Genomic DNA, 72,089 nt, shown 5'->3' with positions numbered 1-72,089 from the left:
CTGCCTTCCAGTCCTTGCTGGACAACAGTGTTAATCTGCTTGAGCTCTAGCTTGGTGCTTTGCTTAGTGTTCTGTGTATGTTATTTGTGCAGTACTGGTACCTCTGGTTCTGCTAGCCTTAGTTTCTGTTTTCTATTGGTTTCTGCAGCCGTCTCTGTGTTTTCTACTATGAAGTGACTTGTTTTTGTACCCAGTCCTTAGTTCTTTTAGGGTACCCATTCCCCTTATCTATAGGTCTTTGCTTGAGATTAACCTAGGATCGTCAGTGGGTCTATTCGCAAGGAACGGGTCGCCAACTCCATCGTTGGGTTTCAGCCTAGTCATAGTGCAGGGTCAGTTTTCCCCCCTCTACCTTAGTCCTGTGTTGCAGATCCATAACACTCCAGGCCAGAACTTATAGGGAAGCTCCCCTGAAAACGGGTGTTAGAGCTCCCCCTTTCTGGACTGGAGTTAGGAAGATGTTGGATGCTGGTATTACCTGGTAAGGGGACCCCTCCTTTCTTCCAGGCATGACATCACCCTCTGTGAGGGAGGCAATGCCACTGTAGCATCCGGACTCCTGGGTGTCACAATTACAACACAGGCCCCCAGGACTGAAAAAGGGCCTCCGCTGAAGGGGTCTCAGGTGCCCAGGTACCAGAAGTTGGAGGACTGCACATCCCGGCTACTATGGACGTTGTGGGTATGGCCCATGTATAGTGTCAGGGAAAGAACAGGAATCCGGTGTTGTGCCTTGTTTCTACTACACTTACTTGTTCCATCACCTTTTTATGAAAAGGTACACTTTGGGAAAAAACTGCACCAATTATATCTTCATGTACAAGGGACTGGGGGTGCTCGCTGACTGTGTGCTTAGTGCACTCTGTTGCAGAACTGTGCCTTTAAGTGACCTGGCCACAACTACCCCCTGGTACCTTTGTTACAGCTACGTAGAAGGTGATCACTGACAGATAAAGGTGGAACCCTGAAAAGAAAGCAGTAAATGTTTTGTAATTTCTGGATATTGTGCACTGGGTCTTAACGTGATATGTCATTCGCATATCATATATCTTCTTGCTGTAATAATCTTGCTTTATTTCCTCAGCAATCCCTTTTATAACATTATTGGACTAGACGTCCTGGATCAGCACCATCTTGCTTTCCTTCCTGCCGACACTGGTTGCGTTACCGGTTGTTTGTGAGAGTCACACAACTCGTTTAGACATGTGGGTAAAGCCTAAATGACGGATGCGGCTGGTTCATCAAATGGAATTATTTTTAATGAACAATCAGCCATATCTTTTGCTGAAAGCAAGCTGGCATTTGCAAAAGGTCATCTTCTGACGGTGGAGGAAAGACAAACACTCCTGCTCAATATCCTACCGCCAGGCGCGAGGGGATACTCTTAGTTAAGCTACTCATTCTTCTATACAAACCATCATCCCATATCTTATCTCTATCTATTTTTTCTACGTAACTATCCTTGCTGGATAGTCATGGCTATTGGCTCCTGGTACCCGAACATTTAACCCTTTGTAATATAGATGCCTTCAAATAATATTGAGATACAAACAGCTGTGTGTGAATAACTGTGCGCTGCTGGACAAATCCTGCATGTCTGACATGAAAAGATTAGTACTTCAAACTTTCATAATGGGTTAAATGGAATCTGACAGCAGGCTTTTGATATGTAATCTGAGGACAGCATGAGTTAGGGGTTAAAATACTGAATTCAACAATGTGTCACTTATCAGGTCGTGTGCTGTTGTTTACTTACAGTAAAGGTTTTATCAACAGGACATGATCATTGCTGTGACTAGCTGCCAAGGCATTCGACCACACCCCCTCCTGAACTTTGTTTCATACTGCATCTAAGAATTCTGATTGTGTCACAACTGCTGCACCCAGTAAACTAAGTGATACATCTTTGGAATCAGGGTCTCTTTTCCTACATAATGCTGCTCTTAGATGAGGTAGCAAAAACCTAGTGACAGATTCCCTTTAAGAACCCACACTGTACAACTGTTTTTTGCTAGTGACTGACATAGCCTACAGTATGTTCTATTTGTATGATTTATGCTATATGTTTTACTTGTTTGCAACGTTCTGTAGAAGACTACACACTGCCATTCATTTCCTAAATTTGGAGGTTTTTCCAGGGATCTGTTTGAAAGGAAAACGTCCTTAGGGTACATACAACGGTTTGAAGGCCCTATCAAAAAATAATCAATAAGAGATACATATTAAGCAATTCTATAGAAAAATGACGTCTTTTAAACACTTCAGGCCTCTAAAAGTTGTGTAAAGTGGTTAAAAGAAATGACCCGTCCATTATTCTGACGTTTTCTGCTCAGAAGATGATCTATAATTTACAATACAACCGCTTTTGGTTGATATTGATAGTTGAAGTGCCATCTGTAGCCAATCTATAGACTTTTGTGGCTATATAACTTTACAATACAAGTCAATGAGAAAGGTTGATTCTCTTGAGTTTAAAAGATGTACTTTAGATGTAATTTATTTTTCAGAGGTTTTCGAGCAGAGATTGAGAGGAATCTCTCCAAATCAAAAAATTTTTCCGAAACTTGGCGTTTCCAATCAGTTTTTTCTCATGGAATTGGAAACTCTCCAGACTCTTCTCCAAATCTCTAAATTCCTCAACAATGTTGAGTTTCTGGTCAGTTTCTGCTCCAGAAACTCAGCAAAAAGACTCAGTGTGCATGTATCTTTCGAATAGGTGCACACAATGATTTTTGAAGTAAATTCCACCCAGATTTTCCCTGGAAAAGCACCACAAAAAATGGACATAATGCATATGAACATCAAAACAACATTGCTGTGCACATTTTTCGGTTTATATCACTTCTTTTAAATGCTTCAGAGTTCGGCAACCTTGGAACAGTTAAAATAAGTAGCATGCTCATTCTCCTGGTGGCTTCCGCTGGAAAGCTGCCCGCACTCAATAATTATCAGTATAGAGTGAAAGCTGCTTATGGTGGAACTGCTGCAAACACAACAGTAAAGCCACTGCTGAAGCCACCTCTGGGAAACAACCACCGGCATTCCATAAAGAAACTGGAGCAAAAGTCCCAGGCTGACAGTTGCTACAGTGGCTATTCCGTGTGTAGATACCCACCATGGTTTCTGGACAAAATAATTTTATTAAGTGACATATAACTTATTGTAGTGGTTTTAAAGACCACTCACTGTATAGAGTATTCAAATCACTCTGTATTTGTGAGTGCATGGGAGAGGAACCACCCCGTATTAAACAAAAGAAAAGGATCTGCCACTCCGGTGGGATCTGATGTTGAAGAGAACAATGTTTAATGGTGCAATTCAGAAAAATAATGTTTTGGTCTATTTTAGACCATCATCAGATGGATTGCCATGTAGAATAATGTGGTATACCCACCCATGAGTGAAGCGCTATGTGACACGCCGGTCTGGAGAGCCTGATCCTTTTCTCTTGGTTTTAAAAACCACACTAGAAAATCTGTGGTTTTATGAACAGCAAATAGTATTTCCCATTGAAAGCAACAGGAGATAATTTGTAGGCACTTTATACACAGATTTCAATATTAAATATGAACCAAATCTATGTGACATATCCAATGTGTGAATATATCACTACTGTGCTGGACATGCAAAAAACATTTTTCTAACTAATATTCCAAAGTGTAATTAAATTTGGCACATCCTTTAATTATTATTATTATACATTTTATAGCGCCATTTATTCAGTGGCGCTTTACATGTGAAAAGGGAAATATAGACAAATACAATTAAACATGAGACAAAAAAACCAGGCATACAGGCAGGTATATAAGTAGGAAGGACCCTGCCCACGAGGGCTCACAGTCTGCAGGGGATGGGTGAGGATACAGTAGGAGAGGGTAGAGCTGGTTGTGCGGCGGTTCAGTAGGTTGAGGATCACTGCAGGCTGTAGGCTTCTCGGATAAGGTGAGTCTTCAGCTGCTTTTTGAAGGTTTCTATGGTAGGCAAGACTCTGATGTATTGTGGTAGAGAGTTCCAGAGTATGGGGGAAGCACGGGAGAAGTCCTGGATGCGGTTGTGGGAAGAAGAGATGAGAGGGGGATAGAGGAGGAGATCTTGAGAGGATCGGAGGTTGCGTGTATGTAAGTACCCGGAGACCATGTCACAGATGTATGGAGGAGATAGGTTGTGGATGGCTTTGTATGTCATTGTAAGGGTTTGAACTGGAGTCTCTAGGCGATAGGAAGCCAGTGAAGGGCTTGACATAGGGGAGAGGTTGAGGAATAGCAGGGAGACAGGTAGATTAGTCAGGCAGCAGAGTGTAGGATGGATTGGAGTGGTGCCAGAGTGCTAGGAGGAGGCCACAGAGAAGGAGGTTGGAGTAGTCAAGGCGGGAGATGATAAGGGCATGAACTAGAGTTTTTGTGGTGTTGCGGTCAAGGAATGCTTGGATCCGGGAGATATTTTTGAGTTTGAGATGGCAGGAGGAGGCAAGGGATTGGATATGTGGCTTGAAAAAGAGGGCAGAGTCGAGGATCAGCCCAAGGCACCGGGAAAGAGGCACTGGGGAAAGTGAGCAGCCATTGACATTGATAGATAGGTCTGGTGGAGTGGTATAGTGAGATGGGGGAAAGATGATGAATTCTGTTTTGTCCATGTTCAGTTTTATAAAGCGAGCAGAAAAGAAGGCCAAGATAGCAGACAGACAGTGTGGGATTTTGGTGAGTAAGGAGGTGAAGTCAGGTCCGGATAGGTAGATCTGCATGTCATCGGGGTAGAGATGATAGTGCATACCGTGGGATTCTATGAACTGTCCCAGGCCGAATGTGTATTAGGAGAAGAGTAGGGGTCCTAGAACAGAGCCTTGAGGAACACCGTCAGACAAGGGGCGGAGTGAGGAGGTGGTGTAGGGGAGGGAGACACTGAATGCTCGATCTGTCAGATATGATGAGATCCAGGATAGCACCAAGTCTGTGATGCCGACAGATGAGAGGATCTGCAGCAGAAGGGAATGGTCCACAGTGTCAAAGTCAGAAGATACAGTTAGGGCCAGAAATATTTGGACAGTGACACAAGTTTTGTTATTTTAGCTGTTTACAAAAACATGTTCGGAAATACAATTATATATATAATATGGACTGAAAGTGCACACTCCCAGCTGCAATATGATAGTTTCCACATCCAAATCGGAGAAAGGGTTTAGGAATCATAGCTCTGTAATGCATAGCGTCCTCTTTTTCAAGGGACCAAAAGTAATTGGACAATGGACTCTAAGGGCTGCAATTAACTCTGAAGGCGTCTCCCTCGTTAACCTGTAATCAATGAAGTAGTTAAAAGGTCAGGGGTGGATTCCAGGTGTGTGGTTTTGCATTTGGAAGCTGTTGCTGTGAGCAGACAACATGCGGTCAAAGGAACTCTCAATTGAGGTGAAGCAGAACATCCTGAGGCTGAAAAAAAAGAAAAAATCCATCAGAGAGATAGCAGACATGCTTGGAGTAGCAAAATCAACAGTTGGGTACATTCTGAGAAAAAAAGAATTGACTGGTGAGCTTGGGAACTCAAAAAGGCCTGGGCGTCCACGGATGACAACAGTGGTGGATGATCGCCGCATACTTAATTTGGTGAAGAAGAACCCGTTCACAACATCAACTGAAGTCCAGAACACTCTCAGTGAAGTAGGTGTATCTGTCTCTAAGTCAACAGTAAAAAGAAGACTCCATGACAGTAAATACAAAGGGTTCACATCTAGATGCAAACCATTCATCAATACCAAAAATAGACAGGCCAGAGTTAAATTTGCAGAAAAACACCTCAAGAAGCCAGCTCAGTTCTGGAAAAGTATTCTATGGACAGATGAGACAAAGATCAACCTGTACCAGAATGATGGGAAGAAAAAAGTTTGGAGAAGAAAGGGAACGGCACATGATCCAAGGCACACCACATCCTCTGTAAAACATGGTGGAGGCAACGTGATGGCATGGGCATGCATGGCTTTCAATGGCACTGGGTCACTTGTGTTTATTGATGACATAAGAACAGACAAGAGTAGCCGGATGAATTCTGAAGTGTACCGGGATATACTTTCAGCCCAGATTCAGCCAAATGCTGCAAAGTTGATTGGACGGCGCTTCATAGTACAGATGGACAATGACCCCAAGCATACAGCCAAAGCTACCCAGGAGTTCATGAGTGCCAAAAAGTGGAACATTCTGCAATGGCCAAGTCAATCTCCAGATCTAAACCCAATTGAGCATGCATTTCACTTGCTCAAATCCAGACTTAAGACGGAAAGACCCACAAACAAGCAAGACCTGAAGGCTGCGGCTGTAAAGGCCTGGCAAAGCATTAAGAAGGAGGAAACCCAGCGTTTGGTGATGTCCATGGGTTCCAGACTTAAGGCAGTGATTGCCTCCAAAGGATTTGCAACACAATATTGAAAATAAAAATATTTTGTTTGGGTTATGTTTATTTGTCCAATTACTTTTGACCTCCTAAAATGTGGAGTGTTTGTAAAGAAATGTGTACAATTCCTACATTTTCTATCAGATATTTTTGTTCAACCCTTCAAATTAAACGTTACAATCTGCACTTGAATTCTGTTGTAGAGGTTTCATTTCAAATCCAATGTGGTGGCATGCAGAGCCCAACTCGCGAAAATTGTGTCACTGTCCAAATATTTCTGGCCCTAACTGTAGGTCCAGGAGAAGAAGGACAGAGTCGTGTCGCTTGCTCTTGGCAGTTAGTACGTCATTGGTGACTTTAGTTAGGGCAGTTTCAGTTGAGTGATGGGGTCGGAAGCCAGATTATAAATGGTCAAAGAGGGAGCAGGAGGAGAGGTGAGAGGACAGTTCAAGATGGACATGTTGTTCCAATAATTTTGAGGCATAAGAGAGAAGAGATATCGGGCGATAGCTAGACACAGAGGATGGGTCGAGGGAGGGTTTTTTGAGGATGTGTGTGATCTTGGCAAGATTGAAGGATGATAGGAAGACACCTGTTGTGAGTGATAGGTTGAAGAGATATGTTAGGGTTGGGATGAAGACTGTGATGAGGTTAGGGATGAGGTGGGACGGGAGCGGGTCAAGCGTGCAAGTGAGGTGTGATCTTGACAGGAAGGTGAAATTTGATCTTTTACCATGGTGTAGAAGCTGGTTTTGGAGGAAAAGGGTGGAGCAGCTAAGAGGGGCATTGGGCGCTGTGGGCCAAAGCTTTCTCTGATCGTATCGATCTTCTGTTTAAAGAAGGAGGCAAAGTCTTCCACAGAAATGAGAGGGGAGGGTTGCACACTGGGAGAGGGAAGAGAATGTCAGTAGGTAGTGGTCAGACAGGGGGAGGGGTGAGTTAGTGAGATTAATAAGGGAGCAGAGGAGGGTGAAGATGAGGTCCAGTGTGTGGCCATCTTTGTGAGTGGCCTCAAAGGACCATTGACTAAGGCCAAAGGAGGCAGTCAGTGATAAAAGTTTAGAGGCAGCTGAGGTGGAAGTGTCAATGGGGTTATAGTAGTCACCCATGATGATAGTGGGGATGTCAGCAGAGAGGAAATTAAGTAGCCAGGTGGCGAGGTGGTCAAGAAAGGTGGAAATGGCTAGTTCTGGGGGGCAGTAGATGACAGCAAGCTGGAGGTTGGAGGGGGAATAGATGCGGACAGAGTGCACCTCAAATGAGGGAAGAGTAGCGGAGGGTGGTAGCGGGATTGGAGTAAAGGAGCAGGTATCAGACAGGAGCACGCCAACTCCTCCACTATGTTTGTTGCTGGAGCGAGGGGTGTGAGAGAGGTGGAATCGCCATAGGAACGTGCAGCTGGAGAAGCTGAGTCAGATGAGGTGAGCCCGGTTTCAGTAATGCCAAGGAAGGAGAGTTTGTTGGTGATGAAGAGGTCATGGATAAATGGCAGTTTGTTGCAGACGGAGCGTGCGTTCCATAGTGCACCTGGTAGGGAAGTTGGGGGAGAGGGGGCTGGATGAATGGGTATGAGGTTATCATAGTCGGGAAAATGTGCAGAGGATCGTGGCAGGAGATTAAAAATGAATGTGGGGATGTGTTGAGGAGGGCCGGGATTTTGGGATGCGTTAGAAGGTGGCAGCAGGATAGGACATGATGCGGCCGTGTGTGTCTGGAGAAAAAGGATTGTGTGTGGAGGAACAGTTCTGGGGAGAAGGTGAGATGGATGGGGAGGATGGGGGAAGAAATTACTAGTTTTTTACTAGGTGGAGGGATTGCAGGAGATTGGAAGAAGGAAAGTAGTATGGGGGTGAAAGAGAAAGGAAACCGAAACATTGTAGTGGTTTGGTATTCTGTTACCTTCCAGTCAATTCCAGGCCAATTCAGTCATAGAAAATCAATGCAATATACAGAGACATTCAGGACCAGGGAGAGCTGGGGAAAGTCAGTGAATACCTGTGGCAAGAGGAGAACAGCTCGATTAGATGGTACAGATGATGATGATTCTAGAATTCATTCTAATTCAAAGTAATTAAAAAGATGGAATATAAAAGATGGAAGTTAAAAGATGTATGGATCAGACTACGTCATGGCTCAGACTATATCCTCTAGGTAATGGCATTTCCAATGAGATGCCCCATGTTTTTGGTAGATCTATAGACACAAGGTCACATTGCCATGCCATGAAGAGCTGCCTAACAAAGAGGCAATCCCTGCATGTGTTGCTGCTGTCAAACAGCCACGAGACATGCAGCCGCGGTGACTTGTACATAGTTTTTGAGCACACCGAAGACACTCTAGTAGCCCGTGAGCATGCTCAGATAACACCTTATCTGAGCATGTGTGGTGCCCCTGATGGTGCAGTCACCACAGAGGTACTGCATCTCAGCCAGAGGTGTGGTACCCCACTCTCAGGTAAGGAGGGCCACTACCCGGTACCCGCACACTAGCATCCAACACCACACCACTCCAGGCCAGGGGATCTGGGAAGACCCTATCTAGGGAGGGCCCCATCTCAGGCTGGAGGGGAAACTAGGTAGAGGGTGTGAGTGGAGGAATTAGATAAATGTAGAGTAACAGTTGGTAGTGGAGAGTTGTCATGGAAATGGGAGTGAGGCGAAGTTAGTGAGAGGAGTGTGAGGAAGGAGATAAGGAGTAACGGAGGAAGTCAGAGAGGAGCTGGAGAGAGAAGGGGTCCTAGGGGCCAGGGAAGTGAAGAATCTACCAGTGGCACCCGAATCCACGCCGACCGTAGTCGGGTGGAGGGACCAGGTCGCAGTGGGGACCGGCCCCAGACTAGTGGAGAGACTGTAGGACTCAGCTAGCAAACCAGAGGCTGTAGTATCTGTATGTGTGACAGCCAAATCTACACACAATCACTGAAAAGGCAGCCACAAAGGGTTAAGGGGACAAAGAGGTCGTCGCCTGACAGGACCTAAGGCTGCTGGCTTGGGAGGGCTGCGTGTAACACACAGGGCAGAAGGGTGTGAGCCAGCGCAGAGAGACGACCTGGGAAGGTACACAAGAAGGTGGTCCCAGAAAAGTGCACCCAAACTACCTGAGAGCTGTCAGGACCACCAACTCGGAGGACACAGCACCCGGCTGTACAAAAAAAGGTTGCACTCTATAATGCCACTGAATGTCTAATATGAAATACATGAAATATGAATAGCAAAATGGCTTTTGAACATTAGGAAAAATATTTGAGAGATGCTTTGCACAGAATTTGGCCAAATAGTGTGAGCCCATCAACCATTGTCAAGGTGGTCTCATTAATCTGATGGGTCCCTGACCTCCCTGTCCAAATGTGAACACTTACCGAAGGCTAATGTCTGTATGCTTGGGTGAATGTGGACACCTCTGTCAGTAAAGCCTACATATGGGTTGGCCAGGACCAAGTGTGATTAGATGTAATTAAAAACCACATGGTGAAGGGAGGAGTGCTCAGTCAGTAAGCTAACATAGAAATTACAGAAAAGCAACTGGCACAAACAAACTAGTGTGAATAGGTGCATACCAGGAGCAGCTACCTCCATATAGAATGTACAAAAAAAGGTTGCACTCTATCGTGCCAAAGCATGTCTAATATGAAATACATGAAATATGAATAGCAAAAAGGCTTTTGAACATTAGGAAAAATATTTAAGAGACACTTTGCCCAGAATTTGGCCAAATAGTGTGAGCCCATCAACCATCGTCAAGGTGGTCTCATTAATCTGATGGGTCCCTGACCTCCCTGTCCAAATGTGAACACTTACCGAAGGCTAATGTCTGTATGCTTGGGTGAATGTGGACACCTCTGTCAGTAAAGCCTACATATGGGTTGGCCTGTTATGATCTGGTGGCCTAGGAGCAGCATGTGACGTACTCTGGAGAAGGTGGTACCTGTACTGACCGCAGACCCTGAACTTAGCAGCGCAACTAGAAATAGCCGTGGGATGTACCTAACACTCCCTAGACACCTCGACACAGCCTAAGGACTAACTTCCCCTAAAGATACAAACGGAAAATTATCTTGCCTCAGAGAAAATCCCCAAAGGATAGACAGCCCCCCACAAATATTGACTGTGATAGGAGAGGGAAATGATAAACGCAGACTAAAATCAGGATTAGCAAAGGAGGCCTTACTAGGTAAAAAGAAAGAATAGGACAGAGAACTATGCGGTCAGTATTAAAACACTAGAAAATATCCACCACAGAAAATACAAAACTCCACATTTGACTAAAGACATGGAGGGTATATCTGCATCTCCAGAGATACCGCTTGGCTGCAAAAAATCCTTATACAGACAAGCTGGACAAGACAAAACATGAAAATGCACTGAACTATAAGGCCCACAGCATGTGGACAACAAAAACAAAGCCAGGACTTATCTTTGTTGAAAAGCACAGCAAACAGGAGAGACCAGAAAGGGATGTGAATCCTCCAAAAACAATGGACAACTGGCACTGACTAAAGGATCAAGCAGGACTAAATAGCTGAGTCCAAATTGCAAAAAGTGAACACACCTGATAAATGCTGCGATCCAAAGACAGCAGCACTACCACTCATAACCACCGGAGGGAGCCCAAGAGCAGAATTCACAACATTGGCCAGAACCAAGTGTGATTAGATGTAATTAAAAACCTCATGGTGAAGGGAGGAGTGCTCAGTCAGTAAGTTAACATAGAAATGACAGAAAAGCAACTGGCACATACAATCTAGTGTGAATAGGTGCATACCAGGAGCAGCTACCTCCATATAGAATGTACAAAAAAGGTTGCACTCTATCATGCCAAAGCATGTCTAATATGAAATACATGAAATACGAATAGCAAAAAGGCTTTTGAACATTTGGAAAAATATTTAAGAGACACTTTGCCCAGACTTTGGCCAAATAGTGTGAGCCCATCAACCATCGTCAACGTGGTCTCATTAATCTGATGGGTCCCTGACCTCCCTGTCCAAATGTGAACACTTACCGAAGGCTAATGTCTGTATGCTTGGCTGAATGTGGACACCTCTGTCAGTAAAGCCTACATATGGGTTGGCCTGTTATGATCTGGTGGCCTAGGAGCAGCATGTGACGTACTCTGGAGAAGGTGGTACCTGTACTGACCGCAGACCCTGAACTTAGCAGCGCAACTAGAAATAGCCGTGGGATGTACCTAACACTCCCTAGACACCTCGACACAGCCTAAGGACTAACTTCCCCTAAAGATAGAAACAGAAAACTATCTTGCCTCAGAGAAAATCCCCAAAGGATAGACAGCCCCCCACAAATATTGACTGTGATAGGAGAGGGAAATGACAAACGCAGACTAAAATCAGGATTGGCAAAGGAGGCCTTACTAGCTAAAAAGAAAGAATAGGACAGAGAACTATGCGGTCAGTATTAAAACACTAGAAAATATCCACCACAGAAAATACAAAACTCCACATCTGACTAAAGACATGGAGGGTATATCTGCATCTCCAGAGATACCGCTTGGCTGCAAAAAATCCTTATACAGACAAGCTGGACAAGACAAAATATGAAAATACACTGAACTATGAGGCCCACAGCATGTGGACAACAAAAACAAAGCCAGGACTTATCTTTGTTGAAAAGCACAGCAAACAGGAGAGACCAGAAAGGGATGTGAATCTTCCAAAAACAATGGACAACACTTTGCCCAGACTTTGGACAAATAGTGTGAGCTCATCAACCATTGAACATTTGGAAAAATATTTAAGAGACACTTTGCCCAGACTTTGGCCAAATAGTGTGAGCCCATCAACCATCGTCAAGGTGGTCTCATTAATCTGATGGGTCCCTGACCTCCCTGTCCAAATGTGAACACTTACCGAAGGCTAATGTCTGTATGCTTGGCTGAATGTGGACACCTCTGTCAGTAAAGCCTACATATGGGTTGGCCTGTTATGATCTGGTGGCCTAGGAGCAGCATGTGACGTACTCTGGAGAAGGTGGTACCTGTACTGACCGCAGATCCTGAACTTAGCAGCGCAACTAGAAATAGCCGTGGGATGTACCTAACACTCCCTAGACACCTCGACACAGCCTAAGGACTAACTTCCCCTAAAGATAGAAACAGAAAACTATCTTGCCTCAGAGAAAATCCCCAAAGGATAGACAGCCCCCCACAAATATTGACTGTGATAGGAGAGGGAAATGACACACGCAGACTAATATCAGGATTAGCAAAGGAGGCCTTACTAGCTAAAAAGAAAGAATAGGACAGAGAACTATGCGGTCAGTATTAAAACACTAGAAAATATCCACCACAGAAAATACAAAACTCCACATCTGACTAAAGACATGGAGGGTATATCTGCATCTCCAGAGATACCGCTTGGCTGCAAAAAATCCTTATACAGACAAGCTGGACAAGACAAAATATGAAAATGCACTGAACTATAAGGCCCACAGCATGTGGACAACAAAAACAAAGCCAGGACTTATCTTTGTTGAAAAGCACAGCAAACAGGAGAGACCAGAAAGGGATGTGAATCTTCCAAAAACAATGGACAACTGGCACTGACTAAAGAATCAAGCAGGACTAAATAGCTGAGTCCAAATTGCAAAAAGTGAACACACCTGATAAATGCTGCGATCCAAAGACAGCAGCACTACCACTCATAACCACCAGAGGGAGCCCAAGAGCAGAATTCACAACATTGGCCAGAACCAAGTGTGATTAGATGTAATTAAAAACCACATGGTGAAGGGAGGAGTGCTCAGTCAGTAAGCTAACATAGAAATGACAGAAAAGCAACTGGCACATACAAACTAGTGTGAATAGGTGCATACCAGGAGCAGCTACCTCCATATAGAATGTACAAAAAAGGTTGCACTCTATCATGCCAAAGCATGTCTAATATGAAATACATGAAATATGAATAGCAAAAAGGCTTTTGAACATTTGGAAAAATATTTAAGAGACACTTTGCCCAGACTTTGGCCAAATAGTGTGAGCCCATCAACCATCGTCAAGGTGGTCTCATTAATCTGATGGGTCCCTGACCTCCCTGTCCAAATGTGAACACTTACCGAAGGCTAATGTCTGTATGCTTGGGTGAATGTGGACACCTCTGTCAGTAAAGCCTACATATGGGTTTGCCGGAACCAAGTGTGATTAGATGTAATTAAAAACCACATGGTGAAGGGAGGAGTGCTCAGTCAGTAAGCTAATATAGAAATGACAGAAAAGCAACTGGCACATACAAACTAGTGTGAATAGGTGCATACCAGGAGCAGCTACCTCCATATAGAATGTACAAAAAAAGGTTGCACTCTATTGTGCCAAAGCAAGTCTAATATGAAATACATGAAATATGAATAGCAAAAAGGCTTTTGAACATTAGGAAAAATATTTAAGAGACACTTTGCCCAGAATTTGGCTAAATAGTGTGAGCCCATCAACCATCGTCATCATCGTAATTAAAAACCACATGGTGAAGGGAGGAGTGCTCAGTCAGTAAGCTAATATAGAAATGACAGAAAAGCCACTGGCACATCCAAACTAGTGTGAATAATCACTGGCTGGTGATTTTAACCTAAAGACTGTGAATAAAGTGTGAAGACTGCACCCTGCTGTGTCCTCAGAATTATTTACTGCGTCACCTGCCCTGTACTACAACAGTTACCATCATCGAATTTGCCCTATATCTGCCCTGGGGTCCCGCTCTACCCGTGTATCATCGTTGCTGCGTCACCATTGGCCCCAGTGGACCTGAACGGCAGCGTCGGCCATCCCTAGCCGAACACCACGGGTGGCGTCACAATTAATCCCATATAAATTTTCCCCTTGCATTTTGATTGCACACCCAGGGCTACGGAGTCGGGTCACGGCCCTGTGACTTCCCAAAGAACTGTCCGACCCGGTTCTGAGTACCCCATGGCCCTGAAGGGCATCGCACACGCTCATTCATAACTAATCACTACTGCTGAAGCAGCAGCAGGGTAAACAGCTTTTCAGGATTAAGTATCTTTTTTTTCTCCAACATCCAGCTCAATAATATAGGTTTCCAATATTTTCTCAGATTTCTGAAAATACCTTTACAACATTTTTCTTTATTATTCTCTAGGGAGAACTGTGGGCATATTGGATATAAATGGCTCATTTTTAACATTAGAAGACTTGGATTTGTTTCTCACTTTACTTTGATTGTAGTTCGGTGGTTGAAATTATATTGTGTTTTCTTGGTGGTTAATTTACTTGTTTCCTTGAGGCTGTGGCTTGTGAATTTTTCTTCTCATGGGTCCCGTTTCCTCTCTGAGCAATAATTCTGGTATTTATCAATTAATAGTAATAAGTTTTCGTGTTGTTCTCTGCTACCAGCGTAAGAGCAGAAACTGATCAGAGCAGAAGGCCGTTCCATACTTCATGCAGTGGTTCCGATTACCTTTTTCTCTGAACACTAATCGATATAAGGAGGGAGGATTTGCAGGAAAGTGGAGGTAAATTGAACCAGCTGGATCCTGAACATTTTGCACGCTGAGAGCTAATTTCCAGCTCTTTAGCTGTGATAGATCCGCTGCCTCCCCCCCCCCCCTCCCCCTTGCTGGTCCCCAGGAATTGAATTTATAAGGGAGGGCTGTTGGGCCAAATTGCGAGATAAGAATTTCTGGAGCGGTCCGTGCCAACAATAGAATCTGGCGCTCTACAGGGCCAAGCTGCATTATTATTAAATTATTTCCCTTCAATCTATCAGACAGAATACAGGGTACATGCTGGAACTTTTTCAGACTTCACACTGTAATAGATACTGATATATATTGAAAACAAAATATTGCTGCCTCATGTGATGCACAATGTGGTTTTACTGCTATTGTATAATTAAACACATGCATAAGAGGTAACGTTCTCCGTGTGGAGAGTGACAAGCCTGACATGACAGGAGTCTTATTGGCCATGCAATTTTCCACTGGGAAATTAAATAGGCAACATGTCTGTGAATTCAGATTCTGTTTTGGCTTTTGTCCTAAGTTATATGGCTTGTTAAAGGATCGGTAGTGAATTTCAGGCCTCATTCACACATCAGTATTTTTGCATAAGTATTTAATCAGTATTTGCATGCCAAAACTAGGAGTGTCTCCAAAACACAGAATGTGTGTCAATTTTTCAATTATAGTTTTCTAAGTTCTAAGTTCCGCTCATGGGCTTTGGCATACAAACACTGATCCAAAAATACTGACATGTGAATAAGGCCCTAGGATTGCTACTACCATTAGGTGGCAATAAAGTTCAAGTCCTCTTCATCTCTGAAGAGTAGTGTTGAGCATTCCGATACCGCAAGTATCGGGTATCGGCCGATATTTGCGGTATCGGAATTCCGATACTGAATTCCGATACTTCCCGCGTATCGGATACCGGAATCGGAAGTTCCCAGAATTCAAATTGAACGCAGCAGCCAATGAGGAATGAATGAAAGTGTGGGCACATCCTGTTTAGCATGGTGGGCATGTAAGTACTGGCAAGGCTGGGATTGGCTGCTGAAATGATGTCACTCTGCACTATAAAAAAGCGCTGCCGCCATTTTGCGCTCACTCTGCTGTGATTTCAGTTAGGGACAGGACGCTGTGTTCTAACTGAGGGCCAGTCGAGCTAGCTAATTGCTTTATTTTCCTTTCCAAAGGCTAATTTAGCAAAACGCTGTGTGTTCTTCACTGTTCACCTTGCTCTTGCCTTGCAGCGCTGTTTTAACAGCGTTCTGCAAGGTCTCTGTGTGTGTGTGTGTGTGTGCAGCTCACTCTGTAGTCTGTGTGCAGCCATATACCCGGTTGTATTCAGCTCAGGGGGGGTTCACACTGCCTCACACAGTTGTTCTTTTTTGCTCTTAGTGCAGCCTGCTGCACATTTTTTCTCAAATTTCCTATTAGTGTTTTTCCACCAGTCTCCAGCTCTATTGTGGAAAAACACTACATAGGATAACCTAGAGGGGGGTTTTTGGGCCTTGCAGCGCCGTTTACGGCTGTCTGCACGGTCTCCGTGTGAGCCCAGCTCGCCCTGTAGTCTGTGTGCAGCCATAGCCGGTTGGATTCAGCTCAGGGTTCGTTACTGGCTCATACCTTGAGAAAAATTTTCCTTTTTTTCAAATAGTGCAGCCTGTTTAAAATTTGAAAAAAAAAATTCCTATTAGTGTCTTTCCACTCGTATCCAGCTAAATAGTGGAAAAACACTATATAGGATAACCTAGAGGAGGGTTTTTTGGCCTTGCAGCGCCGTTTACGGCTGTCTGCACGGTCTCCGTGTGAGCCCAGCTCGCCCTGTAGTCTGTGTGCAGCCATAGCCGGTTGGATTCAGCTCAGGGTTCGTTACTGGCTCATACCTTGAGAAAAATTTTCCTTTTTTTCAAATAGTGCAGCCTGTTTAAAATTTGAAAAAAAAAAAAATTCCTATTAGTGTCTTTCCACCAGTCTCCAGCTCAATTGTGGAAAAACACTACATAGGATAACCTAGAGGTTTTTTTGGGCGCCTTGCAGCGCCGTTTACGGCTGTCTGCACGGTCTCTGTGTGAGCGCAGCTCGCCCTGTAGTCTGTGTGCAGCCATAGCCGGTTGGATTCAGCTCAGGGTGCGTTACTGCCTCATACCTTGAAAAACAATTTCCTTTTTTTCAAATAGTGCAGCCAGTTTAAAATTTGAAAAAAAAAATTCCTATTAGTGTCTTTCCACTTGTATCCAGCTAAATAGTGGAAAAACACTATATAGGATAACCTAGAGGAGGGTTTCTTGGCCTTGCAGCGCCGTTTACGGCTGTCTGCACGGTCTCCGTGTGATTTAAACTAGCTCTGTAGCCCGATCTGCACCAAAAAAAAGGTTAAGTTCACCAAACACAACTTACACTTGTGTAGGCCACATTTGAAAAATAATAAAGTTTAGTCCACAATTTACAACATTAGTGTTTCTTACACCTGTTAGGAGGAGCATTACAGGAATAAGCACACTAAGGCCTTAGTACTTTTCTGCTTATCTTTATCTGTCAACCAAGATGAAGAGGGCAGGGAGTAAGGCACGTGGGCGTGGGCGCGGAGCAGGGAGAGGAGCAGGGAGAGGACGTGGTGATTCTGTGCCTGCTGCGGGCGCCGGTGACTCGTCGTCACTCAGTTTCAGCAGGGAACAGTCCTTCATGCGCAGCTTTGTCGGAGAGCGCCGTGCACCGCTGCTGCGTGAAGACCAAATTGAAGCCGTTGTCGGGTGGATGGCAGCTAACGCCTCGGCATCGACTTCAGTTAGTGCCACATCCTCTCAGGCACAGAGCACTGGAGAGCAGCCATCTGTCTCTTCACCACCTGCCAAATTGGCCAGGCAGTCAGAGAGCCCAGGACAGGAGCCGTCTCTACTTCTGTTCTCTGAATCTCTTGGCTTGGAAACAGGGGGCCAGCCAAGCAGCATTGGAGAAATGGAAGAAGAGGCAGTGTGCAGTGATGCCCAACACCTTTTTCTCTCTGACTCTGAAGAGGCAGGTGGGCCAGTGCCTCCGGTGACCACAGCGCAGTACGCATCTGATGATGAAACTCAGGTGCCGCTTTCTCGTGCGTACTGTGCTGCTGAGACTACCCAGGAGGAGCAGTTGGTGGCAGAGGGTAGTGGAGATGATGAGGTCCTTGACCCATCGTGGCGTGAGGAACAGGAAGGTGGTGGGAGCAGCTCAGAGGAAGAGCTTCCTCTTACGGGCCAAAGAGGGAGAGGGAGGGGGAAGACTGCGGAGCCTGTAGCCTCCACTTTGGCACCCGTTAGGAGCCTGTCTCTTTCCAAAGCCAAAAAGGGCGCTCCCAAGACTTGCAGTGCCTGGTCCTTTTTTGACACAGTTGCAGATGACATTTGTTTTGTCAAATGCAAGCTGTGTCATCATAAAGTAAAAAGAGGGAAAAATGTCAGCAACCTCAATACCACAAATATGTGGAAACATGTGCGGACCAGGCACGCGGTGGAGTTACAGAAACACACTGAAGATGTAGGCCAACCAACAGCGGCAGCTACCACCTCTTCAGCTCGTGTTGCCTCTTCCTCCAGCTCACGCACAGCTGGTTTGGCTTCCTCCCAGAGACCTTGTGTAATTCCACCCACAGCACCACCTTCCCAGTCATCCTCACACTCCCAGTCTACTCTACAGCCATCGGTAGTACAGGCATGGGAGAAAAGGCGGGCATTCTCGGCCAACCACCCCCGAGCACAGGCTCTGAATGCAGGCATTGCCAAACTGTTGTCCCTGGAAATGCTCTCGTTCAGGCTGGTGGAGACTGACAGCTTCCGTGACTTGATGGCATTGGCAGTCCCACAGTACAAGGTGCCCAGCCGCTTTTACTTCAGCAGGCAGGCTGTCCCTGCCCTGCACAGGCATGTTGAGGCAAACATAAAACATGCGCTACTGAACGCCGTCAGTAGCAAGGTCCACCTCACCACCGATGCGTGGACCAGTCAGCATGGACAGGGGCGATATGTTTCCCTCACTGCCCATTGGGTTAATGTTGTTGAGCCAGGTACAGATCGTGCGAGTGGCGCAGGACGTGTCCTGCCCACTCCAAGGATTGCAGGAATCCAGTCTGTACGCATCGACTCCTCCTCTTACACCAGTTCCTCTGATTCCTCTCTGCAGGATCCGTCACAGTCCACCCCCACATGGACCCGTGAACGTTTACCTATGACCGACATGAGCACAGCCGTGGCCAAACGTCAGCAGGCCGTCTTGAAACTAGTTTCATTGGGGCATCGAAGCCACACAGCGCAGGAGCTCTGGAATGCCATAAAGCAGGAGAGCGATGTGTGGTTACTGCCAGCGAATCTCCAGCCAGGCATGGTAGTGTGTGACAATGGCCGAAATCTGGTGGCAGCTTTGGCCCTTGGCAACCTCACTCACATCCCATGTCTGGCACATGTGCTCAATTTGGTTGTGCAGAGTTTTCTGAGGGACTATCCGGATCTTGATGCCCTGCTGCACAAGGTCCGCCTAGAGTGTGCTCACTTGCGGCGTTCCAGCTTGGCCAGATCCCGCATTGCTGCTCTGCAGCGCCGATTCCGCCTTCCGGAACACCGCATCATATGTGACCTACCTACCCGGTGGAATTCCACGTTACATATGTTGGAGCGGTTGTGTGAGCAGCAGCAAGCAGTTATGGAGTACCAGCTGCATCAGGCGCAAAGAAGTCGCAGTCAGCGCCGATCAGACTTCACAACCACAGAGTGGGCCACTATGAAGGACGTCTGCCAGGTTTTGCGTCCTTTTGATTATTCCACGCGGATGGCAAGTGCAGATGATGCACTAGTCAGCATGACTGTCCCCCTTATCTGCCTGCTTCAGCAAACTTTGCAAGGGTTAAGGGATGATGTGGTGGAAGAGGTGGAGGATGAGGAGTCACCTTTTCCATCAGCTTCTGGAGAGTCAGCGCCACGTGGTTCCTCACAAAGGGGTACGCAGGGGCCAATTTGTGAGGAGGATGAGGAGGAGTCAATGGAGGAGGAAGAGCTCCGTCCAGAGGAGGGAGCGACACAATTGTCCAGTGGTCAGTGTGTACAGCGAGGGTGGGGTGATGACGAGCGGGCAGAGATCATGTCTCAAGCAGGGGACAGCGTTTCTGGGCCGGTTGGCACTCTGCAGCACATGGTGGATTTCATGCTGCAGTGCCTGAGAAACGACCGCCGCATCGACCACATTCTCAACATGCCTGATTATTGGGTGTTCACCCTCCTCGATCCTCGCTACCGGGACAACGTCCAAAACCTCATCCCTGCGTTGACCCGGGAGCGTAAATTGCGGGAGTACCACGACACACTGGTGAATTCCATCATCTTCTCCTGTCCAACTGAGAGGAGTGCTGCTAGTGCTTTACAAAGCAGCTCAGTGCGTCGAGGCAGTGGGGGAGGCTCTGCCCAAAGAGGGAGCAGAAGCAGTGCCTCTGCCCAAGGCAAGCCCAGTATGGCACAACTCTGGCACACTTTTGTGTGCCCGCCCCAAATGTCTACACCATCACCGGCGGCTCCAGTCAGCAGGAGGCAACGGTTCCGTCAGATGGTGACAGACTACATGGCTTGCCCTCTTACTGTACTCCCAGACGGCTCTTCCCCGTTCAAGTTTTGGGTCTCTAAGCTGGATACATGGCCAGAGCTAAGCCAGTATGCATTGGAGGTGCTGGCTTGCCCTGCGGCTAGTGTCTTATCGGAACGTGTCTTTAGTGCCGCAGGTGGTGTACTAACAGACCGTCGCATGCGACTATCCTCCGATAACGTTGACCGGCTTACTTTCCTGAAAATGAACCAGGCCTGGATCTCGCAGGAATTTGCCACTCCTCTGCCTGATTAAGTAATTGGGTGTCATCCAGGTCTCCTGCTGTGTTCATCTTTCTACCACCTGAACTGCTATTCCTGGGCTCCAACACCGCCAGTTGCGGCTCAGAAGTGCAGGCTGCACAGTAAAAACATACGACCCAGTGTTATTGGGTTTCAGTAACGTCAGCTGATCCCCAGCTGTGTAGCCGGCAATGTGTCCTGCGACCGCCACGCTGGCACAACAACCTAAATGTAAGGGAACCTCTCCCCCCCCCCCCCCCCCGTCGTTTGTTACTGAAAGAGCCATCTTGTGCAGCAGTAATGCTTCGCAAGGAAAAGGTAGCTCTTTTTTTTTAGCTCTTTGCACACGCAGAACTTAACACTTATAAAATGTGTTCACTGATACCGTTATACCGTCCCGGAGCTGGGACTTTCCTTCGTAATGTGACGCAGCACTGCCGTCATTCCTACCCCCTTGGTGCCATGCGCTGCCTCCTCAGCGTTGTTTTAAGCTGTCACGGAGCCTGCGCTGTTCTGTTATCCCTTGGGCATGCCCTATTTGCGCTGCCTGTCTTCTGACATAATTTGGTGTCAGGCTGGCTGCGCCTGTGCGGCCGCGGTGCCCGAGATCCCGCCTCGCAGTGTCTTCTGATTGAGTCACACTGCGGGCCTGGGATCCATGGGCATGCGCAGTGCATATCTTCCCCTCGGGCTCTCGCTCATTTCCCTCCGCCTTCTTTAGACTGTGCGCCGTCAGCTGATCCCTAGCATGCCACGGCCGTGACACCGCACAGTCTGAAGAAGAGGGAAGGAGGGGAGTGAGAGTCGAGGTTATGCACTGTGCATGCCCATGGTTCCAAGGCCCGCAGTGGGATTACGTTAGATGAGACTGCGAGGTGGGATCTGGAGCAGCGTGGACGCACAGGCACTGACAGCCTGACACCAAATTATGTCAGAAGACAGGCAGCGCTAATTGGGCATGGCCAAGGGCTAACAGAACAGCGGAGGCTCCGTGGCAGCTTAAAACAACGCTGAGGAGGCAGCGCACGGCATCAAGGGGATAGGAATGACAGCTGTGCTGTGTCCCATTACGAAGGAAATTCGCACCTCCGGAACGGTTTAACGGTATAAAGGGACACATTTTTAGTGTTTACTTCGGTGTTTGCAAGGAGCATAATTAAAAGAGCAACCTTTTCCTTTTGCATCCTTAGTGCTGCACAACATGGCTCTTTCAGCTACAAACGTCTTGGGGGGGGGGGTTAAAGGTTTCCTTTCAACTTGCTCCAATCAGGCTTCGGCCTACACTCTGTTCCTCTGCTCCTCCTGCTGTCCCTGGGCTCTAACACCGCCAGTTGGTGCCTGGAAGTGCTGTGTGCACAGTCAACAGTCGCTCCTCTGTTATTGGGGTTCAGTAACGTCAGCTGATCCCCAGCTGTGTGTGCGGCAATACCTCCAATCTGCTCCTCCTGCTGTCCCTGGGCTCTAACACCGCCAGTTGGTGCCTGGAAGTGCTGTGTGCACAGTCAACAGTCGCTCCTCTGTTATTGGGGTTCAGTAACGTCAGCTGATCCCCAGCTGTGTGTGCGGCAATACCTCCAATCTGCTCCTCCTGCTGTCCCTGGGCTCTAACACCGCCAGTTGGTGCCTGGAAGTGCTGTGTGCACAGTCAACAGTCGCTCCTCTGTTATTGGGGTTCAGTAACGTCAGCTGATCCCCAGCTGTGTGTGCGGCAATACCTCCAATCTGCTCCTCCTGCTGTCCCTGGGCTCTAACACCGCCAGTTGGTGCCTGGAAGTGCTGTGTGCACAGTCAACAGTCGCTCCTCTGTTATTGGGGTTCAGTAACGTCAGCTGATCCCCAGCTGTGTGTGCGGCAATACCTCCAATCTGCTCCTCCTGCTGTCCCTGGGCTCTAACACCGCCAGTTGGTGCCTGGAAGTGCTGTGTGCACAGTCAACAGTCGCTCCTCTGTTATTGGGGTTCAGTAACGTCAGCTGATCCCCAGCTGTGTATCCGGCAACGTGTCATGCGACCGCCACGCTGGCACAACTAAAATGTAAGGGGACCTGTCCCCCCCCCCCCCTAGGCGTTTGTTACTGAAAGAGCCACCATGTGCAGCACTAATACTGCACAAGGGAAAGGTCGCTCTTGAAATTATGCTCCTTGCAAACGCTGAACTACACACTCATGTAATGTGTCCCCTCACACCGTCCAACCGTCCCGGAGGTGGGACTTTCCTTTGTAATGTGACGCAGCACAGCCGTCATTGCTACCCCCTTGGCACCGTGCGCTGCCTCCTTAGCGTTGTTTGATTCCGTCATGGACCCTGCGCTGTTATGTTATCCCTTGGCCATGCACAGTTTGCGCTGCCCGTCCTCTGACATCATTTGTTGTCGTCCTGGCTGCGCCTGTGCGTCCACGCTGCCCGAAATCACACCTCGCAGTGTCGTCTAATGTGATCCCACAGTGGGCCTGGTATCCATGGCCATGCGCAGTGCATATACTAGCCTCTCACTCCCCTTCTTCACGCTTCTTCAGACTAGGCGGCGTCAGCTGATCCCTAATAGCATGCCACGGCCGTGACGCCGCACAGTCTGAAGAAGCAGGAAGGAGGTGAGTGAGAGGCGATGATATGCACTGCGCATGCCCATGGATCCCTGGCCCGCAGTGGGACTACATTAGATGACACTGCAAGGTTGGATCTCGGGCAGCTTGGACGCACAGGCACTGCCAGCCTGACACCTACATGATGTCAGAAGACGGGCACCGCTAACTGTGCATGGCCAAGGGATAACATTACAGTGCGGGCTCCGTGACAGAACCAAACAACGTTGAGGAGGTGGTGCCCGGCACCAAGGGGGTTGGAATGACGGCTGTGCTGTGTCACATTACAAAGGAAAGTCCCACTTCCGGGATGGTTTGACGGTGTGAGGGGACACATTATATGAGTGTGTACTTCAGCGTTTGCAAGGAGCATAATTTTCGGAGCCACCATTTTCCATGTGCAGTATTACTGCTGTACAAGATGGCTCTTTCAGCAACAAATGCCTGGGGGGGGGGGTTAAAGGTTCCCTTTCAACTTGCTCCACTGCAGGCTTCGGCCTACACTCTGCTCCTCTTTGATTCCCTGGGTTTCAACACTGTCAGTTGCCACCTGGAAGTGTTGTCTACACAGAAAAAAACACTAGGTGATGTGTCAGTGGGGTTCAGCACCGCCAGCTGTTCCCCTGCTGTGTAGTCGGCAACGTGTCCAGCACAAGCCACGCTGGCACAACAGAACAAAAGCTGCCACCAGTGCAGGCTTCGGCCTACACTCTGCTCCTCTCCTCCTCCTGCTGACCCTGGGCTCAAACACCGCTAGTTTTTGCCCGGAAGTGCTAGCTGCACAGAGAAAAACACCAGCCAATGTGTTAGTGGGGTTCAGCAACGCCAGCTGTTCCCCTGCTGTGTAGCCGGCAACGTGACCTGCAAACGCCATGCAGGCACAGGAACTGAAATTAAAAGGGAACCTGGCCCCACCCCCCCAGGTGTTTCTATGTATAACAGCCACCTAGTACAGCAGTACTGCTGCATTTGTACAAGGTGGCTGACTTTTTCTCCTTGCCCACGTGGAACTCAACACGTACAAAATGTGTCTCATTGAGACCATTCCACTGTCCCTGAGGTGTGACTTTCCTTTGTAATGATACGCAGCACCCCCCTTGGTAGCGTTTCCCGTCTTTTGTCATCATGGTTAGCTGGCTGCGCCTGTGCATCCGCCCTGCTAGAAACAACGCCCCTCGTTGTCATATTTATTTTGTCAGCGAGGGTGTGGTTTATGGGCACGAGCAGTGCATATGTTCGCCTGTCTTAACTCATCTCCTTCCGCCTTCTTCAGACTGTGCGGCCTCCTGGCCGTGGTAGGCGATAAGGGATCAGCTGAGGCCGCCCAGTCTGGAGCAGGTGTAAGGACATGTGTAAGCGGCAAACCTATTTACTGCACAAGGCCACGAATCCCAGCCACGCAGTGTGATTTTTTGAAAACACACTGTGGGTCTGGGATTCATGTCCATCGCTAACCGCAACGGCCGACATGAAATGAGGTCAGAAGACAGGAAGCGCTCACAGCGCATGGCCAAGGGATCACAATAGCGCAGACTCCTGTACAGCAAATAACAACGCTCAGGAATCTGCGCCCAGTACCTAGGTGCAAATTTTGACACCTGTGCTGCGTCTCGTTAAAAAGACAAGTCACGCCTCCACAACTGTTTGACAGTATAATGGGCTAAATAGTGTACGTGTTTTAGTCAGCGTGTGCAAGGAGCAAAACAAATAGAGCAACCTTTTACTTGTGCAGCATTAATGCTGCACAAGGTGTGGCTCTTGTACCTTGCAACACCTGAGGGGGGGGTTAAAGGTAACCTTTGAAATTGGTTCAACTAGGCTTTGGCCTACACTCTGCTCCTCTACTCCTCCTGCTGACCCTGGGCTCAAACACCGCTAGTTTTTGCCCGGAAATGCTAGCTGCACAGAGAAAAACACCAGCCAATGTGTTAGTGGGGTTCAGCACCGCCAGCTGTTCCCCTGCTGTGTAGTCGGCAACGTGTCCAGCACAAGCCACGCTGGCACAACAGAACAAAAGCTGCCACCAGTGCAGGCTTCGGCCTACACTTTGCTCCTCTCCTCCTCCTGCTGACCCTGGGCTCAAACAACGCCAGTTTCTGCCCGGACATGCTAGCTGCACAGAGAAAAACACCAGCCAATGTGTTAGTGGGGTTCAGCACCGCCTGCTGTTCCCCCGCTGTGTAGCCGGCATCGTGTCCAGCACAAGCCACGCTGGCACAACCGACCAAAAGCTGCCACCAGTGCAGGCTTCGGCCTACACTTTGCTCCTCTCCTCCTCCTCCTGCTGACCCTGGGCTCTAACACCGCTAGTTTTTGCCCGGACATGCAATCTGCACAGAGAAAAACACCAGTCAATGTGTCAGTGGGGTTCAGCAACGCCAGCTGTTCCCCTGCTGTGTAGCTTGCAACGTGACCTGCAAACGCCACGCAGGCACATGAACTGAAATTGAAGGGAGCCTGCCCCCCACCCACAGGTGTTTCTATGTATATCAGCCACCTTGTACAGCAGTACTGCTGCATTTGTACGAGGTGGCTGACTTTTTCTCCTTGCCCACGTGGAACTCAACACGTACAAAATGTGTCTCATTAGAGACCATTACAATGTCCCTGAGGTGTGACTTTCCTTTGTAATGACACGCAGCACCACCCTTGTTAGCGCTGCCCGTCTTTTGACATCATTGGTTAGCTGGCTGCGCCTGTGCATCTCCCCTGCTCGAAACAACGGCCCTCGGTGTCTTATTTTTTTGGACAGCGAGGGTGTGATTGATGGGCATGTGCAGTGCATATGTTTGCCTGTGTTCACTCATCTCCTTCCGCCTTCTTCAGACTGGGTGTCCTCATGGCCGCGGCAGGCGATAAGGGATCAGATGAGGCCGCCCAGTCTGAAGCAGGTGTAAGGACATGTGTGAGCGGCAAACATATTTAGTGCACCAGGGCACGAATCCCAGCACCGCAGTGTGATTTTTTAAAAACACACTGTGGGTCTGGGATTCATGTCCATCGCTAACCGCAACGGCCGACATGAAATGAGGTCAGAAGACAGGAAGCGCTCACAGCGCATGGCCAAGGGATCACAATAGCGCAGACTCCTGTACAGCAAATAACAACGCTCAGGAATCTGCGCCCAGTACCTAGGTGCAAATTTTGACACCTGTGCTGCGTCTCGTTAAAAAGACAAGTCACGCCTCCACAACTGTTTGACAGTATAATGGGCTAAATAGTGTACGTGTTTTAGTCAGCGTGTGCAAGGAGCAAAACAAATAGAGCAACCTTTTACTTGTGCAGCATTAATGCTGCACAAGGTGTGGCTCTTGTACCTTGCAACACCTGAGGGGGGGGTTAAAGGTAACCTTTGAAATTGGTTCAACTAGGCTTCGGCCTACACTCTGCTCCTCTACTCCTCCTGCTGACCCTGGGCTCAAACACCGCTAGTTTTTGCCCGGAAATGCTAGCTGCACAGAGAAAAACACCAGCCAATGTGTTAGTGGGGTTCAGCACCGCCAGCTGTTCCCCTGCTGTGTAGTCGGCAACGTGTCCAGCACAAGCCACGCTGGCACAACAGAACAAAAGCTGCCACCAGTGCAGGCTTCGGCCTACACTTTGCTCCTCTCCTCCTCCTGCTGACCCTGGGCTCAAACAACGCCAGTTTCTGCCCGGACATGCTAGCTGCACAGAGAAAAACACCAGCCAATGTGTTAGTGGGGTTCAGCACCGCCAGCTGTTCCCCCGCTGTGTAGCCGGCATCGTGTCCAGCACAAGCCACGCTGGCACAACCGACCAAAAGCTGCCACCAGTGCAGGCTTCGGCCTACACTTTGCTCCTCTCCTCCTCCTCCTGCTGACCCTGGGCTCTAACACCGCTAGTTTTTGCCCGGACATGCAATCTGCACAGAGAAAAACACCAGTCAATGTGTCAGTGGGGTTCAGCAACGCCAGCTGTTCCCCTGCTGTGTAGCTTGCAACGTGACCTGCAAACGCCACACAGGCACATGAACTGAAATTGAAGGGAGCCTGCCCCCCACCCACAGGTGTTTCTATGTATATCAGCCACCTTGTACAGCAGTACTGCTGCATTTGTACGAGGTGGCTGACTTTTTCTCCTTGCCCACGTGGAACTCAACACGTACAAAATGTGTCTCATTAGAGACCATTACAATGTCCCTGAGGTGTGACTTTCCTTTGTAATGACACGCAGCACCACCCTTGTTAGCGCTGCCCGTCTTTTGACATCATTGGTTAGCTGGCTGCGCCTGTGCATCTCCCCTGCTCGAAACAACGGCCCTCGGTGTCTTATTTTTTTGGACAGCGAGGGTGTGATTGATGGGCATGTGCAGTGCATATGTTTGCCTGTGTTCACTCATCTCCTTCCGCCTTCTTCAGACTGGGTGTCATCATGGCCGCGGCAGGCGATAAGGGATCAGATGAGGCCGCCCAGTCTGAAGCAGGTGTAAGGACATGTGTGAGCGGCAAACATATTTAGTGCACCAGGGCACGAATCCCAGCACCGCAGTGTGATTTTTTAAAAACACACTGTGGGTCTGGGATTCATGTCCATCGCTAACCGCAACGGCCGACATGAAATGAGGTCAGAAGACAGGAAGCGCTCACAGCGCATGGCCAAGGGATCACAATAGCGCAGACTCCTGTACAGCAAATAACAACGCTCAGGAATCTGCGCCCAGTACCTAGGTGCAAATTTTGACACCTGTGCTGCGTCTCGTTAAAAAGACAAGTCACGCCTCCACAACTGTTTGACAGTATAATGGGCTAAATAGTGTACGTGTTTTAGTCAGCGTGTGCAAGGAGCAAAACAAATAGAGCAACCTTTTACTTGTGCAGCATTAATGCTGCACAAGGTGTGGCTCTTGTACCTTGCAACACCTGAGGGGGGGGTTAAAGGTAACCTTTGAAATTGGTTCAACTAGGCTTCGGCCTACACTCTGCTCCTCTACTCCTCCTGCTGACCCTGGGCTCAAACACCGCTAGTTTTTGCCCGGAAATGCTAGCTGCACAGAGAAAAACACCAGCCAATGTGTTAGTGGGGTTCAGCACCGCCAGCTGTTCCCCTGCTGTGTAGTCGGCAACGTGTCCAGCACAAGCCACGCTGGCACAACAGAACAAAAGCTGCCACCAGTGCAGGCTTCGGCCTACACTTTGCTCCTCTCCTCCTCCTGCTGACCCTGGGCTCAAACAACGCCAGTTTCTGCCCGGACATGCTAGCTGCACAGAGAAAAACACCAGCCAATGTGTTAGTGGGGTTCAGCACCGCCAGCTGTTCCCCCGCTGTGTAGCCGGCATCGTGTCCAGCACAAGCCACGCTGGCACAACCGACCAAAAGCTGCCACCAGTGCAGGCTTCGGCCTACACTTTGCTCCTCTCCTCCTCCTCCTGCTGACCCTGGGCTCTAACACCGCTAGTTTTTGCCCGGACATGCAATCTGCACAGAGAAAAACACCAGTCAATGTGTCAGTGGGGTTCAGCAACGCCAGCTGTTCCCCTGCTGTGTAGCTTGCAACGTGACCTGCAAACGCCACGCAGGCACATGAACTGAAATTGAAGGGAGCCTGCCCCCCACCCCCCCAGGTGTTTCTATGTATAACAGCCACCTTGTACAGCAGTACTGCTGCATTTGTACAAGGTGGCTGACTTTTTCTCCTTGCACACGTGGAACTCAACAAGTACAAAATGTGTCTCATTACAGACCATTACAATGTCCCTGAGGTGTGACTTTCCTTTTTAATGACACGCAGCACCCCCATTGTTAGCGCTGCCCGTCTCCTGACATCATTGGTTGGCTGGCTGTGCCTGTGCGTCCCCCCTGCCCGACACAACGCCCCCCGTTGTCTCATATATTTTGACTGCGAGGGTGTGATTGATGGGCACGAGCAGTGCATATGTTCCCCTGTTTTCACTCCCCTCCTTCCGCCTTCTTCTGACTGTGCGGCCTCATGGCCGCGGCATGCGATAAGGGATCAGCTGAGGCCGCCCAGTCTGAAGCAGGTGTAAGGACATGTGTGAGCGGCGAACATATTTACTGCACAAGGCCACGAATCCCAGCACCGCAGTGTGACTTTAGGAAAAGCCACTGTGGGTCTGGGATTTATGGCCATCGTTAACCGCACCGGCCAACATGAAATGAGGTCATGAGACGGCCTGCACTAACAGGGTATTGCCAAGGGATAACACAAGAGCGCAGACTCCTGTACAGCAAATAACAACGCTCAGGAATCTGCGCCCAGTACCTAGGTGCAAATTTTGACACCTGTGCTGCGTCTCGTTAAAAAGACAAGTCACGCCTCCACAACTGTTTGACAGTATAATGGGCTAAATAGTGTACGTGTTTAATTCAGCGTGTGCAAGGAGCAAAATTAAATAGAGCAACCTTTGACTTGTGCATCATTAATGCTGTTCAAGGTGTGGCTCTTGTACCTTGCAACACCTGAGGGGGGGGTTAAAGGTAACCTTTGAAATTGGTTCAACTAGGCTTCGGCCTACACTCTGCTCCTCTACTCCTCCTGCTGACCCTGGGCTCAAACACCGCTAGTTTTTGCCCGGAAATGCTAGCTGCACAGAGAAAAACACCAGCCAATGTGTTAGTGGGGTTCAGCACCGCCAGCTGTTCCCCTGCTGTGTAGTCGGCAACGTGTCCAGCACAAGCCACGCTGGCACAACAGAACAAAAGCTGCCACCAGTGCAGGCTTCGGCCTACACTTTGCTCCTCTCCTCCTCCTGCTGACCCTGGGCTCAAACAACGCCAGTTTCTGCCCGGACATGCTAGCTGCACAGAGAAAAACACCAGCCAATGTGTTAGTGGGGTTCAGCACCGCCAGCTGTTCCCCCGCTGTGTAGCCGGCATCGTGTCCAGCACAAGCCACGCTGGCACAACCGACCAAAAGCTGCCACCAGTGCAGGCTTCGGCCTACACTTTGCTCCTCTCCTCCTCCTCCTGCTGACCCTGGGCTCTAACACCGCTAGTTTTTGCCCGGACATGCAATCTGCACAGAGAAAAACACCAGTCAATGTGTCAGTGGGGTTCAGCAACGCCAGCTGTTCCCCTGCTGTGTAGCTTGCAACGTGACCTGCAAACGCCACGCAGGCACATGAACTGAAATTGAAGGGAGCCTGCCCCCCACCCCCCCAGGTGTTTCTATGTATAACAGCCACCTTGTACAGCAGTACTGCTGCATTTGTACAAGGTGGCTGACTTTTTCTCCTTGCACACGTGGAACTCAACAAGTACAAAATGTGTCTCATTACAGACCATTACAATGTCCCTGAGGTGTGACTTTCCTTTTTAATGACACGCAGCACCCCCATTGTTAGCGCTGCCCGTCTCCTGACATCATTGGTTGGCTGGCTGTGCCTGTGCGTCCCCCCTGCCCGACACAACGCCCCCCGTTGTCTCATATATTTTGACTGCGAGGGTGTGATTGATGGGCACGAGCAGTGCATATGTTCCCCTGTTTTCACTCCCCTCCTTCCGCCTTCTTCTGACTGTGCGGCCTCATGGCCGCGGCATGCGATAAGGGATCAGCTGAGGCCGCCCAGTCTGAAGCAGGTGTAAGGACATGTGTGAGCGGCGAACATATTTACTGCACAAGGCCACGAATCCCAGCACCGCAGTGTGACTTTAGGAAAAGCCACTGTGGGTCTGGGATTTATGGCCATCGTTAACCGCACCGGCCAACATGAAATGAGGTCATGAGACGGCCTGCACTAACAGGGTATTGCCAAGGGATAACACAAGAGCGCAGTTTCCTGTACTGCAAATAACAACGGTAAGGAATCTGCGCACAGCACCTAGGTGTAAATTTGTACACCTGTGCTGCGTCTCCTTAAAAAGACTAGTAGTCACGCCTCCACTACTGTTTGACAGTATAATGGGCTAAATAGTGTACGTGTTTAATTCAGCGTGTGCAAGGAGCAAAATTAAATAGAGCAACCTTTGACTTGTGCATCAATAATGCTGTTCAAGGTGTGGCTCTTGTACCTTGCAACACCTGAGGGGGGGGTTAAAGGTAACCTTTGAAATTGGTTCAACTAGGCTTTGGCCAACACTCTGCTCCTCTACTCCTCCTGCTGACCCTGGGCTCAAACACCGCTAGTTTTTGCCCGGAAATGCTAGCTGCACAGAGAAAAACACCAGCCAATGTGTTAGTGGGGTTCAGCACCGCCAGCTGTTCCCCTGCTGTGTAGTCGGCAACGTGTCCAGCACAAGCCACGCTGGCACAACAGAACAAAAGCTGCCACCAGTGCAGGCTTCGGCCTACACTTTGCTCCTCTCCTCCTCCTGCTGACCCTGGGCTCAAACAACGCCAGTTTCTGCCCGGACATGCTAGCTGCACAGAGAAAAACACCAGCCAATGTGTTAGTGGGGTTCAGCACCGCCAGCTGTTCCCCTGCTGTGCAGCTTGCAACGTGACCTGCAAACGCCACGCAGGCACATGAACTGAAATTGAAGGGAGCCTGGCCACCACCCCCAGGTGTTTCTATGTATAACAGCCACCTTGTACAGCAGTACTGCTGCATTTGTACAAGGTGGCTGACGTTTTCTCCTTGCCCACGTGGAACTCAACACGTACAAAATGTGTCTCTTTGAGACCATTCCACTGTCCCTGAGGTGTGACTTTCCTTTCTAATGATACGCAGCACCCCCCTTGGTAGCGCTTCCCGTCTTCTGACATCATTGGTTGGCTACTTGCGCCTGTTCGTCCGCCCTGCCTGAATAAAATGCTCCTCGTTGTCTTAATTATTTTGACTGCGAGGGTGTGATTGATGGGCACGAGCAGTGCATATCTTCGCCTGTCTTAACTCATCTCCTTCCGCCTTCTTCAGACTGTGCAGCCTCATGGCCGCGGCATGCGAGAAGGGATCAGCAGAGGCCGCCCAGTCTGAAGCAGGTGTAAGGACGTGTGTGAGCGGCCAAAATATTTACTGCTCAAGGCCACGAATCCCAGCACCGCAGTGTGGCTTTATGAAAAGACACTGTGGGTCTGGGATTTATGGCCATCGTTAACCGCACCGGCCAACATGAAATGAGGTCATAAGATGGGCAGCGCTAACAGGGCATTGCCAAGGGATAACACAAGAGCGCAGACTCCTGTACAGCAAATAACAACGCTCAGGAAGCTGCGCCAAGCACCAAGGCGTTATTTTGGACACCTGTGCTGCGTCTCATCAAAAAACCAAGTCACGCATCCACTACAGTTTGACTGTAGAATGGGGTAAATTGTGTATGTCTTTCATTCAGCGTGTGCAAGTAGACAAATTAATAGAGCAACCTTTCACTTGTGCAGCATTAATACTGCACAAGGTGTGTCTCTTGTACTTTGTAACACCTGAGGGGGGGGTTAAAGGTTTCCTTTGAAATTGGTTCAACTAGGCTTCGGCCTACACTCTGCTCCTCTCCTCCTCCTCCTGCTTCAACACGGGCTCTAACATCGCAAGTTTTTGCCCGCAAGTGCTAGCTGCACAGATAAAAACACACGCCATTGTGTTAGTGGGGTTCAGCAACGCCAGCTGTTCCCCCAGTGTGTAGCCGGCAAAGTGTCCTGCAAACGCAACGCAGACACAAAGCTGCCTCCAGTGCAGGCTTCGGCCTACACTCATCTCCCCCTGCTTACCCTTTGCTCCAACACCGCTAGTTGGGGCTCTAGGAAGACAATCTTTAATAGGCAAGGCAACGCATCCGGGTTCCAGCACCGCCAGCTGGTTCTCGGCAGTGTTCTTGTCACAGGTACTCCCTCGTGCCAAGCCTGGTTTCAGCACCGTCAGCTGTTTCCGGGTTGTGTCAACTTCACTGAGACGCCTATGCTTGCCCCGTCGTGGGGCGGTCGAGTTAGCCAACTCCAGGGTGCCTCCAGTTTAGGAGCTTCCTATGTGGGCTGCGTGAACTGGTAGTCAAGGCTGGTTCTGTAGTGCCAGTAGGCCCAGCTCCCCCTGTAGGACTGTTGGGGTTCGGTAACTGCGGCTGCCTCGCGGCCTAGCTGTTCTCTCCTCTCCTGTGGGCCTTGGGGTCCACCACCTGGTTCCAGCACCGTCAGCTGGTTCCGGGCCGAGCCTTTGGCTTAGGTGCCTCCTCCTGGGTATCCGAGTTCCGCCAACGCCAGGCGGTCCTTGGTAGTGCTTTTAAGCGCGGGCACCTACAGCTTAGTAACCGGGTTCCAGCACCGTCAGCTGGTCCTCGGTCGTGCCATTGGCTCTTGCACACTGGGGCAACGCATCCGGGTTCCAGCACCGCCAGCTGGTTCTCGGCAGTGTTCTTGTCACAGGTACTCCCTCGTGCCAAGCCTGGTTTCAGCACCGTCAGCTGTTTCCGGGTTGTGTCAACTTCACTGAGACGCCTATGCTTGCCCCGTCGTGGGGCGGTCGAGTTAGCCAACTCCAGGGTGCCTCCAGTTTAGGAGCTTCCTATGTGGGCTGCGTGAACTGGTAGTCAAGGCTGGTTCTGTAGTGCCAGTAGGCCCAGCTCCCCCTGTAGGACTGTTGGGGTTCGGTAACTGCGGCTGCCTCGCGGCCTAGCTGTTCTCTCCTCTCCTGTGGGCCTTGGGGTCCACCACCTGGTTCCAGCACCGTCAGCTGGTTCCGGGCCGAGCCTTTGGCTTAGGTGCCTCCTCCTGGGTATCCGAGTTCCGCCAACGCCAGGCGGTCCTTGGTAGTGCTTTTAAGCGCGGGCACCTACAGCTTAGTAACCGGGTTCCAGCACCGTCAGCTGGTCCTCGGTCGTGCCATTGGCTCTTGCACACTGGGGCAACGCATCCGGGTTCCAGCACCGCCAGCTGGTTCTCGGCAGTGTTCTTGTCACAGGTACTCCCTCGTGCCAAGCCTGGTTTCAGCACCGTCAGCTGTTTCCGGGTTGTGTCAACTTCACTGAGACGCCTATGCTTGCCCCGTCGTGGGGCGGTCGAGTTAGCCAACTCCAGGGTGCCTCCAGTTTAGGAGCTTCCTATGTGGGCTGCGTGAACTGGTAGTCAAGGCTGGTTCTGTAGTGCCAGTAGGCCCAGCTCCCCCTGTAGGACTGTTGGGGTTCGGTAACTGCGGCTGCCTCGCGGCCTAGCTGTTCTCTCCTCTCCTGTGGGCCTTGGGGTCCACCACCTGGTTCCAGCACCGTCAGCTGGTTCCGGGCCGAGCCTTTGGCTTAGGTGCCTCCTCCTGGGTATCCGAGTTCCGTCAACGCCAGGCGGTCCTTGGTAGTGCTTTTAAGCGCGGGCACCTACAGCTTAGTAACCGGGTTCCAGCACCGTCAGCTGGTCCTCGGTCGTGCCATTGGCTCTTGCACACTGGGGCAACGCATCCGGGTTCCAGCACCGCCAGCTGGTTCTCGGCAGTGTTCTTGTCACAGGTACTCCCTCGTGCCAAGCCTGGTTTCAGCACCGTCAGCTGTTTCCGGGTTGTGTCAACTTCACTGAGACGCCTATGCTTGCCCCGTCGTGGGGCGGTCGAGTTAGCCAACTCCAGGGTGCCTCCAGTTTAGGAGCTTTCTATGTGGGCTGCGTGAACTGGTAGTCAAGGCTGGTTCTGTAGTGCCAGTAGGCCCAGCTCCCCCTGTAGGACTGTTGGGGTTCGGTAACTGCGGCTGCCTCGCGGCCTAGCTGTTCTCTCCTCTCCTGTGGGCCTTGGGGTCCACCACCTGGTTCCAGCACCGTCAGCTGGTTCCGGGCCGAGCCTTTGGCTTAGGTGCCTCCTCCTGGGTATCCGAGTTCCGCCAACGCCAGGCGGTCCTTGGTAGTGCTTTTAAGCGCGGGCACCTACAGCTTAGTAACCGGGTTCCAGCACCGTCAGCTGGTCCTCGGTCGTGCCATTGGCTCTTGCACACTGGGGCAACGCATCCGGGTTCCAGCACCGCCAGCTGGTTCTCGGCAGTGTTCTTGTCACAGGTACTCCCTCGTGCCAAGCCTGGTTTCAGCACCGTCAGCTGTTTCCGGGTTGTGTCAACTTCACTGAGACGCCTATGCTTGCCCCGTCGTGGGGCGGTCGAGTTAGCCAACTCCAGGGTGCCTCCAGTTTAGGAGCTTCCTATGTGGGCTGCGTGAACTGGTAGTCAAGGCTGGTTCTGTAGTGCCAGTAGGCCCAGCTCCCCCTGTAGGACTGTTGGGGTTCGGTAACTGCGGCTGCCTCGCGGCCTAGCTGTTCTCTCCTCTCCTGTGGGCCTTGGGGTCCACCACCTGGTTCCAGCACCGTCAGCTGGTTCCGGGCCGAGCCTTTGGCTTAGGTGCCTCCTCCTGGGTATCCGAGTTCCGCCAACGCCAGGCGGTCCTTGGTAGTGCTTTTAAGCGCGGGCACCTACAGCTTAGTAACCGGGTTCCAGCACCGTCAGCTGGTCCTCGGTCGTGCCATTGGCTCTTGCACACTGGGGCAACGCATCCGGGTTCCAGCACCGCCAGCTGGTTCTCGGCAGTGTTCTTGTCACAGGTACTCCCTCGTGCCAAGCCTGGTTTCAGCACCGTCAGCTGTTTCCGGGTTGTGTCAACTTCACTGAGACGCCTATGCTTGCCCCGTCGTGGGGCGGTCGAGTTAGCCAACTCCAGGGTGCCTCCAGTTTAGGAGCTTCCTATGTGGGCTGCGTGAACTGGTAGTCAAGGCTGGTTCTGTAGTGCCAGTAGGCCCAGCTCCCCCTGTAGGACTGTTGGGGTTCGGTAACTGCGGCTGCCTCGCGGCCTAGCTGTTCTCTCCTCTCCTGTGGGCCTTGGGGTCCACCACCTGGTTCCAGCACCGTCAGCTGGTTCCGGGCCGAGCCTTTGGCTTAGGTGCCTCCTCCTGGGTATCCGAGTTCCGCCAACGCCAGGCGGTCCTTGGTAGTGCTTTTAAGCGCGGGCACCTACAGCTTAGTAACCGGGTTCCAGCACCGTCAGCTGGTCCTCGGTCGTGCCATTGGCTCTTGCACACTGGGGCAACGCATCCGGGTTCCAGCACCGCCAGCTGGTTCTCGGCAGTGTTCTTGTCACAGGTACTCCCTCGTGCCAAGCCTGGTTTCAGCACCGTCAGCTGTTTCCGGGTTGTGTCAACTTCACTGAGACGCCTATGCTTGCCCCGTCGTGGGGCGGTCGAGTTAGCCAACTCCAGGGTGCCTCCAGTTTAGGAGCTTCCTATGTGGGCTGCGTGAACTGGTAGTCAAGGCTGGTTCTGTAGTGCCAGTAGGCCCAGCTCCCCCTGTAGGACTGTTGGGGTTCGGTAACTGCGGCTGCCTCGCGGCCTAGCTGTTCTCTCCTCTCCTGTGGGCCTTGGGGTCCACCACCTGGTTCCAGCACCGTCAGCTGGTTCCGGGCCGAGCCTTTGGCTTAGGTGCCTCCTCCTGGGTATCCGAGTTCCGCCAACGCCAGGCGGTCCTTGGTAGTGCTTTTAAGCGCGGGCACCTACAGCTTAGTAACCGGGTTCCAGCACCGTCAGCTGGTCCTCGGTCGTGCCATTGGCTCTTGCACACTGGGGCAACGCATCCGGGTTCCAGCACCGCCAGCTGGTTCTCGGCAGTGTTCTTGTCACAGGTACTCCCTCGTGCCAAGCCTGGTTTCAGCACCGTCAGCTGTTTCCGGGTTGTGTCAACTTCACTGAGACGCCTATGCTTGCCCCGTCGTGGGGCGGTCGAGTTAGCCAACTCCAGGGTGCCTCCAGTTTAGGAGCTTCCTATGTGGGCTGCGTGAACTGGTAGTCAAGGCTGGTTCTGTAGTGCCAGTAGGCCCAGCTCCCCCTGTAGGACTGTTGGGGTTCGGTAACTGCGGCTGCCTCGCGGCCTAGCTGTTCTCTCCTCTCCTGTGGGCCTTGGGGTCCACCACCTGGTTCCAGCACCGTCAGCTGGTTCCGGGCCGAGCCTTTGGCTTAGGTGCCTCCTCCTGGGTATCCGAGTTCCGCCAACGCCAGGCGGTCCTTGGTAGTGCTTTTAAGCGCGGGCACCTACAGCTTAGTAACCGGGTTCCAGCACCGTCAGCTGGTCCTCGGTCGTGCCATTGGCTCTTGCACACTGGGGCAACGCATCCGGGTTCCAGCACCGCCAGCTGGTTCTCGGCAGTGTTCTTGTCACAGGTACTCCCTCGTGCCAAGCCTGGTTTCAGCACCGTCAGCTGTTTCCGGGTTGTGTCAACTTCACTGAGACGCCTATGCTTGCCCCGTCGTGGGGCGGTCGAGTTAGCCAACTCCAGGGTGCCTCCAGTTTAGGAGCTTCCTATGTGGGCTGCGTGAACTGGTAGTCAAGGCTGGTTCTGTAGTGCCAGTAGGCCCAGCTCCCCCTGTAGGACTGTTGGGGTTCGGTAACTGCGGCTGCCTCGCGGCCTAGCTGTTCTCTCCTCTCCTGTGGGCCTTGGGGTCCACCACCTGGTTCCAGCACCGTCAGCTGGTTCCGGGCCGAGCCTTTGGCTTAGGTGCCTCCTCCTGGGTATCCGAGTTCCGCCAACGCCAGGCGGTCCTTGGTAGTGCTTTTAAGCGCGGGCACCTACAGCTTAGTAACCGGGTTCCAGCACCGTCAGCTGGTCCTCGGTCGTGCCATTGGCTCTTGCACACTGGGGCAACGCATCCGGGTTCCAGCACCGCCAGCTGGTTCTCGGCAGTGTTCTTGTCACAGGTACTCCCTCGTGCCAAGTCTGGTTTCAGCACCGTCAGCTGTTTCCGGGTTGTGTCAACTTCACTGAGACGCCTATGCTTGCCCCGTCGTGGGGCGGTCGAGTTAGCCAACTCCAGGGTGCCTCCAGTTTAGGAGCTTCCTATGTGGGCTGCGTGAACTGGTAGTCAAGGCTGGTTCTGTAGTGCCAGTAGGCCCAGCTCCCCCTGTAGGACTGTTGGGGTTCGGTAACTGCGGCTGCCTCGCGGCCTAGCTGTTCTCTCCTCTCCTGTGGGCCTTGGGGTCCACCACCTGGTTCCAGCACCGTCAGCTGGTTCCGGGCCGAGCCTTTGGCTTAGGTGCCTCCTCCTGGGTATCCGAGTTCCGTCAACGCCAGGCGGTCCTTGGTAGTGCTTTTAAGCGCGGGCACCTACAGCTTAGTAACCGGGTTCCAGCACCGTCAGCTGGTCCTCGGTCGTGCCATTGGCTCTTGCACACTGGGGCAACGCATCCGGGTTCCAGCACCGCCAGCTGGTTCTCGGCAGTGTTCTTGTCACAGGTACTCCCTCGTGCCAAGCCTGGTTTCAGCACCGTCAGCTGTTTCCGGGTTGTGTCAACTTCACTGAGACGCCTATGCTTGCCCCGTCGTGGGGCGGTCGAGTTAGCCAACTCCAGGGTGCCTCCAGTTTAGGAGCTTTCTATGTGGGCTGCGTGAACTGGTAGTCAAGGCTGGTTCTGTAGTGCCAGTAGGCCCAGCTCCCCCTGTAGGACTGTTGGGGTTCGGTAACTGCAGCTGCCTCGCGGCCTAGCTGTTCTCTCCTCTCCTGTGGGCCTTGGGGTCCACCACCTGGTTCCAGCACCGTCAGCTGGTTCCGGGCCGAGCCTTTGGCTTAGGTGCCTCCTCCTGGGTATCCGAGTTCCGCCAACGCCAGGCGGTCCTTGGTAGTGCTTTTAAGCGCGGGCACCTACAGCTTAGTAACCGGGTTCCAGCACCGTCAGCTGGTCCTCGGTCGTGCCATTGGCTCTTGCACACTGGGGCAACGCATCCGGGTTCCAGCACCGCCAGCTGGTTCTCGGCAGTGTTCTTGTCACAGGTACTCCCTCGTGCCAAGCCTGGTTTCAGCACCGTCAGCTGTTTCCGGGTTGTGTCAACTTCACTGAGACGCCTATGCTTGCCCCGTCGTGGGGCGGTCGAGTTAGCCAACTCCAGGGTGCCTCCAGTTTAGGAGCTTCCTATGTGGGCTGCGTGAACTGGTAGTCAAGGCTGGTTCTGTAGTGCCAGTAGGCCCAGCTCCCCCTGTAGGACTGTTGGGGTTCGGTAACTGCGGCTGCCTCGCGGCCTAGCTGTTCTCTCCTCTCCTGTGGGCCTTCGGGTCCACCACCTGGTTCCAGCACCGTCAGCTGGTTCTCGGCAGTGTCTTTTGCTCTTGTACCTTCTGCTCCCCATCCTGGTTCCAGTACCGTCAGCTGGTTCCGGGCAGAGCCTTTGGCTTAGGTGCCTCCTTCTGGGTATCCAAGTTCCACCAATGTCAGGTGGTCCTTGGTAGTGCTTTCAGGCACGGGTACCTCCTGCTTAGTAACCGGGTTCCAGTAACGTCAGCTGGTCCTTGGTAGTTCCATTGGCTCTTGGACATTCGGCTACCCATCCGGGTTCCAGTACCGTCAGCTGGTTCTCGGCAGTGTCTTTTGCTCTTGTACCTTCTGCTCCCCATCCTGGTTCCAGTAACGTCATCTGGTTCCGGGCAGAGCCTTTGGCTTAGGTGCCTCCTTCTGGGTATCCGAGTTCCGCCAACGTCAGGCGGTCCTTGGTAGTGCTTTTTAGCACGGGTACCTCCTGCTTAGTAACCGGGTTCCAGTAACGTCAGCTGGTCCTCGGTAGTTCCATAGGCTCTTGAACCTTCGGGTAGCCATCCGAGTTCCAGTTCCATCAGCTGGTTCTTGGCATTTTCTCAGCCTTCTTGTACCTTCTGCTACATTTCCAAGTTGAAGACCCTAACGTCGACAACCCGGAAGACCACCCCGATGACGACGACCCGGAAGACCACCCCGATGACGACGACGACGACGACGGCGGAGACGACGACGGCTGAGACGACGATGGCGGAGATGACGACACTGGAGACGAAGACCCTGGAGACGACAACATGGAAGACCGAGAAGCAGAAGAACAAGAGGCTGCAGAACAAAGAGCAGAAGAACATTAAGCATAAGACTTAATATCAGAGCAAAAGATATTATCTAAATTATATGCAGAAGAAGACTAAGCAGTGTATGGGGGTGAGTCCGTTCCTCCTCGTGGTGCCCCTGGATAAAGCCTGATGCTGCAGGCCAAACTGAACGCGGACAAATGTAACTTTTGTGACTGGCAGAACGGAAGGTGTAATCTTCCAACTTTTATAGATAACAACTACGGGAATGCCTGTCACAAATGAGAATATGATGAAGAAGTAGAATAGGAAGAATAATAACAGTGGAATAAAAAGAATATGTAGAATAGGAAGAATAATAATAGTTGAAGAAAATGAATATGAAGAATGTAATAAAAAAAAAAATAGGTAGAAGATGAAGAAGAAGATGAATAAGGTGAAGAAGTTGATGTCAAGGATGCTGATGATGATGAAGATGAAAGTGTGGGAAAAGAAAAAAAAAAAAAAGAAAAAAAAGAAGGGGAAGGGCGTGGAATAGTGAAACATCAATATCTGACAAAATAAAAAAAATTTACATACTCAATATCTTTTTCAATCCGAACTTCTTTAAAAAAAAACAAAAACATGCTATTCTATTTGATTGGACTAATCCTCATTGCCTTTAATGTCTCCGCCACCTCCCCCATACATCCTACATTATTCTTAGTTGTTTTCCTTCAGGTAGAATGAACCTACAAGGAAAGAAAGGGTTTATTTTAATTCCGATATTTTGGTCCCATTGACTTGCATTGGGATCGGGTATCGGTATCGGCGATATCCGATATTTTTTGAATATCGGCCGATCCAAACCGATACCGATACTTTCCGATATCGGAAGGTATCGCTCAACACTACTGAAGAGGCAATTTGCATGTATAATGGAACACAAATCTGAGAATAGAGATCAGAGGATCGACTTTGAGTCGAATCTCATGAAATTCTTTAGTTCTAGTAAATTCGAAATGTCTGCAATTATATTCACGAACATCACAAGAAAAAAAATGCACAGCACCATTTCACATGCTGATGATGCAACCAAAAAGCAGGCTCATGATGGCAGACATGGCCCTGTTGGGTTTCCCTATAATAAACTGTAGCTAACACATCACATACACCACATGGTTTAGTGTATCCAAACAAGGGGTCTATCACAGTCACTAGTAAAGGTGAGGATGGGACAAGTAGTTCCGTTTTAGGATATTTTAGCCTTGAGATAGGAGGTCAGAGCGCACAGGGATGCAAGAAAGCATAATCTGAGTGTGGTCTACTACTGCAGTGCTGAGGCAGATTGACAATGGGAGTGACAGTTCGAGCCCAAAACTCAAGTGTTATAGGTAGGTGCTTTACCTGCATAGTCACTCAGTGTGATTATGAATTTACTAGATGGTGGCCCGATTCTAACGCATCGGGTATTCTAGAATATGCATGTCCACGTAGTATATTGCACAGCCCACGTAGTATATTGCCCAGCCACGAAGTATATTGCCCAGTTACGTAGTATATTGCCCAGCCACGTAGTATATTGCCCAGTTACGTAGTATATTGCCCAGTTATGTAGTATATTGCCCAGCCACGTAGTATATTGCCCAGTGACGTAGTATATTGCCCAGTCACGTAGTATATTGCCCAGCCACGTAGTATATTGCCCAGCCACGTAGTATATTGCACAGCCACGTAGTATATTGCCCAGCCACGTAGTATATTGCCCAGTTACGTAGTATTTTGCCCAGCCACGTAGTATATTGCCCAGTTACGTAGTATATTGCCCAGCCACGTATTACATTGCCCAGTGACGTAGTATATTGCCCAGTCACGTAGTATATTGCCCAGTTACATAGTATATTGCCCAGCCACGTAGTATATTGCCCAGTTACGTAGTATATTGCCCAGCCACGTAGTATATTGGCCAGTTACATAGTATATTGCCCAGCCACGTAGTATATTGCCCAGCGACGTAGTATATTGCCCAGTGACATAGTATATTGCCCAGACACATAGTATATTGCCCAGTGATGTAGTATATTGCCCAGCCGCCACGTAGTATATTGCCCAGCCACGTAGTATATTGCCCAGTCACGTAGTATATTGCCCAGTGATGTAGTATATTGCGCAGCCACGTAGCATATTGGCCAGTTTCATAGTATATTGCCCAGTCACATAGTAAATTGCCTAGTGACGTAGTATATTGCGGAGCTACGTAGTATATTGGCCAGTTACGTAGTATATTGCCCAGTCACGTAGTATATTGCGCAGCCACGTAGAATATTGCCCAGTTACGTAGTATATTGCCCAGTGACGTAGTTTACAGCACAGAGCCACGTAGTATATTGGCCAGTAACGTAGTATATTGCCCAGTGACGTAGTATATTGCCGAGTGATGTAGTATACAGCACAGAGCCACGTAGTATATTGCACAGCGAAGTAGTATACAGCACAGAGCCACGTAGTATATTGGCCAGTCACGTAGTATATTGCCCAGCTACGTAGTATATTGCCCAGCCAGGATTGTCACAGGTGAAAAAATAAAAAATAAACATATACTCACCTTTCCGAAGGCCCCTTGTAGTCCATGGCAGCTTCCGGTCTCAGCGTTGGTATGGGCGCAGGACCTGTGATGACGTCACGGTCACATGACCGTGACGTCATGGCAGGGCTTTCTAGCGCAGGCGCGCAGGTCCTGTGATGACATCGCGGTCACATGACCGTGACGTCATGGCAGGTCCTTCTGCCATACCATCTTTGCCACCGGAAAGTGCAGCGGAAGATGGCGGCCGGTGGGAGCGCCTCAGCGGACTACGGAGGGGGAGTATAGCAAGTTTTTAAAATTTTTTTATTATTTTTAGCATTACATTTTTTACTATTGATGCTGCATAGGCAGCGTCAATAGTAAAAAGTTGGGGACACACAGGGTTAATAGCGGCGGTAACGGAGTGCGTTACCCACGGCATAACGCGGTCCGTTACTGCCGGCATTATCCCTGTGTTAGCGGTGACCAGAGGGGACTATGCAGACGATAGGCACTGACTGCAGGGAGTTAGGAGTGGCCATTTTCTTCCGGACTGTGCCCGTCGCTGATTGGTCCCGGCAGCCATGACAGGCAGCTGGCGAGACCAATCAGCGAATGAATAATCGTGACAGAAGGACAGACAGAAAGACGGAAGTGACCCTTAGACAATTATATAGTAGATTGAACTGTGATATACAGCAGTAACAGCACTTTAACAAGTTTTTTTTTTATTTTCTTCACAAACTGCAAACAAGGAAAGTATTTTAAAACCCCTCTATTCTAATTTCTAATTTGGTACCAAATAAAATCCTGAAACCAAGGCTTATGTGTCACAGAACTTTTCTGGCTTGAAAGATGGGCAAACCATATTTTTTTCTTTTAAAAAGGCAAAAGAAAAATCTCCTCACACCAGAAATTTTAACTTAACTGTCTACCTCAACAAAGTATGTGTTGCAAAAAAAATATATATTTTTGCACAATTCCCTTATGTCATAGACTAATATCCACAACCTGAATACAGAGCTCTTGCTTACCACCAGAACTCATCTGCTTTTCTTAGCCATATTGAGGTCATTTGGATTTTAATAAGGCTTTGTTAAAGTGAAAGAGCCCAAAAGGGGTTCGAAAAAGTCCCAGGAGTACTCCGAGTGTTATACATGTATTTTGAAGGTAAATAGAGGCTTTTCAATACTGCAATTCGTCACAAATCAATCTTTTTATGGGGAAATTCAACGAAGCTGGTGAATTCATGTTTAAAATGATTCACCTGTCTCTAAATATGACCATGCACCAGCCTTAGTCTTAAAAACTAGGAAAGCTCATGGAGAGGAATAAAAAGGGTGGTCTGAAATCCAAATAATTTTCATCCTAAATCCTATTTTCTAACATACTTGAATTTATCATTGCCTATCCTTCCCTAACAACACTCTTGGCTTTTCTTTTTTTTTCACTTTCTTTTTGATGATACTTTATACGAGGGGTGATCCAAAAGTAATGATAATCGGTTATTTCTATTGCACACAAAAATTAAAATAAAATGTTTTCTTCTCTCTTAGGTACCCACTAGTCCAGGGAAAAAAAATTACTTAAATAGACCACGATTCCCGGGAGCTACATTCATTTGAATATGAACTGCCGAGGAGTGAACATCAAAATGGAAAAAAACGAGCTCAGAGCTGTCATCAAATACCTCTGCTTGAAAAAAATGACTACCAAAGACATACACAGCGACTTGGTGGAAACATTGGGGGACTCTTCTCCTCCATATTCCACAGTTGCACGCTGGGCCAAGGAATTTAAGCTGGGAAGAACATCGACGGAAAATAACCAACGTGAAGGACGCCCATCCACGTCCCTCAATGAAGAAAACGTGAAAAAAGTTGAAGAAGTTGTATTGGCAGATCGAAGAGAGGGTCAAGATCAAGAATTTTTTTCGAAGGGAATTCTAAGTTTAGAAAAGAGATGGACTAAATGTATAAACTTATTAGGAGACTATGTAGAAAAATAAATTTATTTTTTGACTATATTCATTGTGTTTAGTATTGATTATCATTACTTTTGGATATTCCCAGTGCATGTTGAGATATTCAAATGAAGCATCATCAGGGAAGCAGAGGCTGTGGTCACTACCTAAAATGAAACATCATGAGTGATACACATTTCAGACACTGGGCTAGTCCCTGCGTGCTGTGCACTGTGCACAATGACAGCGCACTCTCTGTTCACATTAGCAGTTATCAGTCAACAACAGAGCACAATGTCAGATTACTCAGATGCAGATGTAAGGCGATAGACAAGTGAGAAGAGACATACAGTTTATGCCTAACAGAGTGTCTCCTAGAGAAAACCGCCATCTGCTGGTCAAAGATAATAGAGAAGGAAAAAGCAGAAAGAATTACATTAGTAGGAACTCAAGAGTGAAGTGCACGTTCCCTAGGAGAAGAAATTGGAAAAGCTGTGGGGCAATTAATAATTATAAAAGGCTCAGGAGGGCCAAAAAGATGAGGAGTCAGCACCAGAACCTGTAGCAAGATGGTTGTGTGAGCAGTGGAGTTGTCTTATAGCTGCAATGGCAAGAGACCAGACAAGAGTAACTGAATTGAAATATCAGACCCGAGTGAAGACCTGAGAAAGACCAGACCCGAGTGAAGAGCTGAGCAGAGTGAGCAGAATAAGGGCAAAGAGAGTTGACTAGGTAGCAGCGAAGGGACGTTCATGTGAGCCATTGTATAGACGTATGATACAAAGTGGGGACTGGAGATATGCTTCAGGGAATGAAGAAGCAAGCGAGCCAAGTGTGAAGACACCAATCTAGGTCTTGTTGCCTAGCGGATAGTATTGTCGATCCCCAGGGCTGAACTGGTCATCAGGCAGTTCTGGCAAATGCCAGAAGGGCCGGTGGCAGTCGTGGGCCGCTCGCCAATGCCTACTCCCCCCCGACTGCCCCTGCCGCCGCCAACTCACCCCCCGCCAGTGCCGCCGCATTCAACTATATGCAATGATGAATGCAATGATGGAGGAGAGAGCGTCTGCTGATGCTCCCTCTCCCATCATTCACCGCTCTGCCTGGCGCTGACACTGCGGGTGCACGATGACGTCACATCATCGCGCACCTGCTGTGTGACCGGGCAGACTGCAGCTGCTGAGACCGGAGCCAGGAGCAGCGCTGGGCACGAGGAGAGGTGAGTGTTTTTTGTTTTTTTTTAATATATCACTGAGTGATAACTGGATTGTGGGGCTATTGGGGGGGCTACATTACTTTCTATGGGGGCTGTGCTGTATTATATTCTATGGGGGCTGGCTGTATTACATTCTATGGGGGCTGTGCTGTATTGCATTCTATGTGGCTGTGCTTTATTACATTCTATGGGGCTGGCTGTATTATATCCTATGGGGGCTGTGCTGTATTACATTCTATTGGGGCTGGCTGTATTACATTCTGTGGGGGCTGTGCTGTATTACATTCTATGGGGGCTGTGCTGCATTACATTCTATGGGGGCTGTGCTGTATTACATTCTAAGGGGCTGTGCTGCATTAAATTCTATGGGGGCTAGCTGCATTACATTCTATGGGGGCTGTGCTGTATTACATTCTATGGGGGCTGTGCTGCATTACATTCTATGGGGGCTGTGCTGTATTGTATTCTATGGGGGCTAGCTGTATTACATTCTATGAGGCTGTGCTGTATTACATTCTATGGGGTCTGTGTTGCATTACATTCTATAGGGGCTGTGCTGCATTACATTCTATGGGGCTGTGCTGCATACATTCTATGGGGGCTGTGCTGTATTACATTCTATGGGGGCTGTGCTGTATTACATTCTATGGGGGCTGTGCTGTGTTACATTCTATGGGGTCTGTGTCGCATTACATTCTATGGGGGCTGTGCTGCATTACATTCTATGGGGGTTGTGCTGCATTACATTCTATGGGGGCTGTGCTGTATTACATTCTATGGTGGCTGTGCTGTATTACATTCTATGGGGGCTGTGCTGCATTACATTTTATGGGGGCTGGCTGCATTATATTCTGTGGGGGCTGGCTGTATTACATTCTATGGGGGCTGTGCTGTATTACATTCTATGGGGGCTGTGCTGTATTACATTCTATGAGGGCTGTGCTGTATTACATTCTATGTGAGCTGTGTTGTATTACATTCTATGGGGGCTGTGCTTTATTACATTCTATGAGGGCTGTGCTGTATTACATTCTATGGGTGGCTGGCTGCATTACATTCTATGGAGGCTGTGAGGAGTGTATTATACTATATGGAGGACTGAGGAGTGTATTATACTATATGGAGGACTGAGGTGCACATTAGAATATATGGAGGACTATGGGGTGTATTATACTAAACAAGCAAAATGCTGCCTATTCATCGAGTGATTGGATTGTTTATGTGGGAACAGAAATCCTTGTTCTCAGCAGCACATCGCCGATATAAACTGATGTTGTGCTGCTGATAGCATGACACTGTATGGGGACAGATTGATCTAATTGTGATTCTTCTGTTCCCTTCATTCTTTCTCAGTTGGTGTAAAGAGGCCAGGAAACAAGCGAATGACTATACTATTGTCGATCACACACGTTTAGTGGCCTGAGATCAGTGCATGTAAATAGAGCAGAAGTGCTTCGCAGGGAGACCAGGCAAGGATGATGACAGTTGTGGTTAGCGCCCGGCGCCTGGGAATAGCGCTAACTCTACTGCTTTTCCCAGCCGCCAGAGCATTTAATTCTGGTATGTGTAATGATTTTTAGGGTTGATGTCAGCTGCGTAATGTCAGGTGCTATCAATCCCTAGTGTAAGTAATGGAGAGGTGTCTATCAGACACCCCCACTACTAGCCCAGACCTCGCGAGACCCAGCGACTCTGAAGAGCGGTGACAGTAGTAACAGTACTGCTTTTCACAGTCGCCGAGCTCAGCGCAAGACCTGGAATATCTGAAGAGCGGTGATGTTACTGATGTCACCGCTCTTCAAAGCCACCGGGTCTCGTGCTGCGCAGCGGAACCAAAAGTGGCTGTAGGCAAAGTTTATTGAGCATCAGAATGAGGTTCCATAGCCTTTGGTCATCTCAATCCCTTCATTATCTATGAGATCCAGTTATGTAGGTAAAGTAGCGGCTTCTTGGTACTGCAACTAAAAGCAATAAATAGGACAGAGCTGTAATGCTGGATACAGCTGTGATTATATGTTATAAAGTCGTGTTACACTCCCCTCACTTCTTGTAACCTACAAGTGTACAAAGATATTATGCAATCACCATGTGACAAGTGGGCCTGTGTACCTTCAAATGCCAGGGCTGAATTTTTGTCCCAGTCCGGCCCTGTTGACCCCCCATCAGGGCCTGTGTCATGTACTGCATTGCCTGGAGAGTAACGATGGTGACGGGCCCAATAGTGATGGTGACACCCTTTTGATTAGGGTATTAAAACTGAGACTTCACTGACCATAACAGTTGCTTAATGGTAATAGTAGAACGATAGTGTCAATAGCATTTTGTCAATGCCCTGTTCATCTGAATTATTATATTTTCCTTGTAACATAACTTGTTTAATTTCTCATCAATTGCTTTATACCCTGATATTGTGCCAAAGGCATGCCTTTAATTGTTTTAATCAAATAAATTGTTGGATTAAATGCCACTGTCTCCTCATTGTCTGTGCTGTTGCATCTGTGTACCTCTTAACACATAAACCAGTGACATCACTTGCGGGGACTGCATTGGTCTCTGTACTCCCACCAAGGCTGCCATTAGGAATTTCAGAGCCCCATACTGACAACATTTTCAGGCCCCCTTGAGACTCTGCCCAGGCTTAACCCCAGCTCCAACTCCACCCTCGAACCTTGCACAGTCCTACCGCCCTCTCTTGAAAAAACTCCATTCTGTACCATGTCCTCATTAATCACACATTAACAGTTTCCATTGCATACCATGTCACATACAAAGCCAGCAGCTTTTGTTTTGGCCAAAAGATTTTTTAAGCCGCCATCACAACAAGACTCTTTTGGCAGAGCCCTACTCTACTCTAACCTGTTAAACATTTCTTAAAATATCCAATACACTTTTTAGGTATATTTTTATTTATTTTTCTTTAAGGGAATGTGTCACATACATTTTTTAAAATGGCCAATAATACCACATACAAGCGACAAATACTGTTATATCATGACCAGACCACATATTACCTCCACATAGTGACCGAATAATACCACATCCAAGGGACAAATACCACCACACAATCACCAGACCACATACTGTCACCACATAGTGACCCAATACTGCAATACTGATCATTAAAAAAAGAAACACAATACTAATATTACCATAAGTGCCATTATTCTCTGTACATAGTATACAGTGTATAGTGTAAGTGTACAGGTGATACAGTGATACCAGTAAAATTATACACAGGTTCTCTGTATATACTGTCACTGTACAGGTAATACAGTGGTTAGAAAGGGCCATTATACACAGTAACTCTGTATATAGTGTACAGTGTACAGGTAATACAGGGATCACCGGTGTCATTGTACACAGGAGCTCTGTATATAGTGTATAGTGTACAGGTAATACAGAGAACACCAGTGACATTATACGCAGGAGCTCTATACACAGTAAATAGTGTATAGTGTCAATGTACAGATAGCACACTGACTCACCGGTGACTTCTTCTAGTCTAGTTATCTAGAGAACCACTTCCAGAGCACATTCATTTTTCCCCCAAATTCTACACTATGCAGCTGAATACAGATGTGCACCCAGCATTGACATATAATTTGTAATCCAATGTTATTTAAAAGGTGTATGCGCTAAAATTAACCGATGGTTGAACAAAGTCTACCTTGTCTCCCTCTCTCCAAACTCTTTAGACGTGCCTCCCTCTATGTTAGGTACTCGGTATAGATTTGGAGATGAAGCTGGTGGCTTGACCTGGATCCACCTCAGGCAGGTAAGGACTGGAATAGAAATTCATCCCTGGCATTTGAAATCACACAGGCCCATATTTTCCCTGTCCCCAAGAACCAGATGGGATATATTACTAATATTACCCTGGATGGAGGAAAGGAAGATTTATTACAAGACCAATATTTTTAATAATACCCGTGGCCTGTTGGGGTAAGGCTAAATTCACATTTTCTTTGGGCAGACCTGCGGAGGGCTGCGTAGTTCCTCCATTAAGCCCTGCCCACTGCCACACCTCTTCCATTCAGCTCCGCCTATATCTGCATGCATCCTGTGTACCTATCTTTGGTATACAGGCCATGCGGATGTATGTGGATGTGTCTGCGTGCGTCATTTTGATGCTGCACCAAACTGCATCGAGAGCAACATGTTGCATTATGTTGCGGTCGGCGCGGCGTTAAAACGACGCATGCCGACACATCCTCATTCATCCGCATGGACTGTGTACCTAATGTTAAAGATAGGTAAGCAGGATGCATGCAGACGTAGGTGGAGCTGAATGGAAGAGGTGTGGCAGTGGGCGGGGCTTAACTGAGAAAGTACACAGCCCTCCGCAGCTCTGCCCAACGCAAATGTGAACTTAGCCTAAGTGAGTCAGCGACTTTTTGCTCCATTAATACTCTTAACTGTGTCGATTTCTTGAGTACACCAATTCTGTTAACAATGTAGCAGACAAGGCAGCCCACGACCAGACAGGCCCTTCTGGCATTTGCCAGAATTGCCAGATGGCCAGTCCCGCCCTGATCTCCGGTAACATATCAGCTGCTGTGAACTTGTGTGAAAAGAATCCTCCACTGATGGTGAAGACAGCGTGCCGGTCGGTCATGTCTGTCTTCTCACTGACATGCGGAAGCTGCCGTCCTGTGTCCATGTGACATCACTCGAGATGCAAGCTTTCTTCCATGGGAGGAAAACAAAAAATGCAGTTGAAGAAGAAGGAGATTGCAATCTCTGAAACGCATCAGATGATTAGCCACATCAATGCTTTTCCGCCCTTGGAAGAAAGCTTGCGTCTCGAGTGACGTCACACTGACACAGGACAGCAGCTCCCGCATGTCAGTGAGAAGACGGAGCACCTAACATAGAGGGGGGCATGCCTCAATATTTTGAGGTTAACATCAGTTAATTTTATAGTGTATACCTTTTAAATAACATTGTTTTATACAGCTCTCACACACAGTGCACGGCACAGTATGTAGCTTTTTTAACTTAAAAAAGGGAGCGCTTTCGCTTTTGCACAGAATTTTATAAATTGTAGTCCGCCACTGCACCCTCACTAAGTATACATAGGCACTTTCCCCAACCAATAAATATATAAAATAATTAGAACCTGTATTCTTTGCCTTAATTAATTACCAGTCATACTCCGTCATCCTCAACGCCTCCGACTCTGTACCTCCTGCTCCCCCGATTCATGTGTCATGTCCTCTTTCTCTCCCACCCCCACTTCTATTCATCATCATTTACTCTCCTCCACCCCAATTCATAATCATTTATTGTTCTTTACTCTCAATTAGTGTTGAGCGATACCTTCCGATATCGGAAAGTATCGGTATCGGATAGGATCGGCCGATATTCAAAAAATATCGGATATCGCCGATACCGATACCCGATCCCAATGCAAGTCAATGGGACCAAAATATCGGAATTAAAATAAACCCTTTCTTGCCTTGTAGGTTCATTCTACATGAAGGAAAACAACTAAGAATAATGCCGGATGTATTTGGGGAGGTGGCGGAGACATTAAAGTCATAGAGGTTTATCCCAATCAAATAGAATAGCATGTTTTTTTTTTTTTTTTAAGACGTTCGGAGTGACAAAGATATTGACTATGTAAATTTTTTTTTTTATTTTGTCAGATATTGATGTTTCACTATTCCACGCCCTTCCCCTTCTTTTTTTTCTTTTTTTTTTTTACTTTTCCCACACTTTCATCTTCATCATCATCAGCATCTTTGACATCAACTTCTTCTTCACCTTATTCATCTTCTTCTTCATCCTTTACCTTTTTTTTTTTTTTTTATTACATTCTTCATATTCATTTTATTCAACTATTATTATTCTTCCTATTCTACATATTCTTTTTATTCCACTGTTATTATTCTTCCTATTCTACTTCTTCATCATATTCTCATTTGTGACAGGCATTCCCGTAGTTGTTATCTATAAAAGTTTGAAGATTACACCTTCCGTTCTGCCAGTCACAAAAGTTACATTTGTCCGCGTTCAGTTTGGCCTGCAGAATCAGGCTTTATCCAGGGGCACCACGAGGAGGAACGGACTCACCCCCATACACTGCTTAGTCTTCTTCTGCATATAATTTAGATAATATCTTTTGCTCTGATATTAAGTCTTATGCTTAATGTTCTTCTGCTCTTTGTTCTGCAGCCTCTTGTTCTTCTGCTTCTCGGTCTTCCATGTCGTCGTCTCCAGGGTCGTCGTCTCCAGTGTCGTCATCTCCGCCGTCGTCGTCTCAGCCGTCATTGTCTCCGCCGTCGTCGTCTCCGCCGTCGTCGTTGTCGTCATCGGGGTGGTCTTCCGGGTCATCGTCGTCGTCATCGGGGTGGTCTTCCGGGTCGTCGACTTTAGGGTCTTCAACTTGGAAATGTAGCAGAAGGTACAAGAAGGCTGAGAAAATGCCAAGAACCAGCTGATGGAACTGGAACTCGGATGGCTACCCGAAGGTTCAAGAGCACCTAAGCCAAAGGCTCTGCCCGGAACCAGCTGACGGTACTGGAACCAGGATGGGGAGCAGAAGGTACAAGAGCAAAAGACACTGCCGAGAACCAGCTGACGGTACTGGAACCCGGATGGGTAGCCGAAGGTCCAAGAGCCAATGGAACTACCGAGGACCAGCTGACGTTACTGGAACCCGGTTACTAAGCAGGAGGTACCCGTGCCTGAAAGCACTACCAAGGACCACCTGACGTTGGTGGAACTTGGATACCCAGAAGGAGGCACCTAAGCCAAAGGCTCTGCCCGGAACCAGCTTACGGTACTGGAACCAGGATAGGGAGCAGAAGGTACAAGAGCAAAAGACACTGCCGAGAACCAGCTGATGGTGCTGGAACCAGGTGGTGGACCCGAAGGCCCACAGGAGAGGAGAGAACAGCTAGGCCGCGAGGCAGCCGCAGTTACCGAACCCCAACAGTCCTACAGGGGGAGCTGGGCCTACTGGCACTACAGAACCAGCCTTGACTACCAGTTCACGCAGCCCACATAGGAAGCTCCTAAACTGGAGGCACCCTGGAGTTGGCTAACCCGACCACACCACGATGGGGCAAGCATAGGCGTCTCAGTGAGCTTGACACAACCTGGAAACAGCTGACGGTGCTGAAACCAGGCTTGGCACGAGGGAGTACCTGTGACAAGAACACTGCCGAGAATCAGCTGGCGGTGCTGGAACCCGGATGCGTTGCCCCAGTGTGCAAGAGCCAATGGCACCGAGGACCAGCTGACGGTGCTGGAACCCGGTTACTAAGCTGTAGGTGCCCGCGCTTAAAAGCACTACCAAGGACTGCCTGGCGTTGGCGGAACTCGGATACCCAGGAGGAGGCACCTAAGCCAAAGGCTCGGCCCGGAACCAGCTGACGGTGCTGGAACCAGGTGGTGGACCCGAAGGTCCACAGGAGAGGAGAGAACAGCTAGGCCGCGAGGCAGCCGCAGTTACCGAACCCCAACAGTCCTACAGGGGGAGCTGGGCCTACTGGCACTACAGAACCAGCCTTGACTACCAGTTCACGCAGCCCACATAGGAAGCTCCTAAACTGGAGGCACCCTGGAGTTGGCTAACCCGACCGCACCATGACGGGGCAAGCATAGGCGTCTCAGTGAGCTTGACACAACCCGGAAACAGCTGACGGTGCTGAAACCAGGCTTGGCACGAGGGAGTACCTGTGACAAGAACACTGCCGAGAATCAGCTGGCGGTGCTGGAACTCGGATGCGTTGCCCCAGTGTGCAAGAGCCAATGGCACCGAGGACCAGCTGACGGTGCTGGAAACCGGTTACTAAGCTGTAGGTGCCCGCGCTTAAAAGCACTACCAAGGACCGCCTGGCGTTGGCGGAACTCGGATACCCAGGAGGAGGCACCTAAGCCAAAGGCTCGGCCCGGAACCAGCTGACGGTGCTGGAACTAGGTGGTGGACCCGAAGGTCCACAGGAGAAGAGAGAACAGCTAGGCCGCGAGGCAGCCGCAGTTACCGAACCCCAACAGTCCTACAGGGGGAGCTGGGCCTACTGGCACTACAGAACCAGCCTTGACTACCAGTTCACGCAGCCCACATAGGAAGCTCCTAAACTGGAGGCACCCTGGAGTTGGCTAACCCGACCGCACCACGACGGGGCAAGCATAGGCGTCTCAGTGAGCTTGACACAACCCGGAAACAGCTGATGGTGCTGAAACCAGGTTTGGCACGAGGGAGTACCCGTGACAAAAACACTGCCGAGAACCAGCTGGCGGTGCTGGAACTCAGATGCGTTGCCCCAGTGTGCAAGAGCCAATGGCACGACCGAGGACCAGCTGACGGTGCTGGAACCCGGTTACTAAGCTGTAGGTGCCCGCGCTTGAAAGCACTACCAAGGACCGCCTGATGTTGGCGGAACTCGGATACCCAGGAGGAGGCACCTAAACCAAAGGCTCGGCCCGGAACCAGCTGACGGTGCTGGAACCAGGTGGTGGACCCGAAGGCCCACAGGAGAGGAGAGAACAGCTAGGCCGCGAGGCAGCCGCAGTTACCGAACCCCAACAGTCCTACAGGGGGAGCTGGGCCTACTGGCACTACAGAACCAGCCTTGACTACCAGTTCACGCAGCCCACATAGGAAGCTCCTAAACTGGAGGCACCCTAGAGTGGGCTAACCCGACCGCACCACGACGGGGCAAGCATAGGCGTCTCAGTGAGCTTGACACAACCCGGAAACAGCTGACGGTGCTGAAACCAGGTTTGGCACGAGGGAGTACCTGTGACAAAAACACTGCCGAGAACCAGCTGGCGGTGCTGGAACCCGGATGCGTTGCCTATCAAACATTGTCTTCCTACAGCCCCAACTAGCGGTGTTGGAGCAAAGGGTAAGCAGGGGGAGCAGAGTGTAGGCCGAAGCCTGCACTGGAGTCAGCTTTGTGTCTGCGTTGCGTTTGCAGGACACTTTGCCGGCTACACAGTGGGGGAACAGCAGGCGGTGCTGAACCCCACTAACACATTGGCTGGTGTTTTTCTCTGTGCACCTAGCACTTCCGGGCAAAAACTAGCGTTGTTACAGCCCAGGGTCAGCAGGAGGAGGAGAGGAGCAGAGTGTAGGCCGAAGCCTAGTTGAACCAATTTCAAAGGTAACCTTTAACCCCCCCTCAGGTGTAACAAAGTACAAGAGCCACACCTTGTGCAGCATTAATGCTGCACAAGTAAAAGGTTGCTCTATTAATTTGTCTACTTGCACATGCTGAATGCAACACGTACACAATTTAGCCCATTCTACAGTCAAACTGTAGTTGAGGCGTGACTTGTATTTTTAAGGAGACGCAGCATAGGTGTCCCAAATAACGCCTTTGTGCTTGGCGCAGCTTCCTGAGCGTTGTTTTTTGCTGTACAGGAGTCTGCGCTCTTGTGTTATCCCTTGGCAATGCCCTGTTAGCGCTGCCCGTCTTATGACCTCATTTCATGTTGGCCGCTGCGGTTAACGATGGCCATAAATCCCAGACCCACACTGCCTTTTCATAAAGTCACACTGCGGTGCTGGGATTCGTAGCCTTGAGCAGTAAATATTTTCGACGCTCACACACGTCCTTAAACCTGCTTCAGACTGGGCGGCCTCTGCTGAACCCTTTTCGCATGCCGCGGCCATGAGGCCGCACAGTCTGAAGAAGGCGGAAGGAGATGAGTGACGACAGGCGAACATATGCACTGCTCGTGCCCATAAACCACACCCTCGCTGACAAAATAAATAAGACAACGAGGGGCGTTGTTTCACGCAGGGCGGATGCACAGGCGCAGCCAGCTAACCATGATGTCAAAAGACGGGAAGCGCTACCAAGGGGGGTGCTGCGTATCATTACAAAGGAAAGTCACACCTCAGGGACAGTGGAATGGTCTCAATGAGACACATTTTGTACGTGTTGAGTTCCACGTGGGCAAGGAGAAAAAGTCAGCCACCTTGTACAAATGCAGCAGTACTGCTGAACAAGGTGGCTGTTATACATAGAAACACCTGGGGGTGGGGGGCAGGCTCCCTTCAATTTCAGTTCATGTGCCTGCATGGCGTTTGCAGGGCACGTTGCCGGCTACACAGCTGGGGAACAGCTGGCGGTGCTGAACCCCACTAACACATTGGCTGGTGTTTTTCTCTGTGCAGCTAGCACTTCCAGGCTAAAACTGGCGGTGTTATGAGCCCAGGGTCAGCAGGAAGAGGAGAGGAGCAGAGTGTAGGCCGAAGCCTGCACTGGTGGCAGCTTTTGTTCTGTTGTGCCTGCGTGGCGTTTGCAGGTCACGTTGCTGGCTACACAGCTGGGGAACAGCTGGCGGTGCTGAACCCCACAAACACATTGGCTGCACAAGTAAAAGGTTGCTCTATTTAGTTTGCTCCTTGTACACGCTGAATAAAACACGTACACTATTTAGCCCATTATACTGTCAAACAGTAGTGGAGGCGTGACTTGTCTTTTTAAGGAGATGCAGCACAGGTGTCAAAATTTACACATAGGTGCTGTGCGCAGATTCCTGAGCGTTGTTATTTGCTGTACAGGAGTCTGCGCTCTTGTTATCCCTTGGCCATGCGCTGTGAGCGATGCCTGTCTTCTCACCTCATTTCATGTTGGCCAGTGCGGTTAGCGATGGCCATGAAACCCAGACCCGCAGTGTCTTTTAATAAAGTCACACTGCAGAGCTGGGATTCGTGACCTTGCGCAGTAAATTTTGTCGCCTGTCCCTCATGTCCTTACACCTGCATCAGACTGGGCGGCCTCATCTGATCCCTTCTCGCATGCCGCGGCCATGAGGCCGCACATTCTGAAGAAGGCGGAAGGAGATGAGTAAAGACAGGCGAAAATATCCACTGCTCGTGCCCATCAATCACACCCTCGCAGTCAAAATAAGTAAGACAACGACGAGCGTGGTTTCAGGCAGGGCGGACGCACAGCCGCAGCCAGCCAACCAAAGATGTCAGAAGACGGGCAGCGCTAACAAGGGGGTGCTGCGTGTCATTAAAAAGGAAAGTCACACCTCAGGGACATTGTAATGGTCTGTAATGAGACACATTTTTTACGTGTTTAATTAAACGTGGGCAAGTAGACAAAGTCAGCCACCTTGTACAAATGCAGCAGTACTGCTGTACAAGGTGGCTGATATACATAGAAACACCTTGGGGTGGGTGGCAGGGTCCCTTTAATTTCAGTTCATGTGCCTGCGTGGCGTTTGCAGGTCACGTTGCCGGCTACACAGCAGGGGAACAGCTGGCGGTGCTGAACCCCACTAACACATTGGCTGTTGTTTTTCTCTGTGCAGCTAGCACTTCCGGGCAAAAACTAGCGGTGTTAGAGCCCAGGGTCAGCAGGAGGAGGAGAGGAGGAGAGTGTAGGCCGAAGCCTAGTTGAACCAATTTCAAAGGTAACCTTTAACCCCCCTCAGGTGTTGCAAGGTACAAGAGCCACACCTCGTGCAGCATTAATGCTGCACAAGTAAAAGGTTGCTCTATTAATTTTGCTCCTTGCACACGCTGAATAAAACACGTACACTATTTAGCCCATTATACTGTAAAACAGTAGTGGAGGCGTGACTTGTCTTTTTAAAGAAAAGCAGCACAGGTGTCGAAAATAACACCTTGGTGCATGGGCGCAGCTTCCTGAGCGTTGTTATTTGCTGTACAGGAGTCTGTTCTCTTGTTATCCCTTGGCCATGCGCTGTGAGCGCTTCCTGTCTTCTGACCTCATTTCATGTTGGCCGATGCGGTTAGCGGTGGACATGAATCCCAGACCCACAGTGTGTTTGGAAAAAAACACACTGCGTGGCTGGGATTCGTGCCCTTGTGCAGTTAATATGTTTGCCGCTCACACATGTCCTTACACCTGCTTCAGACTGGGCGGCCTCATCTGATCCCTTATCGCATGCCGCGGCCATGAGGCCGCACAGTCTGAAGAAGGCGGAAGGAGATGAGTTAAGACAGGCGAACATATGCACTGCACATGCCCATCAATAACACCCTCGCAGCCAAAATATATGAGACAACGAGGGGCGTTGTGTTGGGCAGGGCGGACGCACAGGCACAGGCAGCCAACCAATGATGTCAGAAGACGGGCAGCGCTACCAAGGGTGGTGCTGCGTATCATTAGAAAGGAAAGTCACACCTCAGGGACAGTTGAATGGTCTCAATGAGACACATTTTGTACGTGTTGAGTTCCACGTGGGCAAGGAGAAAAAGTCAGCCACCTTGTACAAATGCAGCAGTACTGCTGTACAAGGTGGCTGTTATACATAGAAACACCTGGGGGTGGGGGGCAGGCTTCCTTCAATTTCAGTTCATGTGCCTACGTGGCGTTTGCAGGACACGTTGCCAGCTACACAGCAGGGGAACAGCTGGCGTTGCTGAACCCCACTGACACATTGACTGGTGTTTTTCTCTGTGCAGCTCGCATGTCCGGGCAAAAACTAGCGTTGTTAGAGCCCAGGGTCAGCAGGAGGAGGAGATGAGCAGAGTGTAGGCCGAAGCCTCCACTTGTGGCAGCTTTTGGTCGGTTGTGCCAGCGTGGCTTGTGCTGGACACGATGCCGCCTACACAGCAGGGGAACAGCTGGCGGTAGTGAACCCCACTAACACATTGGCTGGTGTTTTTCTCTGTGCAGCTAGCACTTCAGGGCAAAAACTAGCGGTGTTAGAGCCCAGGGTCAGCAGGAGGAGGAGAGGAGCAAAGTGTAGGCCGAAGCCTAGTTGAACCAATTTCAAAGGAAACCTTTAACCCCCCCTCAGGTGTTGCAAGGTACAAGAGCAACACCTTGAACAGCATTAATGCTGCACAAGTCTAAGGTTGCTCTCTTCATTTTGCTCCTTGCACACGCTGAATAAAACATGTACACTATTTAGCCCATTATACTGTCAAACAGTAGTGGAGGCGTGACTTGTCTTTTGAAGAAGACGCAGCACAGGTGTCAAAATTTACACCTAGGTGCTGGGCGCAGACTCCTTACCGTTGTTATTTGCAGTACAGGAGAGTGCGCTCTTGTGTTATCCCTTGGCAATACCCTGTTAGTGCAGGCCGTCTTATGACCTCATTTCATGTTGGCCGGTGCGGTTAACGATGGCCATAAATCCTAGACCCACAGTGCCTTTCCATAAAGTCACACTGCGGTGCTGGGATTCGTGGCCTTGTGCAGTAAATATGTTCGCCGCTCACACATGTCCTTACACCTGCTTCAGACTGGGCGGCCTCAGCTGATCCCTTATTGCCTGCCACGGCCATGAGGCCGCACAGTCTGAAGAAGGCGGAAGGAGGGGAGTGAAGACAGGCGAACATATGCACTGCTCGTGCCCATCAATCACACCCTCGCAGTCAAAATATATGAGACAACGAGGGGCGTTGTGTCGGGCAGGGCGGACGCACAGGCACAGCCAGCCAACCAATGATGTCTGAAGACGGGCAGCGCTAACAATGGGGGTGCTGCGTGTCATTAAAAAGGAAAGTCACACCTCAGGGACATTGTAATGGTCTCTAATGAGACACATTTTGTACGTGTTGAGTTCCACGTGGGCAAGGAGAAAAAGTCAGCCACCTTGTACAAATGCAGCAGTACTGCTGTACAAGGCGGCTGTTATACATAGAAACACCTGGGGGTGGGGGGCAGGCTCACTTCAATTTCAGTTCATGTGCCTGCGTGGCGTTTGCAGGTCACGTTGCCGGCTACACAGCAGGGGAACAGCTGGCGGTGCTGAACCCCACTAACACATTGGCTGGTGTTTTTCTCTGTGCAGCTAGCAATTCCGGGCAAAAACTAGCGTTGTTAGAGCCCAGGGTCAGCAGGAGGAGGAGAGGAGCAGAGTGTAGGCCGAAGCCTAGTTGAACCAATTTCAAAGGTAACCTTTAACCCCCCTCAGGTGTTGCAAGGTACAAGAGCCACACCTTGTGCAACATTAATGCTGCACAAGTAAAAGGTTGCTCTATTTAGTTTGCTCCTTGCACACGCTGAATAAAACACGTACACTATTTAGCCCATTATACTGTCAAACAGTAGTGGAGGCGTGACTTGTCTTTTTAAGGAGACGCAGCACAGGTGTCAAAATTTACACCTAGGTGGTGGGCGCAGATTCCTGAGCGTTGTTATTAGCTGTACAGGAGTCTGCGCTATTGTGATCCCTTGGCCATGCGCTGTGAGCGCTGCCTGTCTTCTCACCTCATTTCATGTTGGCCGTTGCGGTTAGCAATGGATATGAATCCCAGGCCCGCAGTGTGTTTTCAAAAAATCACACTGCGTGGCTGGGATTCGTGGCCTTGTGCAGTAAATAGGTTTGCCGCTCACACATGTCCTTACACCTGCTTCAGACTGGGTGGCCTCAGCTGATCCCTTATCGCCTACCACGGCCAGGAGGCCGCACAGTCTGAAGAAGGCGGAAGGAGATGAGTTAAGACAGGCGAACATATGCACTGCACATGCCCATCAATCACACCCTCGCAGCCAAAATATATGAAACGAGGGGGGTTGTGTCGGGCAGGGCGGACGCACAGGCACAGGCAGCCAACCAATGATGTCAGAAGACGGGCAGCGCTACCAAGGGGGGTGGTGCGTGTCATTAAAAAGGAAAGTCACACCTCAGGGACATTGTAATGGTCTGTAATGAGACACATATTTTACGTGTTTAATTCTACGTGGGCAAGGATAAAAAAACAGCCACCTTGTACAAATGCAGCAGTACTGCTGTACTAGGTGGCTGTTATACATAGAAACACCTGGGGGGGTGGGGCCAGGTTCCCTTTAATTTCAGTTCATGTGCCTGCGTGGCGTTTGCAGGTCACATTGCCGGCTACACAGCAGGGGAACAGCTGGCGTTGCTGAACCCCACTAACACATTGGCTGGTGTTTTTCTCTGTGCAGCTAGCACTTCCGGGCAAAAACTATCGGTGTTTAAGCCCAGGGTCAGCAGGAGGAGGAGAGGAGCAGAGTGTAGCCCGAAGCCTGCACTGGTGGCAGCTTTTGTTCTGTTGTGCCAGCGTGGCTTGTGCTGGACACGTTGCCGACTACACAGCAGGGGAACAGCTGGCGGTGCTGAACCCCACTGACACATCACCTAGTGTTTTTTCTGTGTAGACAACACTTCCAGGTGGCAACTGACAGTGTTGAAACCCAGGGAATCAAAGAGGAGCAGAGTGTAGGCCGAAGACTGCAGTGGAGCAAGTTGAAAGGGAACCTTTAACCCCCCCACCCCCCAGGCATTTGTTGCTGAAAGAGCCATCTTGTACAGCAGTAATACTGCACATGGAAAATGGTGGCTCCGAAAATTATGCTCCTTGCAAACGCTGAAGTACACACTCATATAATGTGTCCCCTCACACTGTCAAACCGTCCCGGAAGTGGGACTTTCCTTTGTAATGTGACACAGCAAAGCCGTCATTCCAACCCCCTTGGTGCCGTGCGCCACCTCCTCAACGTTGTTTGGTTCTGTCACGGAGCCCGCGCTGTAATGTTATCCCTTGGCCATGCACAGTTAGCGGTGCCCGTCTTCTGACATCATGTAGGTGTCAGGCTGGCAGTGCCTGTGCGTCCAAGCTGCCCGAGATCCAACCTTGCAGTGTCATCTAATGTAGTCCCGCTGCGGGCCAGGGATCCATGGGCATGCGCAGTGCATATCATCGCCTCTCACTCACCTCCTTCCTGCTTCTTCAGACTGTGCGGCGTCACGGCCGTGGCATGCTATTAGGGATCAGCTGACGCCGCCTAGTCTGAAGAAGCGTGAAGAAGGGGAGTGAGAGGCTAGTATATGCACTGCGCATGGCCATGGATACCAGGCCCACTGTGGGATCACATTAGACGACACTGCGAGGTGTGATTTCGGGCAGCGTGGACGCACAGGCGCAGCCAGGACGACAACAAATGATGTCAGAGGATGGACAGCGCAAACTGTGCATGGCCAAGGGATAACATAACAGCGCAGGGTCCATGACGGAATCAAACAACGCTAAGGAGCCAGCGCACGGTGGCAAGGGGGTAGCAATGACGGCTGTGCTGCGTCACATTACAAAGGAAAGTCCAACCTCCGGGACGGTTGGACGGTGTGAGGGGACACATTACATGAGTGTGTAGTTCAGCGTTTGCAAGGAGCATAATTTCAAGAGCGACCTTTCCCTTGTGCAGTATTAGTGCTGCACATGGTGGCTCTTTCAGTAACAAACGCCTAGGGGGGGGGAAGGGGGACAGGTCCCCTTACATTTTAGGTGTGCCAGCGCGGCGGTCGCATGACACGTTGCCGGATACACAGCTGGGGATCAGCTGACGTTACTGAACCCCAATAACAGAGGAGCAACTGTTGACTGTGCAGACAGCACTTCCAGGCACCAACTGGCGGTGTTAGAGCCCAGGGACAGCAGGAGCAGCAGATTGGAGGTATTGCCGCACACACAGCTGGGGATCAGCTGACGTTACTGAACCCCAATAACAGAGGAGCGACTGTTGACTGTGCAGACAGCACTTCCAGGCACCAACTGGCGGTGTTAGAGCCCAGGGACAGCAGGAGGAGCAGATTGGAGGTATTGCCGCACACACAGCTGGGGATCAGCTGACGTTACTGAACCCCAATAACAGAGGAGCGACTGTTAACTGTGCAGACAGCACTTCCAGGCACCAACTGGCGGTGTTAGAGCCCAGGGACAGCAGGAGGAGCAGATTGGAGGTATTGCCGCACACACAGCTGGGGATCAGCTGACGTTACTGAACCCCAATAACAGAGGAGCGACTGTTAACTGTGCACACAGCACTTCCAGGCACCAACTGGCGGTGTTAGAGCCCAGGGTCAGCAGGAGGAGCAGAGGAACAGAGTGTAGGCCGAAGCCTGATTGGAGCAAGTTGAAAGGGAACCTTTAACCCCCCCCCCCAAGACGTTTGTAGCTGAAAGAGCCATCTTGTGCAGCACTAAGGATGCAAAAGGAAAAGGTTGCTCTTTTAATTATGCTCCTTGCAAACACTGAAGTAAACACTAAAAATGTGTCCCCTTATACCGTTCAACCGTCCCGGAGGTGCAAATTTCCTTCGTAATGGGACACAGCACAGCCGTCATTCCTATCCCCTTGGTGCCGTGCGCTGCCTCCTCAGCGTTGTTTTAAGCTGTCACGGAGCCTGCGCTGTTCTGTTAGCCCTTGGCCATGCCCAATTAGCGCTGCCTGTCTTCTGACATAATTTGGTGTCAGGCTGTCAGTGCCTGTGCGTCCACGCTGCTCCAGATGCCACCTTCAGAGTCAGAGAGAAAAAGCTGTTGGGCATCACTGCACACTGCCTCTTCTTCCATTTCTCCAATGCTGCTTGGCTGGCCCCCTGTTTCCAAGCCAAGAGATTCAGAGAACAGAAGTAGAGCCTGGCCAATTTGGCAGGTGGTGAAGAGACAGATGGCTGCTCTCCAGTGCTCTGTGCCTGAGAGGATGTGGCACTAACTGAAGTCGATGCCGAGGCATTAGCTGCCATCCACCCGACAACGGCTTCAATTTGGTCTTCACGCAGCAGCGGTGCACGGCGCTCTCCGACAAAGCTGCGCATGAAGGTCTGTTCCCTGCTGAAACTGAGTGACGACGAGTCACCGGTGCCCGCAGCAGGCACCGAATCACCACGTCCTCTCCCTGCTCCTCTCCCTGCTCCGCGCCCACGCCCACGTGCCTTACTCCCTGCCCTCTTCATCTTGGTTGACAGATAAAGATAAGCAGAAAAGTACTAAGGCCTTAGTGTGCTTATTCCTGAAATGCTCCTCCTAACAGGTGTAAGAAACACTAATGTTGTAAAGTGTGGACTAAACTTTATTATTTTTCAAATGTGGCCTACACAAGTGTTAAGTTGTGTTTGGTGAACTTTACTTTTTTTTTTGTGCAGATCGGGCTACAGAGCTAGTTTAAATCACACGGAGACCGTGCAGACAGCCGTAAACGGCGCTGCAAGGCCAAAAAACCCTCCTCTAGGTTATCCTATGTAGTGTTTTTCCACTATTTAGATGGAGACGGGTGGAAAGACACTAATAGGAATTTTTTTTTTAAATTTTAAACAGGCTGCACTATTTGAAAAAAAGGAAATTGTTTTTCAAGGTATGAGGCAGTAACGCACCCTGAGCTGAATCCAACCGGCTATGGCTGCACACAGACTACAGGGCGAGCTGCGCTCACACAGAGACCGTGCAGACAGCCGTAAACGGCGCTGCAAGGCCCAATAAACCCCCTCTAGGTTATCCTATGTAGTGTTTTTCCACTATTTAGCTGGAGACGGGTGGAAAAACACTAATAGGAATTTTTTTTTAAAATTTTAAACAGGCTGCACTATTTGAAAAAAAGGAAAATTTTTCTCAAGGTATGAGCCAGTAACGAACCCTGAGCTGAATCCAACCGGCTATGGCTGCACACAGACTACAGGGCGAGCTGGGCTCACACGGAGACCGTGCAGACAGCCGTAAACGGCGCTGCAAGGCCCAAAAACCCCCCTCTAGGTTATCCTATGTAGTGTTTTTCCACAATTTAGCTGGAGACGGGTGGAAAAACACTAATAGGGAATTTTTTTTTAAATTTTTAAACAGGCTGCACTATTTGAAAAAAAGGAAAATTTTTCTCAAGGTATGAGCCAGTAACGAACCCTGAGCTGAATCCAACCGGCTATGGCTGCACACAGACTACAGGGCGAGCTGGGCTCACACGGAGACCGTGCAGACAGCCGTAAACGGCGCTGCAAGGCCCAAAAACCCCCCTCTAGGTTATCCTATGTAGTGTTTTTCCACAATTTAGCTGGAGACTGGTGGAAAAACACTAATAGGAAATTTGAGAAAAAATGTGCAGCAGGCTGCACTATGAGCAAAAAAGGACAACTGTGTGAGGCAGTGTGAACCCCCCCTGAGCTGAATACAACCGGGTATATGGCTGCACACAGACTACAGAGTGAGCTGCACTCACACACACAAACAGAGACCTTGCAGAACGCTGTTAAAACAGCGCTGCAAGGCAAGAGCAAGGTGAACAGTGAAGAACACACAGCGTTTTGCTAAATTAGCCTTTGGAAAGGAAAATAAAGCAATTAGCTAGCTCAACTGGCCCTCAGTTAGAACACAGCGTCCTGTCCCTAACTGAAATCACAGCAGAGTGAGCGCAAAATGGCGGCAGCGTTTTTTATAGTGCAGAGTGACATCATTTCAGCAGCCAATCACAGCCTTGCCAGTACTTACATGCCCACCATGCTAAACAGGATGTGCCCACACTTCCAATCATTCCTCATTGGCTGCTGCGTTCAGTTTGAATTCTGGAAACTTCCGATTCCGGTATCCGATACGCGGGAAGTATCGGAATTCGGTATCGGAATTCCGATACCGCAAATATCGGCCGATACCCGATACTTGCGGTATCGGAATGCTCAACACTACTCTCAATTCATAATTTGCTCTCCCCCACCCTTAATTCATTATCATTTGCTCTTTCCCTCCACTCTTTGTTCACCATTTGCGCTCCCCATGACTAACTCTCAGTTTGTCATTTGCTCTCCCCCCAATTCCAATTTGTCGTTTGCTCTCCCCAACCCTCAATTCATTATCATTTGCTCTTCCCCTCCACTCTCAATTCATCATTTGCTCTCCCCACGCCTAACTACCAATTTGTAATTTACTCTCCCCCCACTTCCAATTCATCATTTGCTCACCCCACTCCCAATTTGTCATTTGTTCTCCCCACCCCCACTCCATCAGTTGCTCTCCCTTTCCCCACTCCCAATTCGTCCTTTGCTCCCCCCGCCTCCCAATCCCAATTCATCATTTGCTCTCCCCACCCGCCACTCCCAATTGATCACTTGCTGTCCCCCAATAACATTGAATTAATTCTATTACAAAAAGTTTTTTATACTCACCTCTCAAACAATCCCCAGCAGTTCCACTTCTGGACTGGCATTCTAGCGCACTTACATGACAGGGCGTACGTGATGATGTCAGCACGTCACAGGAGGCAGAGAGACTCCCATGGAGCTGCACAACTGTTCTGACAGCCGTGAGAGCTCCAAGCCTTGCTGTGACAAGATGTCCACCGCTGGTGGCGGCCAGCCGACACACGATACCCTTGGGTGAGCAGAAGAACAAAAGGAAATGTGCCCAACCCCGCACTTTGCTTCTGTTCACTGGGCCTCATACAGCAGTAAGAGCAGTAATGCCCTGATGTCGACCATGACTCCCACAATAGAAAAATTAGAAATTTTAATCAGACTGCAAACTGCATAGCAGGGGCTCTCAAAGTGAATAAAGGAAATAATTTTTCAGACTGGAATTAAAGGTAACATTCAACATATGTAAAATCATTGTTTTTCATAGTCCATAGCATGTCCACAGCCTTTTATAGTACTAGGCCGCACACATCTGTGCCTATGAATCTGTGAAGTGAGTGTTTCCGCTCATAGTTGTATTACAAACGTATTTCCAGAGCCTGAAGATATTAACCTCCGACAGGTCTGTTAGTAGCACCACTTTCAAATGCTTTGGGTTGGCTATTTTCTACCAAATTAAATTAGAAAGCCAAAGCAATTGTCTAACTGATGTGCCCAAGGCCCAGTTCATGCACAGTTTAAGATCTGTTTTTATTGTTCTTCTAATAGTGAATAAAGCAAAAGCATTTTAGAAAAAAAAAAAAGTTTCTAACACATTCCCATGATAAATGATGGAAGTTCTGGTTCGCTAGGTTCGGCCAAACTTTAGTTCAAAGTTCGATTCGGGTACCAAAACTTGAACCCGAACTTGACTTATGACCTAAACCCCATATAAGTGAATGGGAATCTGAACTTTGGTGCTGTAAAATGGCTGTAAAATGGTCATAGTAAGGTCTAGGGGGATGCAAAAGGAAGCAAAATGGAAACAAATGTGGATAAGGAGATCACTTAAAATAACATAGGATAACAACACATAATACAAAATAATAATCTTGAATCAGAAAGCAGAGGTGCAAGTGGAGGAGTGAAGCCATGCCTTGTGTGTGGAGTTTACTGTACATGTTAATAAATAAAGGAAAAAAACAACATGGGGTCCCCCCTCTTTTTACTAACCAGCCAAGGGAAAGCAGACAGCTGTGAGCTAGACTTATTATGCTGTTATTTATTATTAAAAAATAATCCCAGCAGCTCTGACGTAATCGATTGTGGTTCTCAAGACATCCAGTGATTTTTCTCCCTTCGCTTCATAGGTTAATCGCTGTCATTTCTCATGGACGATGATGTTACCGACACCTGCAGGACATTGACATATGAATCCCACACCAATAGATATCCTGATGAACTAATATCCGGTGGCAAAAAATGTTTAGATGTATTGGAAGAGCGACATGTGGATTGATAAGTATAACAACACATGTCACAAATTGGGACAGGCGACATGTGAATGGGGCACCACTGACGTGCTGCTGAATTATTGTGCAAACCCCTAAGATAGGAAGGTTCACTTCCGGGTACAGTAGGGGGAAATGTATCCTTTATTGTTTCTTATTAAGAACATCCATGAACCTATTTGTCAGAGTCAGTGTTTTATCTTTGTGGTTGTCATTGCAATTATCATCTTTATGTGGCTACATCATATTTTTTGCATGAGTACCACAATATTTGACTGCAGCATGGACTTGGGGTGAGTTTACATATTTTAGACTTACAATATGTTTGGGTAGTTGATGCTTTGTTTTATGCTTGGACCTATTTTTAATATAGTTAATAAGGGTTATATTTTAGGGGCGTAAATGTAAAATTTCTTGTCCATACCCTTTCGATTATATTTATTCTGCTAGCTGCAAATGTCAAAAAATACCAAAGATTAAAATAATAATAATAATTTTGAGCTAGAAGGCGGAGACCCAAGTAGAGGAGGAGGTGGAAGCAAACGGGATGGTGTAGGTGGAAGAGGAGAAGGTAGACAACACTTTTTTTTGTTTGTTTTACTTTTGTTTTTGTTTTTTCTTTAATTTTGGGAGGCACCCAAATAAAATGAATAGCAAATAGAGTTGAACAATGGCTGGATGTGGCTGGTATAGTTGTCTAGTCAGCTAAAGCAAGGACAAGTCCTGTGTGATCAACAGCTGGTTCATTTTTAATGAATGTTAGCTTCCCCACATTTACTGTGGACAGGCTGTGACTGTCTGTGATCACACCCCCTGCCATGCTAAATACACGTTTCGACAGTACACTTATCGCAGGGCATGCCAGCACCTCCAAAGCGTAAAGGGCAAGCTCAGGCCATGTGTCCAATTTGGAGACCCAAAATTTAAATGGGGCAGACCCATCACTTAGTATGTGTAGGTGTGTGGGCGCGTTCTCTTCAACATGTTGTGGAAGTTGAAGATGGTTGTGAAGGACGTTGTGGTGTGTTGAGGAAGTTTTTCCACATTTCAGTCATGCTAACGATACCTTTAATTGTGGTGCTGGTGCCCCAGCTGTGTTGGTGACTTCCTCCTCCTTTGCCTTGTTCTTCCACTGAGCTCCCACTGTCACATGGGAATGCCATCAGTAGTGCCTCTACCAGCATGTGCTTGTATTCACGCAGATTGCAATCTTGCTCAAGTGATGGAAGCAAGGATGGTACGCCGACCTTGAAGGATCCAGCAGGCTGGCCATCCAGTAATCAGCAGTGGTAACCGGTCAACTAGGTGGTCACTGCGCAGACACAGCAGCATGTATTGGCTCATGTGTGCCAGACTGCTTAGAGGCATTGACAATCTGTCCTCGGTGGGAGGTGTATAGCCTGAGACCTCTGTATTCCCCCCATCCATGCTCCAGTGGTGCCTGTGAGCTGGTTTGAGTGCCTGCTGTGAACAGAGTTTCTCCTCCTCATCCTCCAAAACTGTCCCCTGGCTGCACAGTTGTGTACCCTGCCGCTGTTGCGACAGGAACCTATCCTCCGAGACATGTGTGAAGGACAGGCGTGATGATGGTGTGAATGGTCCCTGTTCCTCCTGCATCCTCCTATGTCAAAACCTAATCCATTATCACCTGAATCATTTTCTCAAACAGGCATGGAAGTGGTATAGTAACACTCATGATGGCGTTATCAGTGCTGGCCATGTTGGTGGAGTATTCAAAGCAGCGCAACATGGCACACACTTCCCGCATGGAGGCCCACTCATTGGTTGTGGTGTTGCTCAGCAGAGCGAGTCACCCGTGCTTGCTGCAGCTGAAGCTCCATTATTACTGCTGCTACTCATGCAGTCTCTCTAGATTATGCAAGGTGGACTTCCACCTTGTTGGTACGTCTCATATGAGGCAGTGAACAGGAAGGCAGAAGTGACGCTATAGCAGAGACAGGCAAGCAGCAGCAGGGTGAGAACATCAAAAGCGCGCATACATTGCCTGCACTTTCAGCAGCAACTCTGACATATGTGGGTAATTTTTAAGGAAGTTCTGCACAACCCAGAGCTGCTACGAGTTTTCGCACACCACGAGACTGGGCTTGAGGTTCGCCGCCACCAATCACTTATCTGTCTGTTGTTTGATCACCGCTCCTGCACGGTGTGGGATTTGTCCCGAAAAAGGTGAGTTTCAGAGTATCCTGCTGTCATTTTCCCCTGGCTATTCTGAAGTTAGTGGTGCAGGTTTTACGTCTTTCTGTGACCAGATGAGGAGGCGATGGAGGAACACATATAGGCTCGGTCATGTAATGCAATGGCCTGTCACAGCCATGCCAATACTTGGCATGATTCTGATAGGGAAAAAAGTGCTAACAGTCTTAAAGTTTTATAATTCACTGCGCAGCCTTTAAACAAGCCTTATATAGCTGACAAAACTGAACAGTAACATGAACTTCCGTTTCGAAGTCCATTTCAGGGTTCAACACCAGATGGTAGGTGTCCGCTATGAACCCTGAACATTACCCTTTGGGTTTGCTCATCAGTAATGATGACGTTTATTTTTCTTTGCGCTTTTTGCATATTTACCTCCTTTTTTTTACAAGAGCCATAACTTTTTTATTTTTTTAATTTAAAGGTATCATTCAATTCACCATTTAATGTACTGGAAAATGGGAGAAAATTTCCAAGTGTTGTGTCTTATTGACATTGAATGGACTTAGGGTCAAACATGCACATCTACCCATTATACACTCTGAAGAGCCCTGTTCTCAGGATCCTTGGTGGTCCCAGCAGTCAGACCCAGAGATTAGTAAAATATTCATATTGAGTCGAACAAATCATAATGCTCAGGTGCTCGACTTGCGTAACGAGTATAATGGAAGTCAATGGGAAACTCGAGCATTTTTCCAGCAACCTCACCATGGAGGTCAGGAGGGTGTTGTGAATTCTGCTTTTGGGCTCCCTCCGGTGGTTGTAGGTGGTAATGCAGTTGTCCCTGGGCTGCAGTCCTGGACAGGTGTATCTGCTGATTGCAATTCTGACTAGGGTATTTAGGTTTGCAGGACTCATTAGTCCTTTCCAGATGTCAATGTTTCTTGGGAAGTGTTGGACCTCTGTCTGGCTTCTCCTGCTTAGCTGCCAATTCAGCAAAGATAAGTGTCTGTTTCTTTTTCTATGGCACACAAGCTGTGTGCTTGTTTTTTTGATTGTATTCCTGCTCTGAGAGTAGGAGTCTCTGGAGTTGCAGATATACGTTCCACGTCTTTAGTTAGATGGAGGTATTTTTTGTATAATCTGCTGTGGATATTTTTGGAAGGGTTTTAATACTGACTGCACAGTACTCTGTCCTATCCTTTCCCATTTTAGCTAGAGTGGCCTCTTGTGCTAAATCCTGTTTTCTGCCTGTGTATGTCTTTCCTCTCCTACTCACAGCCAATATTTGTGGGGGGCTGCCTATCCTTTGGGGTTCTGCTCTGAGGCAAGGTAGAATTCCTATTTCCATCTATAGGGGTATTTAGTCCTCCGGCTGTGACGAGGTGTCTAGGGTTTGTTAGGTACACCCCACGGCTACTTCTAGTTGCAGTGTTAAGATCAGGATTTGCGGTCAGTATAGTTACCACCTACTCCAGTGAAAGTTTTCATGCTGCTCCAAGGTCACCATATCATAACAGTACAACTGGCCCGTAATGAGTTAAATGCATCTCAGAAGAAGGGAAGAAAGGTGTTGAGCCATTTTTTTTCTTCAGTCTGCTTTATCTTCTCTTCCCTCTTTATCTCTGGGTGGCTGAGGAGCCTTGTGCTAGCATGAATGTTCAGGAATTAGCTTCTCGTGTAGACCAGCTTGCTGCTAGGGTACAGGGTATTTCTGATTATATTGTTCAGACTCCTGTTTTAGAACCGAAGATTCCTACTCCTGATTTGTTTTTTGGTGACAGGTCCAAATTTTTGAGTTTTAAAAACAACTGTAAACTGTTTTTTGCTTTGAGACCTCGATCCTCCGGTGATTCCATTCAGCAGGTTAAAATCGTCAACTCCCTGCTGCGTGGTGACCCGCAGGATTGGGCGTTTTCCCTGGAATCTGGGAATCCGGCTTTGCTTAATGTAGACTCCTTTTTTCAAGCTTTAGGATTATTATATGATGAACCTAATTCTGTGGATCAAGCTGAGAAGACCTTGTCTCAGGGTCAAGAGGCGGCAGAATTGAGGAGAGGAGAGAACAGCTAGGCCGCGAGGCAGCCGCAGTTACCGAACCCCAACAGTCCTACAGGGGGAGCTGGGCCTACTGGCACTACAGAACCAGCCTTGACTACCAGTTCACGCAGCCCACATAGGAAGCTCCTAAACTGGAGGCACCCTGGAGTTGGCTAACCCGACCGCACCATGACGGGGCAAGCATAGGCGTCTCAGTGAGCTTGACACAACCCGGAAACAGCTGACGGTGCTGAAACCAGGCTTGGCACGAGGGAGTACCTGTGACAAGAACACTGCCGAGAATCAGCTGGCGGTGCTGGAACTCGGATGCGTTGCCCCAGTGTGCAAGAGCCAATGGCACCGAGGACCAGCTGACGGTGCTGGAAACCGGTTACTAAGCTGTAGGTGCCCGCGCTTAAAAGCACTACCAAGGACCGCCTGGCGTTGGCGGAACTCGGATACCCAGGAGGAGGCACCTAAGCCAAAGGCTCGGCCCGGAACCAGCTGACGGTGCTGGAACTAGGTGGTGGACCCGAAGGTCCACAGGAGAAGAGAGAACAGCTAGGCCGCGAGGCAGCCGCAGTTACCGAACCCCAACAGTCCTACAGGGGGAGCTGGGCCTACTGGCACTACAGAACCAGCCTTGACTACCAGTTCACGCAGCCCACATAGGAAGCTCCTAAACTGGAGGCACCCTGGAGTTGGCTAACCCGACCGCACCACGACGGGGCAAGCATAGGCGTCTCAGTGAGCTTGACACAACCCGGAAACAGCTGATGGTGCTGAAACCAGGTTTGGCACGAGGGAGTACCCGTGACAAAAACACTGCCGAGAACCAGCTGGCGGTGCTGGAACTCAGATGCGTTGCCCCAGTGTGCAAGAGCCAATGGCACGACCGAGGACCAGCTGACGGTGCTGGAACCCGGTTACTAAGCTGT

This window comes from Ranitomeya imitator, chromosome 2 (assembly GCF_032444005.1).
Source record: "Ranitomeya imitator isolate aRanImi1 chromosome 2, aRanImi1.pri, whole genome shotgun sequence".
NCBI lineage: Eukaryota > Metazoa > Chordata > Amphibia > Anura > Dendrobatidae > Ranitomeya > Ranitomeya imitator.
The sequence above is the reverse complement of the archived record's forward strand: the minus strand, read 5'-3'. Positions refer to the sequence as shown.